At 49.1% G+C, this 72089-nt stretch overlaps 3 protein-coding genes across 3 annotated transcripts; 1 reads left to right on the forward strand and 2 right to left on the reverse strand.

The window, feature by feature from the left end:
* The first annotated feature begins 1026 nt into the window (after positions 1 to 1026).
* On the forward strand, positions 1027 to 2324 carry LOC140263395 (olfactory receptor 14J1-like). The gene is made up of 2 exons (XM_072358271.1): positions 1027 to 1054; positions 1366 to 2324. The coding sequence occupies exons 1-2, from the start codon at positions 1027 to 1029 to the stop codon at positions 2322 to 2324; spliced, it is 987 nt and encodes a 328-aa protein (XP_072214372.1).
* Positions 2325 to 21153: 18829 nt separating this feature from the next.
* LOC140263393 (olfactory receptor 14A16-like) lies at positions 21154 to 22154 on the reverse strand. The gene has a single exon (XM_072358268.1). It carries the CDS (start codon positions 22152 to 22154, stop codon positions 21243 to 21245), a length of 912 nt encoding a protein of 303 aa, XP_072214369.1. The 3' UTR covers positions 21154 to 21242.
* Positions 22155 to 63137: 40983 nt separating this feature from the next.
* On the reverse strand, positions 63138 to 64073 carry LOC140263427 (olfactory receptor 14J1-like). Its single transcript, XM_072358311.1, has one exon. The coding sequence runs from the start codon at positions 64071 to 64073 to the stop codon at positions 63138 to 63140; it is 936 nt and encodes a 311-aa protein (XP_072214412.1).
* Between the last annotated feature and the right edge of the window lie 8016 nt (positions 64074 to 72089).

A 72089-nucleotide genomic window follows, 5' to 3' on the forward strand; every position in this document is an offset into this window, starting at 1 on the left:
CTGTTCAAAAAAATTAACTGACATCCAAATGCCTTTTCCAGAGATGACCCTGCTGTCTATCAGGATCAGGGAGCCTTGGAGCCCCAGAGGAAGCAGTGAGGAAGAGAAACTCAAATCCTCTGGTGTGCTGAGCTGGGCTGGGCTCCTGGGATACAGGGAGATCATAAAAGAAGGCAAAGCTGCAGAGAGACAGCTGTGCCCAGGATCATCTCTTGTGCACAGCACAGCCTGCTGATGACAGAATGAGAAGAGAGAAAGGCGAGAGAGCTTCCAGGATGTGTGAGGTGTGAGCAGGCTGAGAGCACGCTGTAGGAGAATTGCTCACAGGCAATGGCACGGTGAGCCTCACTTCAGGCCATATAGCTGCTGTTCATAGAGGGTTAACTATAACTGGGACATCCCATAGCAGATCTGGCTGCAGGCACTGCATGTTTCTTTACTGTGGAAAAAGCCTTCTGCTCCAGCTGAGGGCTTCCATGCTGAAGCATCAGAGCACAGCCCTGAGGGCTGCGTGTCCCAGCACGGCTGCAGGCTGTGCAGCTGGGGCTGCAGGCGGGTGCCCAGGTCTGTCCTGCAGAGCAGGGTCCCTGCTGTGCCCCAGGGGCTGTGTGCCGGCTATGGGACTCTGCCGCCTGCCAGGCTCAGCACTCAGCCTGCCCAGGAAGCTGCCCAGGGCGCTGCGGGGAGACGTGTGGAGGGAAGGAGCCCCCCGGCAGGGCTTGTGCTGCCACAGCTGCTGCCTGGGGCAGGGGATCTCAGCTCCACTGCACAACTGAATGTTTCTAAGAGTTCTTTGCAAGAGGACAGCTTAGCCTAGACAGGGACTTTCCATCTCCTGTTCTTAGGGAAGGCAAGAAGGATTGGAGGCGTAAATCTAAAATGGACTGCCTCATCTGGACACAGCTGAGATTCCTGAAATTTTCTTTAGTCTGCTGTTTATTTTGAGAACAGTCACATGTGCTGTGCTTCAGCTTCTCCTCACTCAGAGGGTGGAATTAGTTGAAATTATTATACATTCATCTAGACATGAATAATGCACTTAACTTGCAAACAGGTGGGTTTATCTTATAAATACTGAAAGGCACAGAGGTTGGGTTTGGGGGCTATAAGAGCTGTATGGGTAAAGTTATGAGACAAGAAACAGATTAAAATAACCACGGAGATGGAATAAGACTGTAAGATCATTGGAAGGTTACAGCTTCATATGCTTCTTCTGCTTATCGAATGCTGAACATCATGAAATTAAATAAAGCTGGGGTGCTAAATGAACATTGTCATAGGAGATTGAAAACATTTCATAGTAGAGCAGAAGGAGTGTCTCTGAGAATGCTTTGAACCTGTCATTATCTTCTGCACTCTGAACAGGACTCCAAGCCCAGGAACAGCAGATGCCCAACAGCAGCTCCATCAGCGAGTTCCTCCTGCTGCCGTTGGCAGACACGCGGCAGCTGCAGCTCCTGCACTTCTGGCTCTTGCTGGGCATCTACCTGGCTGCCCTCCTGGGCAACGGCCTCATCAGCACAGCCGTAGCCTGCGACCGCCGCCTGCACACCCCCATGTACTTCTTCCTGCTCAACCTGGCCCTCCTCGACCTGGGCTGCATCTCCACCACACTCCCCAAAGCCATGGCCAACGCCCTCTGGGACACCAGGGCCATCTCCTACGCAGGATGTGCTGCACAGCTCTTTTTCTTTGTCTTCTTCTTCTCATCAGAGCTTTCCCTTCTCACCATCATGTCCTATGACCGCTACGTTGCCATCTGCAAGCCCCTGCACTACGGGACCTTGATGGACAGCAGAGCTTGTGCCACCATGGCAGCAGCTGCCTGGGGCGCTGGGCTTCTCAATTCCCTGCTTCACACTGCCAGTACGTTTTCACTGCCTCTCTGCCAAGGCAATGCTGTCAACCAGTTTTTCTGTGAAATCCCCCAGATCCTCAAGCTCTCCTGCTCAGAATCAAATCTCAGGGAAGTTGCGTTTCTCATTTTTACTATCAGTTTAGTCTTTGGCTGCTTTGTTTTCATAGTTGTGTCCTATGTGCAGATCTTCATGGCCGTGCTGAAGATGCCCTCAGAGAAGGGACGGCACAAAGCCTTCTCCACATGTTTCCCTCACTTGGCTGTGGTCTCCCTGTTTCTCAGCACTGCATTTTTTGCCCACCTGAAGCCCCCCTCCATTTCCTTTCCACTCCTGGACCTGACTGTGGCTCTTCTGTACTCAGTGGTTCCTCCAACACTGAACCCTATTATCTACAGCATGAGGAACAGGGAGATCAAACATGCTCTCAGGAAGGTGTTGCTGTACGCACTAATCCAGCTTCAATAAAGTGCTCATCTTCTTCACAGAATTCCCAGTGATTGTTTTTTATGTTTAGGTTTGATCATATTTTTGATTGTTTGTGATACAGTAATCTGCAAGAAAAGTTTATTTTAAAAGTTTATTATTAAAAGCAATTTATTTCACTAATTCTTTCCTACCTAATTTCCATTTCCTCACTCCAGGAACCCATGTAAACATGGAACCAGATTCTCTGAACAGGACAAGAGATAAATAAAAAGCTTTAAATATAGACATTTCCTTAGCTCTTCTCTCTTCCTACCTTGTTTGGGTCTGGGGGAGGTACAGCCACGGACAGCAGCACAGTGTGCTCTTTTCATTCCTGTTCTATTTACACTGCCACAGTGCTCTCAAGTCCTCATAGCTGTGCAGGCCTGAAGGTCTTTTTCTTTCTGACAACCGTCTTGCTTTCTCTACAGCAGCACTCTGGGAGAGCAGTTAGTCGCCAGCAACATGAACAGCACTGTCAGAACTGGTCTCCTTGCTAGCACTTTAGTGGAGTTATCTAGATCAGTCTATGTCTATGACAGGGGGGAAAGTAGGCCCTTGGGATGCCTGGCCCCCAGCAAATGGGAAGCGAAAAGGGAACGGGGTAGGGTGATTGGAGATGTGCCCAAGGAAACCAAAACAGCAGCGGCAATGACCTAAGCAGGAAAACTTTTTTACTAACTATGAAATGTGGAATACCAATAGGAAAAATTACAAAACCATGACATTCCAGCCCTTATTCTACATCACTACATTATGCGTAGAAAACTTATCTATATAGAAATAAACAATAATTAAAATGCATTACACACACAGGTCTGTATACGTACATATACATGGAATTACTGACTGTACTCCCCCAAAATCAGATTCCCTTGTGGTACACATTGAACATCCCCATCCTTCTGCATCACCCACCAAGTGCACCCAGGTCCCTGGGCAAAAACAGTTCCACGGGGAGGTTTGCCAATTCCAGAGGCTGGAAGGACCCAAACAGCTTTTCCCAACATGTTCTTTACATGCACAACAGGGACTTTATCTCCTTCTATAGTGTGTAGGGGGCTGGATTGGCTAGGACCATCGTGATTGACAGATCCTCTAGTATTGACCAACCAAGTGGCTTCTGCCAGATTCTTCTACCAGTGCTTCAATGTTCCACCACCCATTGATTTCAACATAGTTTTCAACAACCCATTCTTTCAATCAGTTTTACCAGAAACTGGTTTATGTTAGGGGATATGTGTGCCCCGTTGGCGCAGTGGTAGAAGTGCCGCTTGCAACACCTGAGTCCCAGGTTCGAATCCCCCTGTGGAGCAAGTGGTAGAAATGCTGCTCTGCTACACAGAAGGCTCGAATCCCGGGAGTTGGACTCGATGATCTCTAAGGTCCCTTCCAACTCACACGATACTGTGATACTGTGATATGATAAATCTCACTGCTATGATCTTTGGCCCAAGTATTTATAAGGGAATTTTTGAAATGAGGTCCATTTATCAGACTCAGTTCTTTCTGGAGTGCCATGTTGTCACAGGACTTGTTTCTCAAGACCTAATGAGGTCTCTCCAGAGGTACCAAGGGGTATCGCGTATGTTTTAAGCCAACCAGTGGTTGCCACCAACATGGTAAGCACATAAGACTTACAATTGAGAGATCGTGGGAAAGTGATATCATCAACCTGCCATGCCTCCCCATATTTATACTTTTGCCATCACCCTTCCCCCCGGACAGGTTTCATTTTCTTGGCTTGTTTAATTATGGCACATGTTTCACAGTCATGAATAACCTGAGCAATAGCATCTGTAATTAAGTCCACCCTCGGTCCCTAACTCACCTATATGTCGCGTCTCTTCCTTGATGGCCTGAGGTCTTATGGGCCCATCAAGCTAGGAGTAATTTACCCTTGTTCTTCCAGTCCAAGTCTATTTGAGCCACCTCAATTCTGGCAGCTCGATCTACCTGATGGTTGTTTTGTTATTCTTTGGTAGCCCGCATCCACGTGACGCACCTTTACAACCATATCTTCTGTTTGAGCAGTAATGTCTTTCCACAGTTCTGCAGCCCAAATAGTTTTACCCTTCTGTTGCCAGTTTTATTGTTCCCACTGCTGTAACCACCCCCATAAGGCATTTGCCACCATCCATGAGTCAGGATAAAGATAAAGCACTGGCCACCTCTCCCGTTCAGCAACAAGTAAGGCCAGCTGAACAGCCTTTACCTCTGCCAACTGATTTGATTCTCCTTTACCTTCAGTGACCTCTGCAACCTGTTGTGAGGGGCTCCACACAGCAGCTTTCCATCTTCAATGCTTCCATACAATACGACATGATCCATCAGTGAACAGGGCATATTTCTTTTCATTTTCTGGTAGTCCATTGCATGGTGGGGCCTCTTTAGCACGTGACACTTCTTCTGCTGGTGATGTTCCAAACTTTTTACCTTCAGGCCAGTCCATCCTCTAATATTCTTTGAGATCAGTGCAAAGCAGGTGGATGACACTTGATAGCAGTTTCACATGGAAGGTTCTCCGTGGGAAACTCCCTGATACTGACAAGTCCTGACCACTCTCAGAGACACTCCTCCTGCTACACTATCAACGTTTGACTTTCCCTTTGGAAAATATTCATTTAACTCCAGAACTAAAATTTATATTCATGAGCTTCACCATCTGTTAAGGAGCAGAAGATTATGGAGCTCTTAATTTCTTCTCACTTCCTAATCATGTTCCAGCCTCCCCCTCTTCTCTGCTCTGGTGAGGCCTCATCTGGAATACTGTGTCCAGTTCTGGGCTCCCCAGTACAAAAAAGACAGGGATCTCTGTGAAAGAATCCAGTGGAGGGCCACAAAGATGGTGAAGGGCCTGGAGCATCTCCCCTATGAGGAGAGACTTAGGGAACTGGGTCTGTTTAGCCTTGTGAAAAGAAGGCTGAGAGGGGACTTGATCCAGGTTTATAAATACCTGAGGTGTGGGAGCCATAGTGTCGAGGCTGGTCTGTTTTCAGTAGTGCGTGGGGACAGGACTAGGGGAAATGGGCTGAAACTTCAGCATAGGAAGTTCCGCACGAATGTGCGCAAGAACTTCTTTACAGTGAGGGTGACGGAGCACTGGAACAGGCTGCCCAGGGAGGCGGTGGAGTCTCCTTCTCTGGAGATATTCAAGACCCGCCTGGACGCCTACCCTTGTGACGTGGTGTAGGGAGCCTGCTTTGGCAGGGGGGTTGGACTTGATGATCTCTAGAGGTCCCTTCCAACCCCTACAATTCTGTGATTCTGTGATCTTGATGGGGGGATTGTGTGCACCCTCAGTAAGTTTACAGACGACACCAACTAGGGAGGGAGTATTGATCTGCCTGAGGGGGAAGGGCACTACAGAGGGACCATAGACTCAATCGATGGGCCAAGGTTAACGACATGAGTTTCAACAGGGCCAAGTGTCGGGTCCTGCATTTTGGTCACAACAACCCCAGGCAACCCTACAGGCTTGGGGAGCTGTGTCTGGAAAGCTGCCTGCTGGAAAGGGACCTTGGTGTGCTGATGGACAGTCAGCTGAATATGAGCCAGCAGTGTGCCCAGGTGGCCAAGAGGGCCAATGGCATCCTGGCTTGGGTCAGGAATGGTGTGGTGAGCAGGACTAAGGAAGTCATCCTGCCCCTGTACTCGGTATTGGTGAGGCCTCACCTCGAGTACTGTGTCCAGTTTTGGGCACCTCAGTACAAAAAAGACATAGAGGTAATGAAGCAGGTCCAGAGAAGGGCAAAGAGGCTTGTGAAGGGCTTAGAAAATCAACCCTATGTGGTGAGGCTGAGGAAGCTGGGGCTGTTTAGTCTGGGGAAGAGGAGGCTGAGGGGAGACCTTATTGCTCTCTTCCAGTATCTGAAAGGTGCTTACAGTGAGAGTGGGGCAGGTCTCTTCTCACTAGTGACAAGTTACAGGATGAGGGGAAATGGCCACAAGTTGCACCAAGGTAAGTTTAGGTTGGACATTAAGAAACACTTCTTTACAGAAAGGATAGCTAAAGACTAGAATAGGCTCCCTAGGGAGGTGGTAGTCTCTGGATGTGTTTAAGAGCCATTTGGATGTGGTGCTCAGAGATATGATTTAGCAGAGGGTTGTTAGAGTTGGGGTACTATGGTTAGGCTGCGGTTGGACTTGATGATCTTCAAGGTCTCTTCCAAACTGGGTAATTCTATGATTCTATGATAGTTGATACAATTAGTAATGACATCCTTTACCTTGTGCCCTCAGGGAGCCTGGCTATGGAGGAGAGAAGGGAGGACACTTCCATAGAATCCTAGAATCACAAGGTTGGAAAGGACCTACAAGATCATCCAGTCCACTTTCCAGCATTCCCAAAGCCTCCCTCTCACTTCTTCTTTCCCTGGAGCTCCAGAGCTAGTTGCTCTAGCTCCTGAGGATTTTGACTATCTGTGGGATGCTCAAACCAGCATGCTCCCATTGCTATGTGTCCTTAATGTGTTTCAGGTCATGTCTCAGATTAAACAATTATTCAAGAATGTCCCTGAGAGATCTGCCCCAAGGTGATTCCTGTGGTGATTCCAGCTCTGGCGGTGAGCTCTGAAGTTGCTCCAATTCCTGCAACAGCCCAACAGCTGCTCCAGCTCCTGCAGTTAACCCCTTGACTGTTAAAACCCCTGCAAAAGGTCCTGGACGTGTAAACAGATATGCATATCTATTGGTATCTATGCGTACGTTTGCAACTGCCTATATGGTATTTATGTGAAAATATACTATATGTATCATATATGTATATATGCATAGGTCATAATTATTATCCTTTTCTTTTTCCCTGTCTTAGTAAATAGCTTTAACCGAGAAAATTCTAAACCTCTGCGCTGCCCTGAGTCCCTTACAGATCTCCTTGGGACTCTTGAATCTGTCCAGGTCATGCAGTGAAGAGCACCAGAAAATCTCAAGGTCATCTCAGGGAGCAGCTCCTGAGGTATATTCCTTACACCAGCTTTGGAAGAGGCCTCCAGTTCTCTGGTCCTGCTCTGAAGAGGCCCTCTTGTTATGGCAGTGCCTGCAAGGAGACCAGCTCTGACACAGCTGTTCATATTGCCGGCTACTGACTGCAGCACAGCAGTGCTGCTGTAGAGACAACAGGACTGTTGTCAGACACACAAGACCTTCAGGCCTGCACAAAGGAGAGGACTCAAGTCCTCAGTGCACTGTGGCAGTGTAACGAGAGCAGGAATGGAATGATGTGCCATTTATGAAAGCTGGAATAGTGCTTATTTCAACACTCTGCTGAGAGCGTGCTTGATCTCCCTGTTTCTCATGCTGTAGACAATAGGGTTAACTGTTGGAGGAGCCACAGAGTAGAGAAGTGCCACTGTCAGATGAGGAGCTTAAAAAGAAACCAGCAAGTTCCAAGGAACGTAATGGTCCTTAAGTCCTCTATGCGATGCTCTTAAGATGGAGGGACCAGGAAAAGAATAAAGGAGAGATTAAGGAGTAAAGTTGAAAAAAACAAAACAAAAACAAAAACAAAACAAACAAACAAACAAACAAAAACCAAAAACCAAAGGGGTTTGCTGTGACCTGGCATGTGCTAGCCCTGAGCTCTGGGAGAGGGCAAAAAGCAGAGGGTGAGCAGATAGTTTTAACAAAGAGAAAACACAGTGGCAACAATCTGTGGAGGAAGGGTTATTTACTAAATGTAACCAAATCAAACAAAACAAGAGAGAGAAGAGTACCCAAAACAGGAGACAAACCACGATAGTGTGAGGGCATCATGTGCTTTTCCCTGCGGGGAGCTGAGACAGCCAGAGTCAGAGAGCAGCTGGGATATGGTCCCAAGTGCAGCGATAGAATGTAAGGGCACAGGAGATATACGTTGGGTGCCATCAAGAAAAATTAAGCCAGAGGTTAGTGGTGAAAAAGAAATTGTCAGGGAATTAACAAGAGCTGAGTATCCTCTTCTAGGACCTCTTGATCGGACGCCCAAGGAATCCTGAACTGACGGAGCGCAGAAGAACTTTCTTGTGGATACTGAAGAAAAAGAAACCTAAGATCCCAGAGAAACAACCCCTGCTGCCTACAAGTATAACCATGTTAATGCTGTTGTGTCTTTTTTCTCTGTGTTGGTCACCGGTGGGGGGTGTTCATTTGATTCAACAACCTGGGAATTTGTGGGTTACTTGGGCCAAACAAACAGGGCGAAGGGACAGGGATCGGAGAGATATATCTGGAACAACTTCACTGCAAAGGTACTAGTGCCAGGTATATCTTCAATTTGTGGTGACCGGACATGGCAAGGGGTACCAGCAAATGCTGTGGAGGGACCTTGTTATCTGGGAAGGATAACCATCCTGTCCCCACGTGCCTTCGAGTGGGTACAGTTGGCCAGAGACATGACTAAAGCTCAGAAGAAGCAGAACATCCATACGCTGAAGTCGGACTGCGGTGACGGAGTTTGCCTTTGGGGACCAACTGCACGAATCTTCGCATCCATTTTAACCCCAGGAGTTGCCGCAGCGCAGGCACTGAAGGAGATAGAAAGACTAGCCTGTTGGTCCATAAGACAGGCCAATGCAACTTCCGCACTGCTAAGTGAACTACTCGTGGACGTTGATAGCATTAGACATGCCGTGCTTCAAAATAGAGCGGCGATTGATTTCTTGCTTCTAGCACAGAACCATGGGTACAAGGATTTTGAAGGGATGTGTTGTTTTAATCTGAGTGATCACCGTGAATCTTTACATAAGAAATTGGAGTGGTTAAAAGAACATACGGGAAAAACTGGAATACAGGATGATCCTTTTGGGATTGGTTGGAGAGCTGGTTTGATAAAATTGCACCATGGTTCAAGCAGTTGCTTAAGATGTTAGTTGTAGGGCTTCTTATGCTTTTTGCATTAATGTTGTGTGTGCCATGTGAATTTCACTGCTTGCTAGGTTGCTTACAGCGTATGGCTGAAAAGATGATTTTCACGCAAATAGAATATCATAAGATGCAGGATAGGCTTTAGGGTAAGAATTAGGGATTAGGTATTAGGAATGAATGGGGTTTATTAGTTGGGTGTATTAGTGGGTTTACAGTGTTGAGTATTGTAACAAGTTAGGCTTTCTTAGCATGGGGAGGGGGAGATGTTGTGTATTAGGCGAAATACGGGGAATATCGAGCTGTTACGTGGCAGGCCCTCCCCCATTTCTGGAAGGATCAGTGACGTGTACAAGGTAGTAGGCGTATTCGAAAGGCATAGTTTATATAAGTGTGTGTTTGCTTGAATAAATCGCCATTTTACCGCTCATCTCCTTGGTGTCACTTTGGTAACTGGCCTAGCTGCGAACTTCTAGGGAGTCAAGATCGTAAAGTCATCAGCGGCCGTAAAGCCTTCACCGGAGTCCCACCCTGCTTCCTCTTCACGCCACGTCCTCTGGGGATGCCGACCCCACAACCCCCAACCGGGAACCCAAAATGCCCCAAACAGTGGTAACACAGAAGGAGGACATTAACTCTTTAACTTCCACTGTTCTGTGTGATGTTCTGTTGTGGAATATCAACAATAGAAATCACAACACCACCACACAGAGGCACTGACAGACGTGAACCTGAAAGCACAGACCCCAGACAGGAGCCCAGGGATGCCCTGTCAGCTGTTGCAGGATGAAGTCACCGCACAGCTTGATGAACAGCCGTGTGCTTCCTGCTGGACTGTGGGTTTCTGAGAACATCCAACCCCAACAGCTCCAGAAATGTCTCACAAGAAGGAGAACAGACAGAGTCACTGAAAATCCTTTATTCTGTTAAGGTTCACAGAGAGCCTGGTTCATTATGTACAGTGCGTCTGGTCTACACTACAAAAGTAAAGAGTAACTGATTTGAATAATGTTGTGATAGTGAATAGCAATACAGTATATATACATACAGTATATATATATATATATATAAAAGAATAAGTTTTAATACATTACAGTTATAAAAACTGATCAAAACAAAAAGAAACAAAGAGTTTGCATCAGTAAAAAGCATGAATTCTAAAAGAAGGGCAGTTCAATATTTGTGAAACATATTTTGTCATCATTTTCCTGACTGCATCCTTGACTTCCTGGCTCCTCATGCTGTAGATGAGGGGGTTCACTGCTGGAGGTACCACAGAATATAGAAGTGCCACCATCAGGTCCATGGATGGGGAAGAGAGAGAGGGGGGCTTCAGGTAGGCAAAAATGCCAGTGCTGACAAACAGGGAGACCACAGCCAGGTGAGGAAAACATGTGGAGAAGGCTTTGTGCCGTCCCTGCTCAGAGGGCATCCTCAGCACAGCCATGAAGATTTGCACATAGGACACAACTATGAAAACAAAACACCCAAAGCCTAAACTGGCACCAAAAAAGAGAAGCACAACTTCCCTGAGGTAGGAGCCTGAGCAGGAGAGCTTGAGGATCTGGGGGATTTCACAGAAAAACTGGTTGACAACATTGCCTTGGCAGAGAGGCAGAGAAAACGTACAGGCAGAGTGCAGCAGAGAATTGGGAACCCCAGCGCCCCAGGCAGCTGCTGCCATGGTGGCACAAGCTCTGCTGTCCATCAAGGTCCCATAGTGCAGGGGCTTGCAGATGGCAACGTAGCGGTCATAGGACATGATGGTGAGAAGGGAAAGCTCTGCTGAGAAGAAGAAGACAAAGAAACAGAGCTGTGCAGCACATCCTGCATAGGAAATGGCCCTGGTGTCCCAGAGGGCGTTGGCCATGGCTTTGGGGAGAGTGGTGGAGATGAAGCCCAGGTCGAGGAGGGCCAGGTTGAGGAGGAAGAAGTACATGGGGGTGTGCAGGCGGCGGTCGCAGGCTACGGCTGTGCTGATGAGGCCGTTGCCCAGGAGGGCAGCCAGGTAGATGCCCAGCAAGAGCCAGAAGTGCAGGAGCTGCAGCTGCCGCGTGTCTGCCAACGGCAGCAGGAGGAACTCGCTGATGGAGCTGCTGTTGGGCATCTGCTGTTCCTGGGCTTGGAGTCCTGTTCAGAGCGCAGAAGATAATGACAAGTTCAAATCAATCTCAGAGACAGTCCTGCTATACTATAAAAGTTCTCCTTTCCCTTTGGAAAACGATCATTTACATCCAGAAGCTGAATTAATTTTCATGAGCATCACCATCCCTTAAGAAGATTAGGGAGCTCTTGCTTTCTTCTCATTTCATAATAGTATCCCAGCCTCCTGTATATTTTCTTCTTTACTGCAGCTGCTCTTAGAGACCCCAGCCCCTGCCTCTGTGCACTTCAAATTGTCTCAGAGAAATCAGTGTGTTAACAGGACAAGTGAACTATTATTGTCTTCAGAAAACAACTATAACTGAACCTTTAAGGAAGGAGAGGCTGAAAGCACTACCTGTGTGAATGTTCACAAAACAACAGATGGATTGCAGAGATATTGGGGAGTCTCAGAGCTGTGTTCAGATTAGGCAGCCCATTTTAGATTTCTACCTGCAACCCTCTTTTCTCTCTCTAAGAACAGGAAATGGAAAATCCCTGCCTTGGTGTTTCTGTTGCAAAGAGCCCTTAGAAACATCCTGCTGTGCAGTGGAGCTGTGATCCCCTGCCCCAGGCGGCAGCTGTGGCAGCACAAGCCCTGCCGGGGGGCTCCTTCCCCCCACACGTCTCCCCGCAGAACCCTGGACAGCTCCCCGGGCAGGCTGAGTGCTGAGCCTGGCAGGCGGCAGAGTCCCATAGCCGGCACACAGCCCCTGGGGCACAGCAGGGACCCTGCTCTGCAGGACAGCCCTAGGCACCCGCCTGCAGCCCCGGGTGCACAGCCTGCAGCCGTGCTGGGACACGCAGCCCTCAGGGCTGTGCTCTGATGCTGAAGCACGGAAGCCCTCAGCTGGAGCAGAAATCCTTTTCCACAAGAAAGAATCATGCAGTGCCTGCAGCCAGATCTGCTATGGGATGTCCCAGATTTAGTTAACCCTCTATGAATAGCAGCTATATGGCCTGAAGTGAGACTCACCGTGCCATTGCCTGTGAGCAATTCTCCTGCAGCATGCTCTCAGCCTGCTCACACCTCACACATCCTGGAAGCTCTCTCGCCTTTCTCTCCTCTCCTTCTGTCACCTGCAGGCTGTGCTGTGCACAAGAGATGATCCTGGGCACAGCTGTCTCTCTGCAGCTTTGCCCTCTTTTATGATCTCCCTGTATCCCAGGAGCCCAGCCCAGCTCAGCACACCAGAGGATTTGAGTTTCTCTTCCTCACTGCTTCCTCTGGGGCTCCAAGGCTCCCTGATCCTGATAGACAGCAGGGTCATCTCTGGAAAAGGCATTTGGATGTCAGTTAATTTTTTTGAACAGTTGGCACAGACTGATTCCAGAAGCATGGACTGGAGTTGCAGAATCAAAATCTATAACCTGGAGTTAAGTTATCAAGCAGGAATGCATGTATTCAGTGCAGGGTGAAAAGGGATCAATCCTATCTTGCACGCCAGCAAGCAGAAGTGTTACATATTTAAAAGTCAAGCCCATACATATTGAACATATTTCCTGGAACTCATCTACGTATTCATTATTTTCCAGGAACTCATTTGCATTCTGCCCCTCTGTCCAGCATTTGAGCTGTTTGTAGCTGGGTTCTTCCTGTAGTGGTCATGGGGATGAAATCAGACATATTCCATGCAAAGGCTCAATGTCTTCCACTCTGTCCTTTTTACCCCATCATGTTTGATAGAAGTAGTCTGCTTCTGGCTGCCTTCGTCCATTTAGTGTGCAGGATGCTCTTTCTTTATCGTAACCACACAACCTAGTTCATTGTGGGCCCACATACCTAACTTCTAACTTTGAGTTTAACTCTTTTACTATATCAGGCTGTTTTAACAGATCATTTTTGCCTAGCAGAAGTGCAAATGCCTGACCTGGAAATCTCTGCTCCTGGCCCTTAATAATTAAGACACACAGACGAGGACAGGGACTCTCTGACTTCCCCTTGGTAGGTCTGTCATTCAGCTGGGCAGACAATGTAGGTGTCTCATCTCCAGATGTAAAACCCTGGGGTTGAAAGGAGATTCACTTCCCCATGGACCCATGGGAGATGGGACTAATCTTGGCTCAAAGTAGATGAGCAGGAGTTGCCTACATGCGTGAGCCTCTGGTCTGAATCCTTGGCCTTTCTTAAGATGGAAGTGACTTGCTCAAAAAAAGACATTCAATGAGCACAAGGTGCCTGTGGTGCTCATAGATGTGCACAGCAGTGCCTGCAAGCTGTAGTAGACAACATCTGGGAAAGCCACCTCCTTCCTGAGCATAAGTTGGGGGCCAGATGAGGCATGGGAGTATTCTTGGCCATCCTAAATGACATCAGATGTTCGAGTAATGGGCACCTGAGAGTGCAGCGTATATTCAGCTGACGAAATGGATGAGCTCATGAGAAGAAGAGACAGATCTTTCTCTGTTTCCCATCTATTGCAAATTCCAGAGCTTAAGGCATTCCACCGCTGTGACACACCTACATTCTCTCAGTGATGACACCTTCGTTTGTCCTGGACTCTCATTGGAATGGAAGATATCTGGGGTCTCCAGCACACCCCCAGTCAGCTTTCATGTGCAGCTGTGGACCTACATGAAAGCCATGCCCTGATAGTGTCAGTGCTTAATGAACAACTGTGAGCCCCACAGGGGGTCTCGTACCTGTGTGCCACCTTCTGAACAGAATCACAGAATCACAGAATCACAGGATCATAAAATCACAGAATTGTAGGGGTTGGAAGGGACCTCTAGAGATCATCGAGTCCAACCCCCCTGCCAAAGCAGCTCCCTACACCACGTCATACAGCTCGGCGTCCAGGCGGTTCTTGAATATCTCCAGAGAAGGAGACTCCACCACCTCCCTGGGCAGCCTGTTCCAGTGCTCCGTCACCCTCACTGTAAAGAAGTTCTTGCGCACATTCGTGCGGAACTTCCTATGCTGAAGTTTCAGCCCATTTCCCCTAGTCCTGTCCCCACGCACTACTGAAAAGAGACCAGCCTCGCCACTATGGCTCCCACACTTCAGGTATTTACAAACCTGGATCAAGTCCCCTCTCAGCCTTCTTTTCACAAGGCTAAACAGACCCAGTTCCCTAAGTCTCTCCTTGTAGGGGAGATGCTCCTGGCCCTTCACCATCTTTGTGGCCCTCCGCTGGACTCTTTCCAAGAGATCCCTGTCTTTTTTGTACTGGGGAGCCCAGAACTGGACACAGTATTCCAGATGAGGCCTCACCAGGGCAGAGTAGAGGGGGAGGATCACCTCCCTTGACCTGCTGGCTACGCTCTTTTTAATGCACCCCAGAATGCCATTGGCCTTTTTGGCTACAAGGGCACACTGCTGGCTCATGGCCAACCTGTCGTCCACCAGGACGCCCAGGTCCCTCTCAGCAGAGCTCCTCTCCAGCAGGTCTTCCCGCAGCCTGTACTGGTGTATGCAATTATTTCTACCTAGGTGCAAGACTCTACACTTGCTTATGTTAAACCTCATCCGGTTTCTTACTGCCCAGCTCTCCAGCCTGTCCAGGTCTCTCTGAATGGCCGCACAGCCTTCAGGCGTTTCAGCCAATCCTCCCAGCTTCGTGTCATCAGCAAACTTGCTGAGGGTGGTCACTATCCCCTCATCAAGGTCGTTGATGAAGATGTTGAACAAGACTGGACCCAGCACAGACCCCTGGAGGACACCGCTGGTCACAGGCCTCCAGCCAGACACCGCACCGCCAACGACAACCCTCTGCACTCTGCCAGTCAGCCAATTCTCGATCCACTTCACCGTCCACTCATCTATCCCATACTTCCTCAGCTTTGTTATAAGGATGTCATGGGGGACCGTATCAAAAGCCTTACTGAAATCAAGGTAGACTACATCTACCGCTCTCCCCCCATCCACCCAGCGAGTGACATCTTCATAAAAGGCCACCAGGTTGGTCGAGCACGACCTCCCCTTGGTGAATCCATGCTGAGTACTCCTGATAACCTCTTTTTCTCCCAGTTGTCTGGAGATGGCATCCAGCACAAGCTGTTCCATCACCTTCCTTGGGACAGAGGTGAGGCTGACTGGCCTATAATTACCCGGGTCATCCTTCTTGCCCTTTTTGAAGACCGGGGTGACATTGGCCATCCTCCAGTCTTCAGGCACCTCCCCAGTTCTCCAAGACCTTTGAAAAATTACAGAGAGCGGCTTAGCAATAACCTCCGCCAGCTCTCTCAGCACCCGCGGGTGCACCCCATCAGGTCCCATGGATTTATGGACATTAATGTTTCCTAAGCACTCACGGACCACCTCTTCCCTGACTAAAGGGAAATCTCCCATTCCCCAGATTCTCTCATCAACCACCGGGGGCTGGGATTCCTGGGGGAGAGCCCTTTCACTAAAGACAGAGGCAAAGAAGGCGTTCAGTATTTCCGCCTTCTCAGCATCCCCCGTTACCAGAACACCCCCCTCACTTAGTATGGGGCCCACATTCTCCCTAGCCTTCCATTTGCTGTTAATGTACTTAAAAAACCCTTTTTTATTATCCTTTATCTCCTTTGCTAGATTCAGCTCCAGGTGGGCTTTAGCCTTCCTGGTCGCATCTCGGCAGTCCCTGACTACATTCTTATATTGTTCCCAAGTGGCCAGACCCTTTTTCCACATATCGTGTACTTTCTTCTTTCTGCGGAGCTTGCACATGAGTTCCTTACTCATCCACGCAGGTCTCCTGGCACCTTTTCCTGATTTCTTAGTTACAGGGACGCACCGATCCTGAGCCTGGAAGAGGAGCTGTTTGAATGCTAGCCAGCTCTCACAGGCCCCCTTGCCTTCTAGCACCCTGGCCCACGGGATGGCCCCAAGTAAGTCCTGGAGGAGATCAAAGTTGGCTCTCCTGAAGTCCAGGGTAGCAATCCTACTTTTTGTTTTGCTTCCTCCGCTCAGGATCTCGAACTCCACCATCTCATGGTCGCTACAACCCAAGTTACCCCTGACTTTTACTTCTTTAACGAGTCCTTCCTTGTTGGTGAGAATAAGGTCCAGCAGCACCCCGCCCCGCGTCGGTACCTCGACCATCTGCATTAGAAAGTTATCTTCAATACACTGCAAGAATTGTCTGGACCGCGCATGCTTGGCCATATTGGTCGTCCAGCAAATATCTGGATAATTGAAATCCCCCAAAAGTACCAACGCCCGGGAGCGTGATGCTACTTCCAGTTGGCTACGGAAGGCCTCATCAACCTCCTCTTCCTGATCAGGAGGCCTGTAGTACACACCCACAACAGTGTCCCCCTTACCAGCCTGGCCCTTGATTCTCACCCACAAGCTCTCGACTGCTACATCACTCTCCCCCAGGTGGAGTTCAATACATTCTAGCTGCTCTCTCACATAAAGAGCAACTCCACCACCCCGCCTTGCTAGCCGATCTTTCCTAAAAAGGACATAGCCCTCCATGACAACATTCCAGTCATGCGAGCTGTCCCACCACGTCTCTGTGATCGCAATGTGATCATAGCCACGCGATCGCACACTAAACTCCAATTCTTCCTGTTTATTCCCCATGCTTCGTGCATTAGTATACAGGCACTTGAGAGAAGGAGCATCTCCCCACCTCTCTCCATGCCTTTGAACCCCTTTGTCAGCACCCAACACGCTCTGCTTTAAGCCTTGAACTGCCGCCTCAGACCCAGCGGCCCTCATTTTGTCCCCTTCCCCCTTATTTTAATGTCAGGCTGATCCATATTCAGCAGATCTCCTGGAACTCATCTACATATTCATTATTTTCCAGGAACTCATTTACATTCTGTCCCTCCCTCTGGCACATGCGCTGTTTGTAGCTGGGTTCTTCCTGCAGTGGTCGTGGGGATGAAATCAGACATCTTCCATGCAAACACTCAATGTCTTCCTCATTCTGTCCCTTTTACCCCATCATGTTTGATAGAAGTAGTCTGGTTCTGTCTGGCTTTTTCAATTTAGGGTACAGGGTGCTATTCCTTTAATGTAACTGCTCATCCTACGTGTTTATGGGCCCATATACCTGTCTTCTACCTTTGAGACTAACTCTTTTACTGTATCAGGTTGTCCTAACAGATTGCGTTTGCCTAGCAGGAGTGTAAATGCCTCACCTGGAAAGCTCTGCTCCTGGCCCTTAATAAAAAAGACACACAGACAAGGACAGGGACTCTCTGACTCCCCTTTTGCAGGGCTGTCATTCAGATGAGGCAATCAGTGCAGGTGTCTCATGTGCAGATGTAAAACCCTGGGGTTGAAAGCAGATTCACTTCCCCACAGACCCATGGGAAATGGGACTCCTCTTGCTTTGGAGCAGATGATAACAAGGGGTTGCCTGTATGCATGAGCCCCTGGTCTGAATCCTTGGTCTTTCTACAGCTGGAAGTTACTTGCTCACATACAGACACTCGATGGGCAGAAGGTGCCTGTGGTGCTCATAGATGTGTTTAGCAGTGCCAGCAAGCTGTGGTAGATGACATCTAAGAGAGTCACCACCTTCCTGAGCATCAGCTGGAAGCCAGACGAGGCATGGGAGTATTCTTGGCCATCCTAAATGACTACATCTCTTCGAGTAATGGGCACCTGAGAGTACAGCGTTATTCAGCTGACCAAATGGATGAGCTCACCAGAAGAAGAGACAGATCTTTCTCTGTTCCCCATCTATTGCAAATTCCAGAGCTTAAGGCATTTGAAAGCTGTGACACACCTTCATTCTCTCACTGGTGACACCTTTCTTTGTTCTGGGCTCACGTTTGAATGGCATTTCCATGGGGCCTCCAACACACTCCCAGCCAGCTGACAAATGCAGCTGAGGACCTTCAGGAAAGCCAAGCCTTGGTAGTGTCAGTGCTCACTGGACAACTGTGAGCCCCACAGTGTGTCTCATACCTGTGTGCCACCTTCTGAACACCAGTACCATGGTGTAGATGCGAGGCCCAGCCAGGCTATATCAAATCATGCTTATGGAATGGGATGCTTTCTGAAGAGTCTTTACACCAATGAGAAGACCACAGGCATTCACTCAGTGCACTCAAAATTTCTGTGCATTTGCTGGCCTAGGGTCTGGTTTGGCTCACGGAGACACTGTGGGATGGTTCCCACCTCTGAACTGTAGCAAATGGGGTACGGACTCTTTATGACGGGTGGCCAAGGAAGATGAGGAAAGGCTGCTGCCCTCTGTGAGAGTGCACAGAGTTCTGCCTGGGGATGGCAGAGGAGCCAGCTGAGAGCTGATGGAAAGGGCTCAGAGAGGAGAGCAGCAGATTCTGTTCCTTGCTTCCAGATCAGGAAGAACAAGAGGAGGGGGACAGGCAGGTAGCTGAGTTACAGCTGGGATGGCATTGTTTTCTTCAGACTGTCTGCTCTGGTGCAGTGTTTTGGTTCTAGGAGAAAAGCATTGATAGCACTCTGATGTTTACAGCTGCTGCTAAGCAGTGTTGTACAGAGCCAGTGCCGTGTTCAGTGGAGTGCCCAAGGAACTGAGGGGAACAGACTGAGGACAGCTGTCTTAAAGCGACCAAAGGGACGTTCCATACCATCTGACAGCAAGCAGAAGGTGTACTGAAAGGGGTGTGAGATCATTTCACTCTCTCTTCTGCTGCTCAGGAGCCAGCTGGCCATCAGTCTGGTGATGCTGAGCATGTGCATGTGAATCAGTTGTAATGTACTATACCATATATCTGGATATATAGTCATGACGATTACATCTCTCCTTTCATCTCTCTTAGTAAATAGCTTCATGTCAACTCACAAGTTGTACTTTTTTTCCCCCAGTTCCCTTCCCCATCCCACTGGGAAGTGGGCAGTGCACAAAGCACTGTGTGCTACTGAGCCACATGTTGGGTTCAACAACCACCATCATTTTGGTGCCCGATGTGGGGCTCAAAGGGACATCTGTCCAGAGCGAGTTAACACAGAGCTTTGTAGGAGCTGGAGAATTTGCTGGCCATGATGCTGATTGTTTCCTTATTTGTGAAGCTTGTTGAGTCTTCTCATGAAGCTGCATTGTACAATTCCTTGCTTGCTGCTTGTTTTCCCTGCTGCACTGTTTGTCAACTCTGGGGCTGGATTCGGGTATGCTGTTTGACCTTGGTTTATATCATGATAAAATAGGCAGCTGACAAAGTGAAGTTTTGAGGACATCCAGCTCTGCGATCATCTTTGAGTTTTGGAAGTAATACTGTCGATATGATTAGGAATTACACCCTTTTTGTTGTCCCCTCAGGGAGCCCAGCAATAGAGGTAAGAAGGGCGGACACTTTCCAGCAGTCACTCAGCCTCCCTCTTACTTCTTGCCCTGGAGCTCCAGAGCTATTTCCAATAGCTCCTGAGGATTTTGACTATCCGTGGGATTCCCAAACCAGCACGCTCCTATTGCTATGTGTTGTTAAACTGTTCCAGGTTATGTTTCAGATTAAATAATTTTTCAAGAAGATCACTGAGATCTGCCCCAAGGTGAGAAAGCAGAGCATGGCAGGGGGTGTGGGACGGTCTGGGCAGCAGCCTGGAGCAGTGGGCACACCCAGGGCTTTGGAACTTCATTTCCAAGTAACTGCAGGATCCTGAGAAACTGGTAGAATATTGGGAGAAGGTCTGCTGTGGCCCTGGTAATCCCAAAGAGGCACAAATGACTGCAGTGTGCCAGGGCCTGGCCAACACCTACTGAGCTGTGTTCAACACTCTTCAGCATCCTCAAGGGGAAGAGAGTTGGATCTGCTGACAGTGCTGCGGCCTCTGCAACTCCTGGCACAGATTCTGCAGCAGCTCCAAATTTTTACTGCATGTCCTTCAGTTGCTCCAAGCTCTGGACAGATCCCGCTGTCACTCCACCCCTTATAATGAGCTATGCAGTCACTCCTGCTACAGGTCCTGTAGTTGTTCCAAGTATTGCGATAAGAAAATGAAACAACTCCCTCCCAGGGGAGGTGCGCTGTGCCAGCAGGTACAGCCATGTGGTCACTCCAACCCCTCCAATGAGCCCAGTGGCTGCTCCAACTTCAGTCACATGTCCTGTGGTGATTCCAGCCCTGACAATGAGCTCTGCAGACACTCCAACTCCTGCAACAGCCTGACAGCCACTTCAGCTCCTACAGTGAACCCTGTGTGTGTTAAAACCGCTGCAACAAGTCCTGAACTTGCAAACAGATATGCATATGTATTAGTATCTGTTCATATATGTTTGCTTATGCATATGTTGTATATGTGTGGAAATAAACTAAATATTTTATTTATGTATAAATATATTTGTCGTAATTATTACCGTTTTCTTTTTATCTCAACCCATGAACTTTAAACCACAGCACTGCCCCAAGTTGCTAACAGATCTCCTTGGGACTCTTGAATGTGAAACAGTCACACAGTGAAGAGCACGAGCAGATCTCGTGGTTCTCTCAGGGAGCAGCTCCTAAAGTACATTCCTTACACCAGCTTTGGAAGAGGCCTCCAGTTCTCTGGATGTGCTCTGAAAGTGCCTTCTTGTAGAGGTAGAGTCTGCAAGGAGAACAGCTCTGACACAGTTGTTCATATTGCCAGCTGCTGACTGCAGACCTGAAGTGCTGCTGTAGAGACAACAGGACTGTTGTGAGACACACAGAACCTTCAGGCCTGCACAAATGAGAGGACCTGAGAGCACAGTGGCAGTGTAAAGAGAGCAGGAATGAAAAGAGGATGTTGTGTGGCTACCTGTGCCTGCACCTCCCCCAGACCAAGACAGGGAAGGAAGAGAAAAAAGCTAAGGAAAAGTCTTCTTTGAAAGTTATTTATTTATCTCTTAACATATTCAGGGAATCTGGTTCCATGTTTACACAAGCTCTTGGACTGAGAAAATGGAAAGTAGGTAGAAAAGAAGTGAAATAATTTGCAACACCTTTCTGTGGATTCCTTTATCATACACAATCAAACAATCAATTCCACATAAAACATAAAGAAGCATCACTGGGAAGATGTGCACATTATGGAAGCTGGAACAGAGTGTACTACAAAACCTTCCTGAGAGAGTGCTTGATCTCCCTGTTCCTCATGCTGTAGATAATAGGATTCAGTGTTGGAGGAACTACTGAGTACAGAAGTGCCACTGTCAGATCCATTAATGGGGAAGAGAGTGAGGGGGGCTTCAGGTAGGCATAAAAGACAGTGCTGACAAATAGGGAGACCACGGCCAGGTGAGGGAGGCACGTGGAGAAGGCTTTGTGCCGTCCCTGATCAGAGGGCATCCTCAGCACGGTCTTGAAGATCTGCACATAGGACACAAGTATGAAAACAAAGCACCCAAATACTAAAATGCCACTAAAAATGATAAACACAACTTCCCTGAGATTTGATTCTGAGCAGGAGAGTTTGAGGATCTGGGGGATTTCACAGAAAAACTGGTTGACAGCATTGCCTTGGCAGAGAGGCAGTGAAAATGTACTGGCAGTGTGCAGCAGGGAATTGAGAAGCCCAGCGCCCCAGGCAGCTGCTGCCATGGTGGCACAAGCTCTGCTGTCCATCAAGGTCCCGTAGTGCAGGGGCTTGCAGATGGCAACGTAGCGGTCATAGGACATGATGGTGAGAAGGTAAAATTCTGCTGAGAGGAAGACGAGAAGGAAAAAGATCTGTGAAGCACATCCTGCGTAGGAGATGGCCCTGGTGTCCCAGAGGGCGTTGGCCATGGCTTTGGGGACAGTGGTGGAGATGCAGCCCAGGTCGAGGAGGGCCAGGTTGAGCAGGAAGAAGTACATGGGGGTGTGCAGGTGCTGGTCGCAAGCTACGGCTGTGCTGATGAGGCCGTTGCCCAGGAGGGCAGCCAGGTAGATGCCCAGCAAGAGCCAGAAGTGCAGGAGCTGCAGCTGCCGCGTGTCTGCCAACGGCAGCAGGAGGAACTCGCTGATGGAGCTGCTGTTGGGCATCTGCTGTTCCTGGGCTTGGAGTCCTGTTCAGAGTGCAGAAGATAATAACAGGTTCAAAGCATTCTCAGAGACACTCTTTCTGCTGTATTATGAAATCTTTTAATTTTCCTATAACATTGTTCATTTAGCACCATAACTTCAATTTAATTTCATGATGTTCAACATTCCATAAGCAGAAGAAGCATATGGAGTTGTAGCCTTCCTATCATCTTCTAATCTTATCCCATCTCCGTGGTTATTCTCATCTGTTTCTTGTCTCATATCTTTTCCCACACAGTTCTTAGAGCCCCCAAACCCAACCTCTGTTCCTTTCAGTATCTATAGGATAAACATGCAAAGTGCCCTCAGATGCATTCAGTTTTGCAGTGAAGCTGAGATCCCCTGCCCCAGGCAGCAGCTGTGGCAGCACAAGCCCTGCCGGGGGGCTCCTTCCCCCCACACGTCTCCCCGCAGCACCCTGGACAGCTCCCCGGGCAGGCTGATTGCTGAGCCTGGCAGGCGGCAGAGTCCCAAAGCCGGCACACAGCCCCTGGGGCACAGCAGGGACCCTGCTCTGCAGGACAGCCCTGGGCACCCGCCTGCAGCCCCACATGCACAGCCTGCAGCCGTGCTGGGACACGCAGCACTCAGGGCTGTGCTCTGATGCTTCAGCACGGAAGCCCTCAGCTGGAGCAGAAGGCTTTTTCCACAGTAAACAAACATGCAGTGCCTGCAGCCAGATCTGCTATGGGATTTCACAGTTATAGTTAACCCTCTATGAGTAGCAACTGTATGGCCTGAAGTGAGACTTACCGTGTCATTGTCTGTCAGCAATGCTCCTGCAGCATGTTCCGAGCCTGCTCACTGCATACACATCCTGGAAGCTCTCTCCCCTTTCTCTCCTCTCCTTCTGTCACCTGCAGGCTGTGCTGTGCACGAGACCTGCTCCTGGGCACAGCTGTCTCTGCAGCACCATCCTCTTTTATGAGCTCCCTGTGTCCCAGGAGCCCAGCCCAGATCAGCACACCAGAGGATTTGAGTTTCTTTTCCTCAGTGCTTCCTCTGGAGGTTTCCCTGGGGCTCCTGAGCTGAATGTTCCTGATAGACAGCAGGGTCATCTCTGAAAAAGGCTCTTGGATGTCGGATAAACTGGACAGACTGATTCCAGAAGCATAGTTTGGAGTTGAGGAAACAACCTCTCTAACCTGGAGTTAGGTTTTAAAGCAGGAATGCATGTATTCGGCACAGGGTGCAAAGGGGATCAGTCCTTCCTTGCACACCAGCAAGCAGAAGTGTTACTTATTTTACTGTCACACTGATCCATATTCAGCAGATCTCCTGGAACTCATCTACATATTCATTATTTTCCAGGAAATCATTTACATTCTGTCCCTCCCTCTGGCACATGCGCTGTTTGTAGCTGGGTTCTTCCTGCAGTGGTCGTGGGGATGAAATCAGGCATCTTCCTTGCAAACACTCAATGTCTTCCTCATTCGGTCCCTTTTACCCCATCATGTTTGATAGAAGTAGTCTGGTTCTGTCTGGCTTCTTCCATTTAGGGTACAGGATGCTATTCCTTTAATGTAACTGCTCATCCTACCTGTTTATGGGCCCATATACCTGTCTTCTACCTTTGAGACTAAATCTTTTACTGTATCAGGTTGTCCTAACAGATTGCGTTTGCCTAGCAGGAGTGTAAATGCCTCACCTGGAAAGCTCTGCTCCTGGCCCATAATAAGAAAGACACACAGACAAGGACAGGGACTCTCTGACTCCCCCTTTGCAGGGCTGTCATTCAGATGAGGCAATCAGTGCAGGTGTCTCATGTGCAGATGTAAAACCCTGGGGTTGAAAGCAGATTCACTTCCCCACAGACCCATGGGAGATGGTACTCCTCTTGACTCGAAGCAGATGTGCACAAGGAGTTGACAGTATGCATGAGCCCCTGGTCTGAATCCTTGGCCTTTCTTAAGATGGAATGACTTGCTCAAAAACAGTCATTCAGTGAGCACAAGGTGCCTGTGGTGCTCATAGATGTATGCAGCAGGGCCTGCAGGCTGTGGTAGACATCTGAGAGAACCACCTCCTTCCTGAGCATTAGCTGGGGGCCAGACAAGGCATGGGAGCATTCTTGGGCCTCCTGAATGACATCAGATGTTCGAGTAATGGGCACCTGAAAGTGCAGCGTTATTCAGAACTGATCGTTCTATATTCTCCATCTATTGCAAATTCCAGAGCTTAAGGCATTCCACAGCTGTGACACATCTACATTTTCTCACAGTTGACATGTTTGTTTATTCTGGGCTCTCATTGGAATGGCAATTCCCTGGGGTCTCCAGCACACCCCCATCCAGCTGGCAAATGCAGCTGAGGACCTTCAGGAAAGCCATGCCCTGGTAGTGACAATGCTTGCTGGACAACTTTCAGCCCCACAATGCGTCTCATAACTGTGCGCCACCTTCTGAACACCAGTACCATGGTGTAGATGCCAGCCCCAGCCAGCCTAAATCAAATCCTGCTTCTGGAATGGGATCAAAGAATCACAGAATCACAGAATGACCCAGGTTGGAAGGCACCTCAAGGATCATGAAGATCCAACCCCCCTGCCTGGCAGGGCTACCAAACTTCCACACTTAACAGATCATGCTGCCCAGGGCCCCATCCAACCCGGCCTTGAACACCTCCAGGAACAGGGCATCCACAACCTCCCTTGGTAGCCTCTTCCAGAATCTCACCACTCTCCTAGTAAAGAACTTCCCCCTAACATCCAACCCAAATCTTCCCTCTTTCAACTTAAATCCATTCCCCCTTGTCCTGCTATTATCGGCCCTTTCAAAGAGCTTACTCCCCTCCTGATTATAGGATCCCTTCTCGTAGTGAAAGGCTGCAATGAGGTCACCCTTCAGCCTTCTTTCCTCCAGGCTTAACAAGCACAGGTCCTTCAGCCTGTCTTCAAAGGGGAGGTGCTCCAGCCCCCTGATCATCTTTGTGACCCTCCTCTGGACCCTTTCCAAAATCTCCATGTCTTTCTTGTACTGAGGGCTCCATACCTGGACACAGTACTCCAGATGGGGCCTCACAAGAGCCGAGTAGAGAGGGACAATCACCTCCCTATCCCTGCTGACCACCCCTTTTCTGATGGAGCCCAGGATCCCATTTGCCTTCCGAGCCGCCAGAGCGCACTGCTGGCTCATGTTGAGTCTCTTGTCCATCAGGACCCTCAGTCCTTCTCTGCCAAGCTGCTCTCAAGGACAACTCCTCACAGCCCGTACAGGTGCCTGGGGTTCTTCCGGCCCAAGTACAAAACCTTGCACTTTGCTGTGTTGAACCTCATTAGGTTCACCTGAGCCAAGCTTTCCAGCCTGTCAAGGTCCCTCTGAATGACATCCCTTCCTTCCACAATATCAACCGCACGACTCAGCTTGGTGTCATCAGCAAACTTGCTGAGGTTGCACTCCATTCCCTCATCGATGTCATTAACAAAGATGTTAAAGAACACCGGTCCCAAGACAGACCCTGGGGGGACACCACTCGTTACCGACCTCCACCTGGACATAGAGCCACTGACCACCACCCTCTGTCTGCAGCCTTTCAACCAATTGCTTATCCATCGAGTTGTCCACCCATGAAATCCACTTCCCTTCCAATTTGGAGATGAGGATGTGGTGGGGGACCATGTCAAAGGCCTTGCTCGTGTACAGGTAAATGACATCGGTCGCCTTCCCTTCATCCACCATAGCTGTCACTCCATCACAGAAGGTCACAGGATTAGTTAAGCATGACCTTCCCTGGTGAAGCCGTGCTGGCTGTCTCGGATCACATTCACATTCTTTATGTGATTGAGCATGTTGTCCAGGAGGATCTGTTCCATGATCTTCCCAGGCACGGAGGTGAGACTCACCGGCCTGTAGTTCCCCGAGTCCTCCCTGCTCCCCTTCTTGTATATGGGAGTGACGTGACCCTTCCTCCAGTCATCCGGGACCTCACCTGACAGCCACGACTTCTCAAATATGATGGAGAGCGGCTCAGCAACCACCTCAGCCAGCTCCTTCAGGACCCTGGGATGCACACCATCTGGCCCCATCGTCTTGTACACATTCAGTCTAAGGAAGCACTCTCGGACTTGCTCTGCCCTTACAGTGGGGAGGGATTTACCTCCTTGGTCCCCACATAGAGGTTTGGGGATGCAGGGCTTAGGGACATGAAAAAGACTAGAATCCACCAGTGAAGACCGAGGTGAAGAACTCATTCAGCACCTCAGCTTTCTCTTCATCTGTTGAAGCCAGTTCTCCTTTTAAATTTACCAAAGATGGTACGTTTGTTTTGTCCTGTCTTTTCTGGCCAATGTACTTGTAGAAGGCTTTCTTATTGTTTTTCACATCCCTTGCCAAGTTCAGTTCTGCCTGAGCCTTGGCTTCCCTGATCCAACGTCTGCAAGTCCGAACGGCATCCCTGTATTCTTCTGAGGTGACACAGCCTTGTTTCCAGAGCTTGTACACCCCTTTCTTCGCCCTCAGTTCTCTCAGCAGGTCCTTGCTGAGCCATGCCGGTTTCCTACCTTTCTTATTCAGTGGAGCCCACTTTCTTATTCAGTGGAATGGAGACCTCTTGTGCTTCCAGGAGGGCATCCTTGAAGAGCAGCCAGCTCTCCTCAACATCCTTGTCTTTGAGGGCAGCACGCCAGGGGATCTTGGCTAGCAGTCCATTGAGTAGCTTGAAGTCTGCTCTTCTAAAGTTCAGTGTCCTGATCCTGCTCTTTGCCAGGCCCACATCGCTTGAGATCACAAGTTGTCAAGTCCTTCACTGTGATTCCATCAATCCCTTCCTATCTCTGTCTAACTCATTTCTTGTACAGTTATTCCCTGTGAATGTCAAACCTCAATAGAAGCAGCTTGGACATGACATGCAGTAGATCACTGTGTTTTACCGTTCATTCAATTGCATCACCTTTCCTACTGTTTGTTGGAAAAAAAAAAAAAAAAAAAAAAAAAAAAAAAAAAAAAAAGAATTCTTTCCTTGCCCGTTTGCAGCTGATTCTCTGAGGAAAGCCTGTTCGAGTTGCTGAAAGGGAGACTTAACACTGAGCGGGTGGCTGCAGAGGAGAAGAGTGATGTGAGGAAAAGTGATGCAAGTCCCATGGGGCCAGTGTGAGTAGAAATGGGGTGGGGTGATTGAGAAGAACATTTACTGACACAGAATAGAACGCATTGGGGACATCCTGGATTGATACCAGTTGCACAGTGCTGCTTTAAAACTTGTTTATACCCAGCTCTAAATAAATAGACAGTAAATGTCTGCTGGATTCTTCCTCTTTAAGGTCTATCCAGGTACCCCTCCATTTTGCTGCACAAGGTCTGAAAACTTGAAGAAGATAACAGTAAATCACAAGGCACAGGAGGCTCTTCAGATAATAATGAGCCCCAGGGTGCATTTGGTGCTGAGTCCATCAACCTCCAGTGCAGAGAGAAGTTTGCACAGAGTGTTCAACAAGACAAAGTCAGAAGTAGCAGTGAACTTTCTTGGAGTATTAATGGGCCCACTGAGGAACATTAACAAGCATGCTTCCCTAGGGACTAGTTAGAGAAGATAATTGGAAGATATGACTACAGGCAATGAAAGGCACTGGCATGGTGGCCTAGATGCTGAGAAACCCCTCCTTTGTCTTATGAAGCAGACAGGCCAAGCCCGTATCCCCAGACCCTTGGTAGAGAGAACCTCATGCTGACTAAGGATCCTTCCTGGGGCAGTGGATGGAGGTCTGCATGATGCTAAATGAAAGACATGAGAACAGAAGATCCCAGGCTCTGCATGGGCTGCAGGGACACTGTGAGGTTCATTTCCCATGTGTGTCCTGTGTCTCATCGCAGGATGTGGGATGTTAGAAGGGCCCAGTCTGAACAAGCAGTCAATCCCAATGAAACTCTGAACTTCACATCTCTCAGTTCTGGTGACATCCTATGCACACTCTCCCATAGTTTGATGTCTTTTATGCTCTTCAGTGCCCAGAAGTGCACCCAGTGCTCCAGGTGAGGCAGCAGCAGTGCAGAGCAGACAGGGACAATCCTTTCCTTCACCAAGCTGGCAAAGCCTTGCTTGATGCACTCCAATGGACCGCTGAGCTTCCTGGCTGCCTGGGCACACTGCTGACTCATGTTCAATTTGATGCTTACCAGGACCCCCAATCCTTTTCAGTCAGACCCCTCTCTAGTGTCCCATATCCAGTCAGTGTGTATGTCCAGGATTGCCCCTACCCAGGTGCACAATCAGGCACTTGTTCTAGTTATACTTTATGCACTTGGTGCTTAGGACCAACTGGTACCCACTTCTCTGACTTGTCCACATCTCTCCCCACTCATTGGAGGCAACAGCACCTCCTCATCTGGTCTCATCAGCAAACTTGCTCAGAACATCTTCTAGTCCTGCATGCAAGTCATCCGCAAAAACATGAAAGAGAAGTGGCCCTAAAATGGCGCCCTGGGGAACCCTGATAGTGACCATCTACCAGCCTGATGGAACCCAGCGACTATAGTGCTTTGGGCCTGACCTATTGACTAACTGTTCACCCACCATGTTATATTTCTGCCTAGCCAAATGAAGGACATTCTGCTCAGAAGGGTGTTGTGAGAAATAGTATCAAAAGCTCTACTGAAATCCTCAAGGATAACTTCAACTGGCTTCCCTTGATCAACCAATTTGCTAACCTTGTCATAACAAGTCCAATAGTTAAACAGGTCCTTCCCCTCTGGAAGTTGTGTTGGCTGTGACCAATGACAGAATTGTTCTTCAGGTGTTTTTCCATCACTCCCATCATCACTTTCTCCATCATTTTACCAAGTACTGTTGTGAGACTGTCAGGTCCATAATTGCCCCTGTCATCTTTCTTGCTCTTCCTTACAATGAGACAACATTTGCCTGCTTCTTGTAAGCTGGCATGACCCCAGGCTTTTTTAGATGCCACTGAAATTAGAGCCCAGAGCAAAATAAGGTGTCATCAGTGCAAGAACATAGATGTGCCATAGCTTTGCAATGCCTAGAACTCTGGAGTATGCCACAGATGGAGCAGAGAGGAAGATCTGCCTCTTCTGCTGTGAGCTCATCCATTTGGTGAGTAGAATAACAGTACCTGATACATGGGGACAGTGTCTCTGCTCTGCTCAGCTTGCAGGCGGAATGGTGAGGAGGGTTGCTCTCATGTCAGTGCAGACAAACTCACTTTCTATTAAACCTTTTATCCTCTGTACACTATTCCACTATTTGTACCTTCATTTACACTTCCACATACCCTCAAGTACATTTCCATATGCCACTAACAATTACACGTTCTTGTATCATCAAAACAGTTTGTGAAACAATACAGTTCTTCAGTTCCCATAAACACCCTTAATACCATACAACTTTCCCTTAACCATAAACTTATAAACTCTTTGCCACAGAAGCAGCAGTGATTGAACCACATCCCTCACACACTTCCTCGCAAGCAGTACATAGTACTACATAAATGGGTTGACACTCATTTGATGGTTGGAACATACACCTCTGAAGACTTTAAGACCCTAGAAGTCCGCAGCTGGGCCAATTACCGAAGTAACACCAAGAGTGTGAGCGGCAAAATGGCGATTTATTGAAGCAAACACACACTTATATAACCTACGCCCTTCGTGTACGCCTCTCTTGTACACGTCATCGATCCTTCCAGAAATTAGGGAGGGCCTGTCGCGTGACAGCCCGATATCCCCGTATTTCGCCTAATACAACATCTCCCCCTCCCCATGCTATGAGAACCTAACCCGTTACAATACGCAACACTATAAACCTAACCAATGCTTAAAGCTTATCCTGCATTCTATGGTATTCTATACTCTAATGGACATACCTAAAGAAACTCTATTGAATTATCCGTCTTATTTGCTATACCTTAACATACTATGCATAACCTTAAAATACACTCTTATCATAACTAATATTATATAGTACTCTATATAAACCCTTAACTAAACCTTAACAAACTCTCTATAATATAATTAGTAGCATAAGGCACAACCATGTTATGAAAACACCACCACAACTGTGTGGAGCAAGTGATTGAATAGTCCTCTTGTTGTCAGGAACCTTTCGAGAAGCAATTCTTGTCCGCGATGTTTTCCATCCCTCTTCATTCTTCTTACGCCTGATGTATCTTCTCTGTATGGTGAACATCCGTCAAAGTCTTTCTGTCCATATCCTCGATAGCGTCCATCAGCTCATCAGCACACGGCAACATGCACCATCGTTGCATTAACGCGTACTTGATATGTAGCGACTAGGTAACTAGAATCTCAACCTATAGGATAAGAAGATCACACCTTAAGAGATAAGTGAAGTTGTAACCACAGATTATGTGAATCTACTGTTGGCTGAGACCCAACAATTCCAGACTGAATCCCAAAGGTCCCTGCACTTGTTGTTCGAGCGATACTTATCACTGAGACCAACAGGAGCAGAACAACCTCAGGTACCAGATTCCCCATTGACTGCTCCTGTAAAGAAAGAACTCTTATCCCACTTCCCATAGTCAGTAAAGCGAGAAATGAAGCAGGACCCATTGTGAGTCCTAACGTGACTGGGTAAACCAACCACAGCAACAGCGATTGTCCAATGGTATCGGACTGCAGTCGAGCCAGACCTGACATGCTGAGTGGCCATAATGACAATAGAGGAGGTACTCACAGCAATAACCAATCATTGGCAGGGAGACAAGCAAGGCTCCCAGGTGACATCCATTTGCCAGATCTGCAGCGATCCAAGGCCAATGACAGGTGTGCTGGTAACTTTATCTGCTATTGCATTACCTGTGGCAAAAAGGCTTGGCACCCCAGAGTGATCACACACACGTAAGGGTGCAACAGGAGCTGTGCGGAAGACCAAGGCCTCTTCCAGAGTTCCAGCAGCCTCTGTACTTGAGAGACCTTCCTGGCCCATCCGGGCCAACTGCTTGACTGCAAAGATGGAATCTGCAACAATGTTAGAGGGTATCATTCGCCAGAGGTGCACTGCAGCTGTTACAGCCATCACCTCAAGCATCTGCACGCTGACCTTTCTGTTTGTGAAGACAGCAGCCTGCCAACTACTGTTGGAATCCTGCCAAACCATCGCCCTGAGACTAAGAGTCTCATGCTGCACAAGCGATCCTTCCATGCAGCTCTGTACGATCTTTTGCCAAGCTGCAGCCCTTTCGTTAGACCGAGTTTTGGGTTCTTCTTTTGCGTTGGATCCCTTTAGCTGACCATACAAGAGTTTCCTCAATCCTGAAGGCATTCCCAAAGCGCTCCGAACCCACTGGAGGGTTCCTACCATATTCTGCACATCCCATAGTGTCTTTACATGTGGTTGAATATCAAGACCCACCAGCTGCATTATCTCAGGACTAAACTTATATCCCAAGCACTCTGCTCCAATCCTTCCCTGCATGCCTATACCATGCACGGGGTGAAAGGAATCATCCTGCTCAGCTGCCAACACTCTCCCAAGCTCTGTCATCCACCCTTCTTTCCAGAGTGTGTATTGCACCCACTTGAGAATCACGCATGCGAGGCTTTCAGTGTCATGAGAGAGCACAGGGCCATGCACCGTCAAAGTTTCCGCTGTGTTTAAAGCTAGAGGCAAACGAAACTCTCGGCAGCAGCCAGCAGCCCGATGCCGGAAGGCGGAGCGGCTCCACGCCAGCGAATCGAGCCCCGGTCCCCTGCATGACAGGCAGGCAGCAGGAGCCACAGCGAGCGAACAACTTGCAGCTGCGGGCCCTGTCGGTCCCCTTTGGACCTGGTTACTCCCCCCCCCGGGATAGCACCACGTTTGCGCTCCCCCCGGGTCTGGAACACGCCTACTTCTCCAACCACTTGAATTAACCGCGCGCCCGCACTCCCCGCCCCTCAATGACAAAGGAGAGGGGTCGAGAGGGGATGCGGTCGACTGGAATTCGCCATCTCCCTGTGGGGGTGCAACCAGCGCCGTTAGAGCAGCAGCTGACTGCAACTTTTTCCTCTCTCCGGGAGGCGCAGCTAGCACTGGAGCAGTGACTGGCTGTAATACTTGCTCTCCCTGATCCAATCTCTCAGCTGCTTTTCCCGGCTGGTCCCGGTCAAGTACAAGCCCAAGCGACAAACACGCTTCAACAAGCTTCCCCTCCATCCTGGAGGCTTTAAGAGAACCCAAAATCAGACCCCAGGTAACAAGCTCTGCAAACGTCTGGGTAGTCTCTGCATGCTCTGCAAGCACATCAGTGAGCGGATCCCATTTACGATAGTCCAGGATCTCGCAGGGTGATAAAAGTTCCCTGTCCCGCTCAAGATAACTAAGTACTGCAGCAATCTCCTTCACAGATGGAGCACTTTCTCCACAGTATTCTTTACAAAGAGAAAACAACACCTCACTGATACGCTCCCTGCTATCACATTTCCCACGTTGTGCAATAACTCCTCCGGCCGACTCATGGGTGGGTGCTGAGGGGCCACATCCCCCCTGGGCGGGCTCCTGTGCTGCCCACATCGAATCACCACCCCCACATCCACGCCCACTATCGTACTGGGCGGTGCGATCCACCCCTTTTTGGGAGTGGACACAGCAGCAGGCAGAACCCGACAGTAGGGAAGTACTGCCCACCTCAGATTTCATTGGCTGCACCACGCCTCCCCCATTCGGCTTATCCGCCCCCTGTACGTTCTTATCAGATATGCAAATAACTCCACTTTCCTCAGTGGGCTTCCCTCCCCCCTTGTCCCTGAAAAGTTTCAAGGAAGGATATGGGCTCCAAGCAGGATAAGGAGGTGGGGGCTGGGTGTCGTCCTGGTCAGAGTGGTCTTGCGCAACTTCCTTCTGGCTTGTTCTCGAAGGTGAAGCATTGGGTGGGATTGAGGGGGTCGGCGCCATCTTGGCCCCTTCCGAACCTGCAGAAGAGACAAGATTCCCCCCCGCCTCCAACCCCAATAGCTCCCTAGCGCGCTGGTTTGCGAGTTTCTCCTCCCGAGCCGCTTTCAACACCTCTAAGATAAATCCCCAGACCTTGAATTCCGACACCCTACGGATGGCTAGCGTTCGCTGAGATAACGCGGTCGTAATTCTATCCCAGTTGTCAGGATTGTATAAATCAGAGGGGGATACTAATAGTCCTTCTTTCTCCAGCAGCAAGAGGACTGCTGTAACCTCCTTCTTAGAAGGAGTCTGCTTTCCACAGTGAAGTTTACAGGCATGAAGAATTACCTTGATAACGGCTTCCATGTCGCCCCGGCCCACGTCTCCGGCCGCCCCTGGGCGCTTCCCAGACAGCTCCTGGGGATTCCGAGCGCTCTCTCTCTCTCCCCCGACGAAGAATCTTGGCCACGATCTCTCCGTCCCGGGCTTCTACCACCCACGGCAAAGGGAAGTGAAACGCCGTCCGTGGTAGGATCCTTGCCGCTATGCTAACAGCTGCCCCCGTCTCTTCTAGGTCTTCTAAGTCTCCTTATCAGTCTGCACTGTTGTAAATCACAGCTTATCACGTTGGCGGGTCACCATTTGTAGACTTTAAGACCCTAGAAGTCCACAGCTGGGCCAATTACCGAAGTAACACCAAGAGGGTGAGCGGCAAAATGGCGATTTCTTAAAGCAAACACACACTTATATAAACTATGCTCTTCGTGTACGCCTCTCTAGTACACGTCATCGATCCTTCCAGAAATTAGGGAGGGCCTGTCGCGTGACAGCCCGATATCCCCCTATTTCGCCTAATACAACACTTTCCATAACCTTCCCAGGCACCGAGGTGAGACTGATGGGCCTGTAGCTGCCAGGATCATCTTTCTGGCCCTTTTTGAAGACGGGCGTCACATTCGTCAGCCCCCAATCCACTGGGACATCCCCAGTCAGCCAAGACTGCTGGAAAATGATGGACAGTGGTTCTGCGACCACATCCACCAACTCCCTCAGCACTCTAGGGTGCAACCCATCCGGCCCCATGGACTTATAAACATTCAGCTTTCAAAGTATATGGATACCTATAGAGCCTTATGGATGCCATAAGGCTGCCTATAGAGCCTTATGGATGCCTATAGAGCCTTAAGGCTGCCTATAGAGCCTTATGGATGCCTATAGAAACATAAGGATGCCTATAGAGCCCTATGGGTACCTATAGAGCCTTGAGGATACCTATAGAGCCTTATGGATGCTTAGAGAGCCTTGAGAATACCTATAGAGCCTTGAGGACGCCTATAGAGCCTTAAGGATGCCTATAGAGCCCTAAGAGTACCTATAGAGCCTTGAGGATACCTATAGAGCTTTATGGATGCCTAGAGAGCCTTGAGGATACCTATAGAGCCTTGAGGACGCCTATAGAGCCTTAAGGATGCCTATAGAGCCCTATGGGTACCTATAGAGCCTTATGGATACATATAGAGCCTTAAGGATGCCTATAGAGACTTATGGATACCTATAGAGCCATACGGATGCCTATAGAGCCCCCCCCCCAATTAATCCTATAGGAGATGGAAGATGCCCCCCCACACACATTATCCTATAGGAGGTGGGAGAAGCCCCTCCCCCCTATCCCCCAAAATCCCAATAAATAGACAATAACAACACATCTGTCCCTGTCACGTCCTTCTTACCTCACCTGGCATGACCCTCATTAATGGACACTAATTAACGGACCCTAATTAAGGGACCCTAGTTCTAGAAAATTGGGCCTCTATGGGTTGACCTGATGGCTGTGTATTTCCATAGGGCTCTAAGGGCTGACCTGATGGCTGTGTGCTCCCATAGCGCTCTATGGGTTGACCTGATGGCTGTGTATTTCTATAGGGCTCTAAGGGTTGACATGACGGCTGTGTGCTCCTATAGGGCTCTAAGGGTTGACCTGATGGCCCCCATAACAGCACTCAGGTCCCCCCAAGAACTCCATAGGATCTATAAGGACCCCATGTGCATCCAGCCCCATAGATCTGCATCCAGCCCCATAGATGTGCATCCAGCTCCATAGATGTGCATCCAGCCCCATAGATGTGCACCCAGCCCCATAGATGTGCATTCTGCCCCATATATGTACATCCAGCCCCATAGATGTGCATCCAGCCCCATAGATGTGTGTCCAGACCCAAAGATGTGCGTCCAGCCCCATAGATGTGTATCCTGCCCCATAGATGTGCGTCCAGCCCCATAGATGTACATCCAGCCCCATAGATCTGTTATGGCAACCAGTGCTTCCCACCCCCCGTTCGCCATGGCAGCTCCTGTCAATCAAACCCATCTCCATGACAACCGTCCCACCTCCCGTTGCCATGGTCACCGGCATCCTTCCCTCCCCCCTCTACCCCCATTCAAACTCCTCCTTTTTAACTCGTTTTTTTTTTGCCTTTTATTGCCGCTATTCACCCCAAAATCCCTTTCCCCCCCCAACCTTTTGCCACAGACCCCATTGAGCCCCATAGGCCACCCATAGACCCCTATAGAACCCCATAGGGCCCCATAGGCCCCCATAGACTCCCATAGAACCCTATAGGTTACCATAGGCCCCCATAGACTCCCATAGAACCCTATAGGCCCCCATAGGCCTCCACAGACTCCCATAGAACCCTATAGGTTACCATAGGCCACCCATAGACCCCCATAGAACCCCATAGGGCCCCATAGGCCCCCATAGATTCCCATAGAACCCTATAGGTTACCATAGGCCCCCATAGACTCCCATAGACCCCCTGTAAGACCCCACAGACCCCCCCTAGGCCCCAATAGACCCCCACAGACCCCTATAGGTCCCCATAATAGCCCCATCGAATTCTATAGACCACCATAGAATCCCATAGGCCCCGATAGTCCCCCCAAAGAATACTATAGACACCCATAGGACCCCCTTAGACCCCCCATAGGGCTCCATTGACCCCTCAGGCCCCTAAAGACCCCACATAGAACCCGACAGACCCACTTAGGAGCACTCAGGACACCCATAGGCCCCTATAGACCCCCCAAAGGCCCACCATAGGCCCTCATAGACCCTCATAGGACCCCATAGACCCCCAATAAGCCTCATAGACCCCCCCATAAACCATTGACCCCATTGACCCCCATTAACTCCCATTGACTCCCATTGATCCCCATTGACCCCCATTGACCTCCATTGACCCCCATTGAATCCCATTGAATCCCATTGACTCCCATTGACTATAATTGACCCCCATTGACCCCCATTGACTCCCATTGACTCCCATTGACTCCCATTGACCCCCATTAACTCCCATTGACCCCCATTGACTCCCATTGACCCCCATTGACTCCCATTGACCCCCATTGACTCCCATTGACTCCCATTGACCCCCATTGACTCCCATTGACCCCCATTAACTCCCATTGACCCCCATTGACTCCCATTGACTCCCATTGACTCCCATTGACCCCCATTAACTCCCATTGACCCCCATTGACTCCCATTGACCCCCATTAACTACCATTGATTCCCATTGACTCCCATTGACCCCCATTGACTCCCATTGACCACCATTGACTCCCATTGACTCGCATTGACCCCCATTGACTCCCATTGACTCCCATTGACTCCCATTGACACCCATTGACTCCCATTGACTCCCATTGACCCCAGTGACTTCCATTGACCCCCATTGACTCTCATTGACTCCCATTGACTCCCATTGACTCCCATTGACTCCCATTGACTCCCATTGACCTCGATTGACTCCCATTGATTCCCATTGACCCCCATTGACTCCCATTGAACCCCATTAACTCCCATTGACTCCCATTGATCCCCATTGACCCCCATTGACCTCCATTGACTACCCATTGACTCCCATTGACTCCCATTGACCCCCATTGACCTCCATTGACCCCAATTGACTCCCATTGACCCCCATTGACTCCCATTGACTCCCACTGACTCTAATTGACACCCATTGACCCCCAATGACTCCCACTGACCCCCCTTGACTTCCATTGCCTCCCATTGACTCCAATTGACCCCCATTGACACCCATTGACCCCCATTGAATCTCATTGACCCTCATTGACTCCCATTGACTCCCATTGACCTGGATTGACCCCCAATGACTCCCATTGAATCCCATTGAACACCATTGACTCCCATTGACTCGCATTGACCCCCATTGACTCCCATTGACTCCCATTGACTCCCATTGACTCCCATTGACCCCCATTGACTCCCATTGACTCCCATTGACCCCATTGACTTCCATTGACCCCCATTGACTCCCATTGACTCCCATTGACTCCCATTGACTCCCATTGACTCCCATTCACCTCGATTGACTCCCATTGATTCCCATTGACCCCCATTGACTCCCATTGAACTCCATTAACTCCCATTGACTCCCATTGATCCCCATTGACCCCCATTGACCTCCATTGACTACCCATTGACTCCCATTGACTCCCATTGACCCCCATTGACCTCCATTGACCCCAATTGACTCCCATTGACCCCCATTGACTCCCATTGACTCCCACTGACTCTAATTGACACCCATTGACCCCCAATGACTCCCACTGACCCCCCTTGACTTCCATTGCCTCTCATTGACTCCAATTGACCCCCATCGACACCCATTGACCCCCATTGAATCTCATTGACCCTCATTGACTCCCATTGACTCCCATTGACCTGGATTGACCCCCATTGACTCCCATTGACTCCCATTGACCCCCATTGACCCCCATTGACCCCCATTGACCCCCACTGACCCCCATTGACCCCCATTGACTCCCATTGACTCCCATTGACCCCCATTGAATCCCATTGACTCAAATTGACTCCCAATGACCCGCATTCACCTCCAATGTTTCCCATTTACTCCCATTGAACCCAGTGATTCCCATTGACTCCCATTGACCCCCATTGACTCCCACTGAACCCCATTGACCCCCTTAGAACCCCATTGACTCCCATTGACTCCCATTGACTCCCATTGATTCCCATTGACACCCATTGACCCCCATAGACTCCCATTGACCCCCATTGACTCCCATTGACCCCCATTGACTCCCATTGACCCCCATTGACTCCCATTGACTCCCATTGACTCCCATTGACCCCCATTGACTCCCATTGACTCCCATTGACCCCATTGACCCCCACTGACTCCCACTGAATCCCAGTGACCCCATTGACTTCCATTGACCTCCATTGACTCCCATTGACTCCCATTGACCCCCTTTGACTCTCATTGACCCCCATTAACTCCCATTGACTCCCATTGATCCCCATTGACCCCTTTGATCTCCATTGACTCCCATTGACTCCCATTGACTCCCACTGACCCCCATTGACTCCCATTGACTCCCCTTGACACCCATTGACCCCTCTTGACTCCCATTGCCTCCCATTGACTCCCATTGACTCCCATTGATTCCCATTGACCCCCATTGACTCCCATGGACTTCGATTGACTCCCAATGACCAGCATTCACCCCCAATATCTCCCATTGACTCCCACTGACCCCCATTGACCGTCATTGATTCCCATTGACCCCCATTGACTCCCATTGACTCCCATTGACTCCCAATGACTCCCATTGACTCCCATTGACCTGGATTGACCCCCATTGACTCCCATTGAATCCCATTGACCCCCATTGACTCCCATTGACTCCCATTGACTCCCATTGACCCCCATTGACTCCCATAGACTCCCATTAACCCCCATTGACTCCCATTGACTCCCATTGACTCCCATAGACTCTCATTGACCCCCCTTGACTCCCATTGACTCTCATTTACTCCCATTGACATCGATTGACTTTCATTGACTCCCATTGACCCCCTTTGACTCCCATTGACTCCCATTGATTCCCATTGACTCCCATTGACCCCCATTGACTCCCATTGACCCCCATTGACTCCCATTGACTCCCATTGACTCCCATAGACTCTCATTGACCCCCCTTGACTCCCATTGACTCTCATTTACTCCCATTGACCTCGATTGATTTCATTGACTCCCATTGACCCCCTTTGACTCCCATTGACCCCCATTAATTTCCATTGACTCCCATTGATCCCTATTGACCCCCTTTGATCTCCATTGACTCCCATTGATTCCCATTGACTCCCATTGACTCTCATTGACTCCCATTGACCTCCATTGACTCCCACTGACTCCCACTGACTCCCATTGACCCCCATTGACCTTCATTGACTCCCATTGATTCCCACTGGCCTTCTTTGACTCCCATTGATTCCCATTGATTCCCATTGACCCCGTTAGACTCCCATTGACCCCTATTGACTCCCATTGACTCCCATTGACTCCCATTGACCCCCATTGACTCCCATTGACTCCCATTGACTCCCATTGACTCTCATTGACTCCCATTAACTCCCACTGACCCACATTGACCCCAATTGACTCACATTGACCCCCATTGAATCCCATTGGATCCCATTGACCCCTATTGACTCCCATTGACTCCCATTGACTCCCATTTTCTCCCATTGACCTCGATTGACTCCCACTGATTCCCATTGACCCCCATTGATTCCCATTGACCCCCATTAAATTCCATTGACTCCCATTGACTCCCATTGACCCCCTTTGACTCCCATTGACCCCCATTGACCTCCATTGACTCCCATTGAACCCCACTGACCCCCATTGACCCCTATTGACTACCATTGACTCCCATTGACCTCCATTGACTCCCATTGACTCCCATTGACTCCCATTGACCCCCATTGACTCCCATTGACTCCCATTGACTCACATTGACCCCTCTTGACTCTCATTGCCTCCCATTGACCCCCATTGACTCCCATTGACTCCCATTGACTTCCATTGACTCCCATTGACTCCCAGTGACTCCCATTGACTCCCATTGACCTGGATTGACCCCCATTGACCCCGATAGACTCCCATTGAACCCCATTGACTCCCATTGACTCTCATTTACTCCCATTGACCTCGATTGATTTTCATTGACTCCCATTGACCCCCTTTGACTCCCATTGACTCCCATTGATTCCCATTGACTCCCATTGACCCCCATTGACTCCCATTGACCCTCATTGACTCTTATTGACCCCCATTGTCTCCCATTGACTCCCATTGACCCCCATTGACTCCCAATTGGCTCCCATTGACTCCCATTGACCCCCATTGACTCCCATTGACTCCCATTGCCTCCCATAGACTCTCATTGACCCTTATTGACTCCCATTGACTCCCATTGACTCCCATTGACCTCCATTGACTCCCATTGACTCCCATTGACCCCCTTTGACTCCCATTGACTCCCATTGATTCCCACTGACTCCCATTGACCCCCATTGACTCCCATTGACCCTCATTGACTCTTATTGACCCCCATTGTCTCCAATTGACTCCCATTGACCCCTATTGACTCTCATTGGCTCCCATTGACTCCCATTGACCCCCATTGACTCCCATTGACTCCCATTGACCCCCTTTGACTCCCATTGACCCCCATTAACTTCCATTGACTCCCATTGATCCCTATTGACCCCCTTTGATCTCCATTGACTCCCATTGATTCCCATTGACTCCCATTGACTCTCATTGACTCCCATTGACCTCGATTGACTCCCATTGACTTCCATTGAACTCCTTTGACTCCCATTGACCTCCATTGACTCCCATTGACTCCCATTGACTCCCATTGACCCCCACTGACTCCCACTGACTCCCATTGACCCCCATTGAACTTCATTGACTCCCATTGATTCCCACTGGCCTTCTTTGACTCCCATTGATTCCCATTGATTCCCATTGACCCCGATAGACTCCCATTGACTCCCATTGACTCCCATTGACTCCCATTGACTCCCATTGACCCCCATTGACTCCCATTGACTTCCATTGACTCCCATTGACTCTCATTGACTCCCATTAACTCCCACTGACCCCCATTGACCCCCATTGACTCACATTGACCCCCATTGACTTCCATTGACTCCCATTGACTCCCATTGATACCCATTGACCCCCTTTGATCTCCATTGACTCTAATTGATTCCCATTGACTCCCATTGACCACCATTGACTCCCATTGACTCCCATTGACTCCCATTGACCTCGATTGACTCCCATTGATGCCAATTGACCCCCATTGATTCCCATTGACCCCCATTAAATTCCATTGACTCCCATTGATGCCCATTGACCCCCATTGACCTGCATTGACCCCCATTGACTCCCATTGACTCCCATTGAACCCCATTGACTCTAATTGACCCCTATTGACTCCCATTGACCCCCATTGACCCCCAATGACTCCCATTGACCCCCCTAGACTCCCATTGACTCCCATTGACTCCCATTGACCCCCTTTGACTCCCATTGACCCCCATTGACCTCCATTGACTCCCATTGAACCCCAATGACCCCCATTGACCCCCATTGACTCCCATTGACTCCCATTGACCCCCATTGACTCCCATTGACCCCCACTGATTCCCATTGACTCCCATTGACCCCCTTTGACTCCCACTGAACCCCATTGACCCCCTTTGACCCCCATTGACTCCCATTGACTCCCATTGACTCCCATTGATTCCCATTGACTCCCATTGACCCCCATTGACTCCCATTGACCCTCATTGACTCTTATTGACCCCCATTGTCTCCCATTGACTCCCATTGACCCCCATTGACTCCCATTGGCTCCCATTGACTCCCATTGACCCTTATTGACTCCCATTGACTCCCATAGACTCTCATTGACCCCCCTTGACTCCCATTGACTCTCATTTACTCCCATTGACCTCGATTGACTTTCATTGACTCCCATTGAGCCCCTTTGACTCCCATTGACCCCCATTAACTCCCATTGACTCCCATTGATCCCTATTGACCCCCTTTGATCTCCATTGACTCCCATTGATTCCCATTGACTCCCATTGACTCTCATTGACTCCCATTGACCTCCATTGACTCCCATTGACTCCCATTGACCTCCATTGACTCCCATTGACCTCCATTGACTCCCATTGACTCCCATTGACTCCCATTGACCCCCACTGACTCCCACTGACTCCCTATGACCCCCATTGACCTTCATTGACTCCCATTGATTCCCACTGGCCTTCTTTGACTCCCATTGATTCCCACTGGCCTTCTTTGACTCCCATTGATTCCCATTGATTCCCATTGACCCCGATAGATACCCATTGACCCCTATTGACTCCCATTGACTCCCATTGACTCCCATTGACCCCCATTGACTCCCATTGACTACCATTGACTCCCATTGACTCTCATTGACTCCCATTAACTCCCACTGACCCCCATTGACCCCCATTGACTCACATTGACCCCCATTGACTCCCATTGACTCCCATTGACTCCCATTGATACCCATTGACCCCCTTTGATCTCCATTGACTCCCATTGATTCCCATTGACTCCCATTGACCCCCATTGACTCCCATTGACTCTCATTGACTCCCATTGACCTCGATTGACTCCCATTGATTCCCATTGATCCCCACTGATTCCCATTAACTCCCATTGATACTTATTGACCTTCATTGACTCCCATTGACTCCCCTTGACTCCCATTGACACCCATTGACTCTTACTGACTCCCATTGACTCCCACTGACCCCCACTGACCCCCATTGACTCTTATTGACTCCCATTGACCCCCATTGACCCCCATTGACTCCCATTGACCCCCATTGACTCCCATTGACCCCCATTGATTCCTATTGACTCCCATTGACCCCCATTGACTCCCATTGACCCTCATTATCTCTCATTAACTCCCATTGACTCCCATTAACTCCCATTGTCCCCCATTGACCCCCACTGACTCCCACTGACCCCCATTGACTCTTATTGACCCCCATTGACCTCCATTGTCTCCCATTGACTCCCATTGACTTCCATTGACTCCCATTGGCTCCAATTGACTCCCATTGACCCCCATTGACTCCCATTGACTCCCATTGACTCCCATGGACCCCCATTGACTCCCATTGACACTCATTTACTGCCATTGACCTCGATTGACTCCCATTGGCTCCCATTGACCCCCTTTGACTCCCATTGACCCCCATTAACTCCCATTGACTCCCATTGATCCCTATTGACCCCCTTGGATCTCCATTGAATCCCATTGATTCCCATTGACTCCCATTGACTCTCATTGACTCCCATTGACCTCGATTGACTCCCATTGACTCCCATTGACTCCCATTGACTCCCATTGACTCCCATTGACCCCCACTGACTCCCACTGACCCCCATTGACCTTCATTGACTCCCATTGACTCCCACTGACCCTCTTTGACTCCCATTGATTCCCATTGACTCCCATTGACCCCGATAGACTCCCATTGACCCCTATTGACTCCTATTGACTTCCATTGACTCCCATTGACCCCCATTGACACCCATTGACTCCTATTGACTCCCATTGACCCTCGTTGACTCCCATTGACTCCCATTGACCTCCATTGACTCCCATTGACTCCCATTGACTCCCATTGACTCCCATTGACCCCCATTGACCCCCATTGATTTCCATTGACCCCCATTGATTCCCATTGATCCCTATTGACCCCCTTTGATCTCCATTGACTCCCATTGATTCCCATTGACTCCCATTGACTCTCATTGACTCCCATTGACCTCGATTGACTCCCATTGATTCCCATTGACCCCCATTGATTCCCATTGACCCCCATTAACTCCCATTGACTCCCATTGATCCCCATTGACCCCCATTGACCTGCATTGACCCCCATTGACTCCTATTGACTCCCATTGACTCCCATTGACTCTCATTGACCCCCATTGACTCCCATTGACTCCTATTGACCCCCATAGACTCCCATTGACTCCCATTGACCCCCATTGACTCCCATTGACTCCCATTGACCCCCATTGACTTCCATTGACCCCCATTGACCCCCATTGATTCCCATTGACCCCCATTGACTCCCATTGACTCTCATTGACTCCCATTGACCCCCATTGACTCCCATTGACTCCCATTGCCTCCCATTGGCCCTCATTGACCTCGATTGACTCCCATTGACGCTCATAGACCCCCATTGTCTCCCATTGACCCCCATTGACTCCTGTTGACCCCCATTGACTTTCATTGACTCCCATTAACTCCCATTGGCTCCCATTGACCCCTACTGACTTTTGAATTCTCCTGGCTCAAACTGCATGTCATAGGTTATCCTAAAATCTACCTGCACCCATGAAAGGGGGTAGTCGGCCCGCAGGCCGCTGGCCCAGAAGGAGAAGAAGACAGGGAAAAAGGAAATAAATACAGCGGCAACAATCTAATCTTTTAGGCAGGTCCTCCATCCTCTCTCCACTCACATCCTCATTGATTTCCAGTGCCTGAAAACTATTGCTAGTATATTCTGCAACCTATTGCTAGATCGCAAGTGCAATCGTTTGGTACAAGACTTGAGGGCAAGTAATGGAATTGTTGAGTGGATACACTCAGTGGTGGCAAATCCATGCACCTCATTAACCCAGTTAAGGAATGAACAGGTGGAGTTTACCTTCTGGATTTGAAGCACGTCTCTTCTGCCTGGTTTGGCCAATCTGGGGAGAAGAGACTCAGTGAACCAGCACAGTGTTACCCAGGGCTGTGAGAACAGCTTAATGACTGTTGAGAACTGGTCAACTCGTGAGCCTGAGACCTGGGATCCTCCAGCCCAGGGTGGAACTTAATTGCAGCAGGTGGATGCCACAGCAACAAAAGAGAGCGGTGCAATGGTCTGTGAGTCTGCTGAGTTTCTTGGTTGACGGAAAGCACAAATAACTCAACAGCAAGTGACATATTTGGGAGATTACAGCTGGACCTTGAACCTTAAGGATCGCCAGGAAAGAAGCCATCTGACAAACCCCTGAGCCGCACATTGCCAAGGAACTCCATACATTCCCAGGAATGACAGGATGGTGCTGACTGCGGATGCACAGCCATGGACTGGTCGTAAAGCTCCAAACAGCTTGATGAAGTGAGTAAGGGACGGTCAGGGTGTCTGAGGACGGTGGCTGCACTGGTGCTCAATATTCAAGAAGCCTGTAAATCTACATTGGGCCAAAGGATGCCAGTTTTAATATCTCATACAGTGTTTACTGTATTGGAGGCAAAAGGGGGACATTGGCTCTCACCCCAAAGATCCCTGAAATACCAGGCCCATCCTGACAGAGCAGGATGATGTAGAAATAATTGTAACTAATATTGTCAACCCAGTATCTTTCCTTTGCGGAACACCTGGAGTACCAGTATCTCCTGACTGCTTTGAAACAACTGGAGCTGCACATTTCAGATGGTCAGTCAGACCTGAAGGACAAATCCCTAGAAGATGTAGAAGTTCCTGGTGGGTTCTATGGGTCCTAAGAGGGTCCTGATGGGTCCTATGAGGGTCCTGGGAGGGTCCTGATGGGTCCTATGGGGGTCCTGGGTTCTCCTAAGGCGGTCCTGATGGGTCCTATGGAAGACCTGCGTACTTCTATGGGGGTCCTGGTGGGTCCTGAGGGGTCCAAAGTGGGTTCTGACAGCTGCAGTTCTGTGAGACAAGGAGAATGTAAGGCAGTTTATGCAGTAACTGCTACTGACCAGGATCCAAGGACTATTAGCACCAACATCATCTTTGAAATCTGCAGTTCTCCCATTTCAAGCTGGGGACTGGATCCTGATCCAGACGGGGAAGGAGACAAAGCTGCAGCCTGACTGGGAAGGACCGTTCCAAGTACTTCTAATGACTGAAACAGCTGTGAGGATGCCGAGAAAGGATGGACTCATACACACTGGTAAAGGCACCCACCAGCCCAGAGGCGTGGGAACTGTTGCCACAGAAAAACCTTTAAAAGAAAAGAATTAGAAGGAAATCATGACAAGTTTTTCTATACGCATATATATATATTGTACTATTATTTTAACTAACCTTTAACTTCTCCTCAGATAGGTGAATAAATTGTATATGTAAGTGGGAGAGTATTATAACCTCTATAGAACTAATGCTCACAAAAGTTTTTCCATGTTGTAACGAGGAGTATTTACTGCTGTACCCATTCGTTATCCTGATAATTATCTGGAAAATGTAAAATTTGACAGTAACACAGGGACCAACTGATAGTTTTGATGTGAATGAGGGACTCTTGTAGTGTATGGAATGATGTATGGTGGACAGCTGCCTATTGAGGCTGGACATATACACGCCTTGAAAAAACCCAGAATCACAGAATGACCCGGGTTGGAAGGGACCTCGAGGATCATGGAGTTCCAACCCCCCTGCCTGGCAGGGCCACCAAACATACGCCTTTACTAGATCAGGTTGCCCAAGGCCCCGTCCAACCTGGTCTTGAACACCTCCAAGGACGGGGCATCCACAACCTTCCTGGGCAGCCTGTTCCAGGACCTCACCACTCTCCTAGTAGAGAACTTCCACCCAACATCCAACCTAAATCTTCCCTCTTTCAACTTAAAACCATTTCCCCTTGTTCTGCTATTATCAGCCCTTTCGAAGAGTTTACTCCCCTCCTGGGAGTAAGTTCCCTTCAGGTATTGAAAGGCTGCAATGAGGTCACCCCGCAACCTTCTCTTCTCCAGGCTGAACAAACCCAACTCCTTCAGCCTGTCCTCATAGGGGATGTGCTCCAGCCCCCTGATCATCTTCGTGGCCCTCCTCTGGACCCTTTCCAACAGTTCCACATCTTTCTTGTTCTGAGGGCTCCATACCTGGACACAGTACTCCAGATGGGGCCTCACAAGAGTCAAGAAGAGAGGTTCAACCACCTTCCTATCCCTGCTGACCACCACTCTCCTGATGGAGCCCAGGATCCCATTTGCCTTCTGGGCTGCCAGAGCGCACTGCTGGCTCATGTTGAGTCTCTCGTCCATCAGGACCCCCAGGTCCTTCTCTGCCGAGCTGCTCTCAAGGACTTCTGCTCCCAGCCTGTGCAGGTGCCTGAGGTTCTTCCGGCCCAAGTGCAAAACCTTGCACTTTGTTGTGTTGAACCTCATTAGGTTCACCTGAGCCCAGCTTTCCAGCCTGTCAAGGTCCCTCTGAATGGCATCCGTTCCCTCCACCGTATCGACTGCACCACTCAGCTTGGTGTCATCAGCAAACTTGCTGAGGGTGCACTCCATTCCCTCATCGATGTCATTAATAAAGATGCTAAAGAGCACCGGTCCCAAGACAGACCCTTGAGGGACACCGCTCGTTACCGGCCTCCACCTGGACATAGAGCCATTGACCACCACCCTCTGTCTGCAGCCTTTCAACCTATTTCTTATCCATCGAGTTGTCCACCCATCAAATCCACTTCCCTCCAATTTGGAGATGAGGATGTGGTGGGGGGCCATGTCAGAGGCCTTGCTCAGGTCCAGGTAAATGACATCGGTCGCCTTCCCTTCATCCACCATAGCTGTCATTCCATCACAGAAGGTCACAGGATTAGTTAAGCATGACCTTCCCCTGGTGAAGCTGTGCTGGCTGTCTCGGATCACATGCTCATTCTTTATGTGATTGAGCATGTTGTCCAGGAGGATCTATTCCATGATCTTCCCAGGCATGGAGGTGAGACTCACCGGCCAGTAGTTCCCCGGGTCCTCCCTGCTCCCCTTCTTGTATATGGGAGTGACGTGACCCTTCCTCCAGTCATCCGGGACCTCACCTGACAGCCACGACTTCTCAAATATGATGGAGAGCAGATCGGCAACCACCTCAGCCAGCTCCTTCAGGACCCTGGGATGCACGCCATCTGGCCCCATAGACTTGTACACATTCAGTCTAAGGAGGCACTCTTGGACTTGCTCTGCCCTTACAGTGGGGAGGGATTTACCTCCTTGGTCCCCACATAGAGGTCTGGGGATGCAGGGCTTAGGGACATGAAAAAGACTAGAATCCTGGCCACCAGTGAAGACCGAGGTGAATAACTCATTCTGCACCTCAGCTTTCTCTTCATCTGTTGAAGCCAGTTCTCCTTTTCACCAAAGTAGTTACGCCTGTTTTGGCCCGTCTCTTCTGGCCAATGTACCTGTAGAAGGTTTTCTTATTGTTTTTCACATCCCTTGCCAAGTTCAGTTCTGCCTGCGCCTTGGCTTCCCTGATCCAACGTCTGCTAGTCCGGAAGGCATCCCTGTATTCTTCTGAGGTGACACAGCCTTGTTTCCAGAGCTTGTACACCCCTTTCTTCGCCCTCAGTTCTCTCAGCAGGTCCTTGCTGAGCCATGCCGGTTTCCTACCTTTCTTATTCAGTGGAGCCCACTTTCTTATTCAGTGGAATGGAGACCTCTTGTGCTTCCAGGAGGGCATCCTTGAAGAGCAGCCAGCTCTCCTCAACATCCTTGTCTTTGAGGGCAGCACGCCAGGGGATCTTGGCTAGCAGTCCATTGAGTAGCTTGAAGTCTGCTCTTCTAAAGTTCAGTGTCCTGATCCTGCTCTTTGCCAGGCCCACATCGCTTGAGATCACAAGTTGTCAAGTCCTTCACTGTGATTCCATCAATCCCTTCCTATCTCTGTCTAACTCATTTCTTGTACAGTTATTCCCTGTGAATGTCAAACCTCAATAGAAGCAGCTTGGACATGACATGCAGTAGATCAGTGTGTTTTACCGTTCATTCAATTGCATCACCTTTCCTACTGTTTGTTGGCAGAAAAAACAAAAAAAAACAAAAAAAGAAAAAAAAAAAAAAAGAAAAAAAAAAAAAAAAGAAAAAGAAAAAAAAAAAAAAAAAAGAATTCTTTCCTTGCCCGTTTGCAGCTGATTCTCTGAGGAAAGCCAGTTGGAGTTGCTGCAAAGGAGACTTAACACTGAGCGGGTGGCTGCAGAGGAGAAGAGTGATGTGAGGAAAAGTGATGCAAGTCCCATGGGGCCAATGTGAGTAGAAATGGGGTGGGGTGGTTGAGAAGAACATTTGTCGACACAGAATAGAACGCATTGGGGACATCCTGGATTGATACCAGTTGCACAGTGCTGCTTTAAAACTTGTTTATACCCAGCTCTAAATAAATAGTAAATGTCTGCTGGACACTTCCTCTTTAAGATCTATCCAGGTACCCCTCCATTTTGCTGCACAAGGTCTGAAAACGTGAAGAAGATAACAGTAAATCACAAGGCACAGGAGGCTCTTCAGGTGATAATGAGCCCCAGGGTGCATTTGATGCTGAGTCCATCAACCTCCAGTGCAGAGAGAAGTTTGCACAGAGTGTTCAACAAGACAAAGTCAGAAGTAACAGTGAACTTTCTTGGAGTATTAATGGGCCCACTGAGGAACATTAACAAGCAAGCTTCCCAAGGGACTAGTTAGAGAAGATAATTGGAAGATATGACTACAGGCAATGAAAGGCACTGGCATGGTGGCTTAGATGCTGAGAAACCCTTTCTTTGTCCTATGAAGCAAACAGGCCAAGCCCTGATCCCCAGACCCTTGGTAGAGAGAACCTCATGCTGACTAAGGATCCTTCCTGGGGCAGTGGGTTGGAGATCAGTATGATGTTAAATGAAAGACATGGGACAGAAGATCCCAGGCTCTGCATGGGCTGCAGGGACACTGTGAGGTTCATGTTCCATGTGAGTCCTGTGTCTCATGGCAGGATGTGGGATGTGAGAAGGGCCCAGTCTGAACAAGCAGTCAATCCCAATGAAACTCTGAACTTCAGCTCTCTCAGTTCCAGTGCCTTCCTTTGCACACCCTCCCATGGTTTAACGTCCTTTATGTTCTGTGGTGCCCTGAAGTGCACCCAGTGCTCCAGGTGAGGCAGCAGCAGTGCAGAGCGGACAGGGACAATCCTTTCCCTCACTGACCTGGTAATACCTTGCTTGATGCACTCCAATGGACCGCTGAGCTTCCTGGGAGCCTGGGCACACTGCTGACTCATGTTCAATTTGATGCTGACCAGGAACCCAATCTTTTCAGTCAGACACTCTAGTGTCCCATATCCAGTCAGTGCGTATGTCCAGGGTTGCTCCTACCCAGGTGCACAATCAGGCACTTGCTGTACTTTATGCACTTGCTGCTTAGTACCAACTGGTACCCACTTCTCTGACTTGTCCACATCTCTCTGCAAGTCCTCTCCGCACTCAGTTGAGGCAACAGCACCTCCTCATCTGGTCTCATCAGCAAACTTGCTCAGAACATCTTCTAGTCCTGCATGCAAGTCATCCACAAAAACATGAAAGAGAAGTGGCCCTAAAATGGCACCCTGGGGAACCCTGATAGTGACCATCTACCAGCCTGATGGAACCCAGTGACTACAGTCCTTTGGGCCTGACCTATTGACTAACTGTTCACCCACCATGTTATATTTGTGCCTAGCCGTATGAAGGACATTCTGCCCAGAAGGGTATCAAAAGCTCTACTGAAATCCTCAAGGATAACTTCAGCTGGCTTCCCTTGATCAACCAATTTGCTAACCTTGTCATAAGAGGTCCGATAGTTAAACAGGACCTTCCCCTCTGGAAGTTGTGTTGGATGTGACCAATGACAGAATTGTCCTTCAGCTGTTTTTCCATCGCTCCCACCATCATTTTCTCCATCATTTTACCAGGCACTGGAGTGAGACTGACAGGTCCATAATTGCCCCTGTCGCCTTTCTTGCTCTTCCTTACAATGAGACAACATTTGCCAGCTTCCTGTCAACTGGCATGACCCTACATTTATTTAGATGCAATTGAAATGAGAGCCCTGAGAACACTAAGGTGTCATCATTGAAAGAACATAGACATGCCATAGCTTTGCAATGCCTTGAACTCTGGAGTATGCCACAGATGGAGCAGAGAGGAATATCCGCTTCTTCTCTTTTGAGCTCATCCTTGTATAAGTAGAATAACACTACCTGATACATGGGGACGCTGTCTCTTCTTTGCTCTGCTCTGCTCACAGAGGAGCGGTGCAGGGGGTTGCTCTCATGTCAGTGCAGATAAACACACTTCCTCTTTAAGCCTTTTTTCTCTGTAAACTCTTCCACTATTTGAACCCTCATTTATACTTCCACATACCCTCAAGTACACTTCCATATGCCATCAACAATTGCAGTTTCTTATACCTTCAAAACAGTTTGTCAAACAATACAGTTCTTCCACAAACAGCCTTAATACCATCTATCTTTCCATTAAGAGTCTGTATTGTTCAGTTACAAACATCTCGCCACAGAACCTGCACTGACTGGCCCACCAACCTCACACGCTTTCTCACAGGCAGTACATCGTATTACATAAATGGGTTGACACTTATTATATTGGATAATAAAAAAGGCTTTTTAGACTATGTTAAGAGTGAAAACTAAGGAGACTCACTAGTAGGGTCCCCTACTAAGTGAGGGGGGTGTTATGGTAATGGAGTGTGCTGAGAAGCTGTAGATACTGAAGGCCTTCTTTGCTTCTGTCTTTTGTGAAAAAGCTCTCCCTCAGGAATCCCAGACCCTGGTGATTAGTATGAGGGTCTAGGGAATGGAAGAAGTGCCGTTAGTCAGGGAAGAGCTGGTCCATGAGCGCCTAGGCCACACCGATGTTCATAAAGCCATGGGACATTATGGGGTGTATCCATGGATGCTGAGGGAGCTAGCAGCAGTGATTTCTGCACCACTCACGATCATCTTTGAGAGGTCTTGGAGAATAGGGGAGGTGCCTGAAGACTGGACAACAGACAATGTCACTCTGGTCTGCAAAAAGGGCAAGAACGAAGAACCGGGCAATTACAGGCTAGGCAGCCTCAGCTCTGTCCCTGGAAATGTGATGGAACAGCTTGTGCTGGAAGCCATTTCCCGACAGCTGGATGAAAAGGAGGTTGTCAGGAGTAGTCAGCATGGGCCCACAAAGGAGAGGTCATGATCAACCAACCTGACAGCCTTCTATGACATTGTCACCAGCTGGGTGGATGGGGGGGTGAGCAGTAGATGTCGTCTATCTTGATTTCAGCAAGCCATTTGATATTGTCTCCCACAATATCCTTATAACAAAGATAAGGAAGTGTGGGAAAGATGAGGGAACAGTGAGGTGGGTTGAGAACTGTCTGACTGGCAGAGCACAGAGGGCCGTCGTTGGCAGTGCAGAGTACAGTTGGAGTCATGTAAGTAGCTCCTGGGTAGTATACCAGGGGTTGGTGCTGAGACCGGTCTTGTTCAACATCTTTATCAGTGACCTTGACAAGGGGATAGTGGCCACCCTCAGCAAGTTTACTGATGATATGTACTTGGCAGGATTGGCTGACACACCTGAAGGCTGTGCTGCCATTCAGCAAGACCTGGACAGGCTGGAGAGCCAGGCGGTAAGAAACCAGATGAGGTTTAAGAAAAGCAAGAGTAGAGTCTTGCACCTAGTAAGAAATAATTGCATGCACCAGGACAGGTTGTGGGATGAGCTGCTGGAGAGGAGCTCTGCAGAGAGGGACCTGGGTATCCTGATGGACGACAGGTTGGCCATGAGCCAGCAGTGTGCCCTCATGGCCAAAAAGGCCAATGGCATTCTGGGGTGTATGAAAAAGAGCGTGGCCAGCAGGTCGAGGGAGGTGATCCTTCGCCTCTAAACTGCCCTGGTAAGGCCTCATCTGGAGTACTGTGTCCAGTTCTGGGCTCAGCAGTACAAAAAGTCAGGGATCTCTTGGAAAGAGTTCAACAGAGTGCCACAAAGATGGTGAAGGGCCTGGATCATCTCCCCTATGAGGAGAGACTTAGGGAACTGGGTCTGTTTAGCCTTGAGAAAAGAAGACTGAGAGGGGACCTGATCCAGGTCTATAAATATCTGAGGTGTGGGGTCAAAGTGGAGAGACCAGGCTCTTTTCAGCAGTTTGTGGAGACAGGACATGGGGAAACTCGGTCATAAGATTTTCTACACGAATGTGTGCAAGAACTTCTTTATGGTAAGGTTGATGGAGCACTGGAACAGGCTGCTCCAGTGTGTTGTGGAGTCTCCATCTCTGGAGATATTCGAGACCCGCCTGGAGGCCTTGTGTGAGCCTACCTGGTGTAGGGAACCTGCTGTGGCGGAGGGGGTTGAACTCCATGATCTCTGGAGGGCCCTTCCAACCCCAGTGATTCTGTGATTCTGTGTTTCTGTGAATAATGGGCACCTGAGACTGTAGAGTTATTTACCTGACCACAGGGATGAGCTCAGCAGAAGAGACAGTTCTTGCTGTATTCCTCATCTATTGCAAATTCCAGAGCTTACGGCATTTCACAGCTGTGACTGACTTGCAGAAACAAACTCTATAATCCAGAGATTGGTTATAAAGCAGTGTCACAGGTTACCTAGATTTACCTGTGGCCATGATAGGGGGCAGCCGCCCCGTAGGGCCCCAGGCCCAAAAATGGAAAGGATAAGGGGAATGGGAAAAGCGAACAGTGGTGGCAATCTAAGGAGGAAAACTTATTTTACTAAAAATGATATCGGAATACAAGATGACACAATATAATACAATATGATTGAGGTAAATAAATCGAACAAAACAGAAAGAGTGCCCGAAAACCAAGAGGCCTACTGTAAACTCTAGGTGACACGACTGGAACGCTTCTCACTCTCTGTGAGTCTGAGAGAGAGAGCTCCAGCCTGGGCGCGAAATTATATTTGTTCTTCTATCATGACTTATCTCTGGCCGCAAAGTCCTCTGGGATACGTAGATTTCTTCTGAGAGCTGAGTATTCGGGACGTTGTTATTCCACGGAACTGGAGTATGAACCTTTTAATGACCCATACTGCACATGATGTTATGATGTGGAATATTGACAGCAACATTACAAAACCATGACAACAGGGGCAACTGACACTGATACTGATGCCTCCTGTGATTGACCAAGATCCACTTGGAGGTTTCCCGTTTTGGTTTGGGTCAATTTTTGAAACTCTCTCCACAGTAGTATTATATAGAGTTCAGTAAGCACAAGCTAAGGCCCAGAGTCGACATTCCTCCTCAGATCCTTCTGAGCTGCACCATCCCTTACTCAGATACTTGTTTCATTTCTCAGGGTCCCACGGCTGTTCAAAAGTAAAATCCCATGACACCGGGTGTCCCCACACTTCTAAGCTCTCTCCTAAACCTCTCCATATTCTGCACCACTCAGCATTCTCCAGTTTTGGGGAAGGCTTCCACCACAGAATATAAATTACAGTTTCAAGGAATGCACTCAGAGAGACTGACAGCATGGTACCTAAGCTGGCACCCTAAGCATGCATAAGGAACTGGGATGAGCACCTGGAGACCAGTGCAAACACTGTATTGTCAGTTACATGAACTAGGATGGACAGGGACCAGGCAGGTATCTCCATCCATGCCCTTAATTGATTATAGGTATGTGCAACTCTGACAGAGAACATGAGGAGCTTAAAAAGAAACCAGCAAGTTCCAAGGAACATAATGGCCCATAATCCTCTATACAATGCTCTTAAAATGAAGTAGATGCCCATAGTTGCTTGCATTCTCCATGAATAATTGTCACGGGGTTACCCCTAAATGAAAGTCCATGGCTGGGCGGCACAGGCCCCAGGAAATTAAAAAAGGAGAGAGAAATAAACAAAGAGGAAAATAATAACAACAATAATAATTAAATAAAATGAAAGGTTGTTGCTGCAACCTGGCCTGTGCTGGCCTCACACTGCGGGAGAGGGGAAAGGGCAGAAAGTGAGCAGATAGTTTTAACAAAGAGAAAACACAGTGGCAACAATCTGAGGAGGAAGGGTTATTTATTAAATGTAACCAAATCAAACAAAACAAGAGAGAGAAGAGTACCCAAAACAGAAGTCAAACCACGATAGTGCGAGGGCAGCACGTGCTTTTCTGCGCAGGGAGTGGAGACAGCCAGAGGCAGAGAGCAGCTGGGATCTGGTCTGGAGTCCCACCCTTCTTAATCTTCATGCCAAGTCATCCGAGGATGTATCCCCCTCCCCCCCGCCCAAAATGCCCCAAACGACGGTAACACAGAAAGAGGACATTAACTCTTTAACTTCCACTGTTCTGCATGATGATCTGTGGTGGAATAACGACAACAGAAATCACAACACCACCACACAGAGGCACTGACAGATGTGAACCTGAAAGCACAGACCCCAGCCAGGAGCCCAGGAATGGCCGGTCAGATGTTGCAGGCTGAAGTCAGCGCACAGTTTGATGAACAGCCGTGTGCTTCCTGCTGGACTGTGGGTTTCTGAGAACATCCAACCCCAACAGCTCCAGAAATGTCTCACACGAGGGAGAACAGACAGAGTCACTGCACGTCCTTTATTCTGTTAAGATACACAGAGATCCTGGTTCATTATGTACAGTGCATCTGGGCTACACTACAGAGGCACAAGCTAAAGAGTAATTGACTTGAATAATGTTGTTTTAGTGAATAGCATTGCAGTATATATATATATATATGTATAAAAAGAAAAAAGAATGAGTTTTAATAAATTACAGTTATAAAAACTGATCAAAACAAAAAGAAACAAAGAGTTTGCATCAGTAAAAAGCATGAATTCAAAAAGAAGGGCAGTTCAATATTTGTGAAACATATTTTGTCATCATTTTCCTCACTGCATCCTTGACTTCCTGGCTCCTCATGCTGTAGATGAGGGGGTTCACTGCCGGAGGTACCACAGAGTACAGAAGTGGCACAATCAGGTCCATGGATGTGGAGATAAATGAGGGGGGCTTCAGGTAGGCAAAAAAGCCAGTGCTGAAAAACAGGGAGACCACAGCAAGGTGAGTGAAGGCACGTGGAGAAGGCTTTGTGCCGTCCCTGCTCAGAGGGCATCCTCAGCACGGCCATGAAGATCTGCTCATAGGACACAACTATGAAAACAAAACACCCAAAGACTAAACTGGAACCAAAAAAGAGAAGCACAACTTCCCTGAGATAAGAGGCTGAGCAGGAGAGCTTGAGTATCTGGGGGACCTCACAGAAAAACTGGTTGACAACATTGCCTTGGCAGAGAGGCAGTGAAAACGTACTGGCAGTGTGCAGCAGGGAATTGAGAAACCCAGTGCCCCAGGCAGCTGCTGCCATGGTGGCACAAGCTCTGCTGTCCATCAAGGTCCCGTAGTGCAGGGGCTTGCAGATGGCAACGTAGCGGTCATAGGACATGATGGTGAGAAGGGAAAACTCTGCTGAGATGAAGAAGTAAAAGAAAAAGATCTGTGCAGCACATCCTGTGTAGGAGATGGCCCTGGTGTCCCAGAGGGCGTTGGCCATGGCTTTGGGGAGAGTGGTGGAGATGCAGCCCAGGTCGAGGAGGGCCAGGTTGAGCAGGAAGAAGTACATGGGGGTGTGCAGGCGCTGGTCGCAGGCTACGGCTGTGCTGATGAGGCCGTTGCCCAGGAGGGCAGCCAGGTAGATGCCCAGCAAGAGCCAGAAGTGCAGGAGCTGCAGCTGCCGCGTGTCTGCCAACGGCAGCAGGAGGAACTCGCTGATGGAGCTGCTGTTGGGCATCTGCTGTTCCTGGGCTTGGGGTCCTGTTCAGAGTGCAGAAGTTAATGACAAGTGCAGTCCATTCTCAGAGACACTCCTTCTGCTATACTATATAAGTTCTTCTTTCCCTTAGAAAAATATTTAACTCCATAACTTGTATATACTATCGTGAGCTTCACCGTCCCTTAAGGAGGAAAACATTGGGGAGATCTTATTTTCTTCTCATTTCCTAATCTTATCCCAGCCTCCTGGGTATTTCCCTCTACTTTAGCTGCTCTTTGAGACCCCAGCTCCAACTCTGTGCACTTCAGTTTGTCTTAGAGAAATCAGCCTGTTTGCAGAACAAGTGAACTATTAATGCCTGCAGAAAACAACGAGAACTTAAGCTGATCTTATCCTTTTAGGAAGGACAGGCTGAAAGCACAACCTCTGTGACTTCACAAAACAGCCAACTGATTGATGAAATATTTGGGAGTCGCTCTGAGCTGGGTTCAAAGTTGATAGCCCCTTTTAGATTTCCACATCCGATCTCCTTCCCTAAGAACAAGAAATGGAAAATCTCCTTTTGCAATGCATCCTCACATAAATCCTGCTGTGCAGTGGAGCTGTGATCCCCTGCCCCAGGCAGCAGCTGTGGCAGCACAAGCCCTGCCGGGCTGCTCCTTCCCCCACACGTCTCCCCGCAGCACCCTGGACAGCTCCCCGGGCAGGCTGAGTGCTGAGCCTGGCAGGCGGCAGAGTCCCATAGCCGGCACACAGCCCCTGGGGCACAGCAGGGACCCTGCTCTGCAGGACAGCCCTGGGCACCCGCCTGCAGCCCCAGCTGTACAGCCTCAGCCTACAGCCATCATGGCACGCACAGCACTCAGGGATGTGTTTTCATACTGAAGCATAGAAACCCTCAGCTAAAGCAGATGTCTTTTTCCGCAATAAACAAACATGCAGTGCCTGCAGCCAGATCTGCTATAGGACATCACAGTCTTAGTTAACCCTCTATGACAGCAGCTGCACGGTCTGCAGTGAGACTTACCATGTCATGGTATGTGAGCAATGTTCCTGCAGTGAGCTCACAGCTTGCTCACACCATTCAAATCCTGTAAGCTCTCTCCCCTTTCTCCCCTCTCCTTCTGTCACATGCAGGCTGTGCTGTGCACAAGAGCTGTTCCTGGGCACAGCTGTCTCTCTGCAGCGCTGCCCACTTGTATGATCTCCCTGTGTCACAGGAGCCCGGCCCAGCTCAGCACACCTGAGGATTTGAGTTTCTCTTCCTCACTGCTTCCCCTGGAGATTTCCCTGGGGCTCCAGGGCTGAAAGCTCCTGATAGACAGCAGGCTCATCTCTGCTAAATGCACTTGGATGTCAGATCAGTTATTTACCAGTGGATAGACAGATGCCAGATGCATGGCTTTGATTTGTGGAAACAAACTTTATAACACGGATATAGGTTATAAAGCAGATATTATATTTTTGGGCACCAGGTGCAAGGGGGATCACTCCTATCTCTCACACCAGAAAGCAGAAGTGTTACAAGCTCAGACTTATTCAACAAATATCCTGGAACTCATCTACATATTCATTATTTTCCAGGAACTCTTTTAAATTCTGCCCCTCCCTCCGGCACACGTGCTCTTTTCAGCGGGTTTTTCCTCTGGTGGTTGTGGGGATGAAGTCAGACGTCTTCCTTTTCAAATGCTCAAAGTCTTCCTCACTCTGTCCTTTTTACCCCATCATATTTAACTGAAGTAGACTGGTTCTGGCCAGCTTCTTGGGCTGTGTTCCTTTCAGTATGCAGGATGATCTTCCCTTTTGGTAACCGCACATCCGACTTGGTTATGGGCCCACATACCTAACTTTTAACCTTGAGATTTACTCGTTTACTATATAACTTTGTTAACAGATCGTGTTTGCCTAGCAGAAGCTCAAATGCCTCATCTGGAAAGCTCTTTGTGGGGAGCACTGCAGGGCACTGGTAGGCAGCACTGGTCTGTACCTGGTGGGCTGCAGCGTTGCGGGTGGTGCCTGCATGCACCAGGGGGCGGACACATGGGTGGGACATATGGGTCAGGGGTACTTGGCGTGCTCATGTGTCACAGTATATAAGATTTTGTTGCACAGTGTTAAACTGGCATTCAGCTCTAAACACTGTGTCTGTCTTGTATGACCCTTAGCTGTGGATGTCCAGAACATAGGGGGTTAGCCTAGCTGGTTTGCCATTCAATCAACGCAGTTCCTTAGCGTTGCAGCAACACTCTCCTCCTGCGCCTTAATACAAAAGACACACAGACAAGGACAGGGACCCTCTGAATTCCTTTCCTTTCAGTACCTGAAGTTCTGTTTATCTTGCTCCACAGCTGCTGCTCTGAACAGCTTTTGTTGTATTCCCACACTGAAGGGAACCTATAACCAGGAGGGGAGTAAACTCTTTGATAGGACTAATAATAGCAGGACTAGGGGAAGTGGTTTTAAGTTGAAAGAGGGAAGATTTAGGTTGGATGTTAGGGGGAAGTTCTTTACTAGAAGAGTGGTAAGGTCCTGGAACAGGCTGCCCAGGGAGGCTGTGGATGCTCCTTGGAGGTGTTCAAGGCCAGGTTGGATGGGACCTTGGGCAACCTCATCTAGTAAATGTGGAAGTTTGGTGGCCCTGCCAGGCAGGGGGGTTGGAGCTTCATGATTGTTGAGTTCCCTTCTAATGCAGGTCATTCTGTGATTCTGTATATACTTCCCCTTTGAAGAGCATTCATTCAGCAGAGGCAATCAGTGCAGAAGTCTCATCTCCTGATGTAAAAGCCTGGGGTTAAAGGAGATTCACTTCCCCACAGGCCCATGGGAAATGGGACTCCTCTTGCTTTGGAGCGGATGATAACAAGGGGTTGCCTGTATGCATGAGCCCCTGGTCTGAATCCTTGGTCTTTCTACAGCTGGAAGATACTTGCTCACATACAGACACTCGATGGGCAGAAGGTGTCTGTGGTGCTCATAGATGTGTTTAGCAGTGCCAGCAAGCTGTGGTAGATGACATCTAAGAGAGTCACCACCTTCCTGAGCATCAGCTGGAAGCCAGACGAGGCATGGGAGTATTCTTGGCCATCCTAAATGACTACATCTCTTCGAGTAATGGGCACCTGAGAGTACAGCGTTATTCAGCTGACCAAATGGATGAGCTCACCAGAAGAAGAGACAGATCTTTCTCTGTTCCCCATCTATTGCAAATTCCAGAGCTAAAGGCATTTGAAAGCTGTGACACACCTTCATTCTCTCACTGGTGACACCTTTCTTTGTTCTGGGCTCACGTTTGAATGGCATTTCCATGGGGCCTCCAACACACTCCCAGCCAGCTGACAAATACAGCTGAGGACCTTCAGGAAAGCCAAGCCTTGGTAGTGTCAGTGCTCACTGGACAACTGTGAGCCCCACAGTGTGTCTCATACCTGTGTGCCACCTTCTGAACACCAGTACCATGGTGTAGATGGGAGGCCCAGCCAGGCTATATCAAATCATGCTTCTGGAATGGGATTCTTTCTGAAGAGTCTTTACACCAATGAGAAGACCACAGACATTCACTCAGTGCGCTCAAAATTTCTGTGCATTTGCTGGCCTAGGGTCTGGTTTGGCTCATGGAGACACTGTGGGATGGTTCCCATCTCTGAACTGTAGCAAATGGGGTACGGACTCTTTATGACGGGTGGCGAAGGAAGATGAGGAAAGGCTGCTGCCCTCTGTGAGAGTGCACAGAGTTCTGCCTGGGGATGGCAGAGGAGCCAGCTGAGAACTGATGGAAAGGGCTCATAGAGAGCAGCAGATTCTGTTCCTTGCTTCCTGATCAGGAAGAACAAGAGGAGGGGGGCATGCAGGTAGCTGAGTTACAGCTGGGATGGCATTGTTTTCTTCAGACTGCCTGCTCTGGTGCAGTGTTTTGGTTCTAGGGGAAAAGCATTGATAACACTCTGATGTTTACAGCTGCTGCTAAGCAGTGTTGTACAGAGCCAGTGCCATGGTCAGTGGAGAGCTCAGGGAACTGGGGGGAACAGACTGAGGACAGCTGTCTTAAAGCGGCCAAAGGGACGTTCCTCTCCATCTGTCAACAAGCAGAAGGAGTATTGAAAGGGGTGTGAGATCATTTCACTCGCTCCAGCTGGGCATCACTCTGGTTGTGCTGAGCATGTGCTTGTGCATCAGTTGTAATGTACTATACCATATATATCTGGATATATAGTCATGACGATTACACCTTTCGTCTCTCTTAGTAAATAGCTTCATGTCAACTCACAAGTTGTACTTTTTTTCCCCCCAGTTCCCTTCCTTCACTGGGAAGTGGGCAGTGCACAAAGCACTGTGTGCTACTGAGCCACATGTTGGGTTCAACAACCACCATCATTTTGGTGCCCGATGTGGGGCTCCAAGGGACATCTGTCCAGAGTGAGTTAACACAGAGCTTTGTAGGAGTTGGAAAATTTGCTGGCCATGATGCTGATTGTTTCCTTATTTGTGAAGCTTGTTGAGTCTTCTCATGAAGCTGCATTGTACAGTTCCTTGCTTGCTGCTTGTTTTCCCTGCTGCACTGTTTGTCAACTCTGGGGGCTGGATTTGGGTATGCTGTTTGACCTTGGTTTATATCATGATAAAATAGGCAGCTGACAAAGTGAAGTTTTGAAGACATTCAGCTCTGCGATCATCTTTGAGTTTTGGAAGCAATACTGTCGATATGATTAGGAATTACACCCTTTTTGTTGTCCCCTCAGGGAGCCCAGCAATAGAGGTAAGAAGGGCGGACACTTTCCAGCAGTCCCTCAGCCTCCCTCTCACTTCTTTTTTCCTTGGAGCTCCAGAGCTAGTTCCAATAGCTCCTGAGGAGTTAGACTGTCCATGGGAAGCTCAAACCTGCACGCTTCCATTGCTACGTGTCGTTAATGTGTTTCAGGTTATGTCTCAGATTAAACAATTAATCAAGAATGTCACTGAGAGATCTGCCCCAAGGTGAGATGGCTCTGCGTGGCAGGGGGTGTGGGAAGGTCTGGGCAGCTGCCTGGAGCGGTGGACACAACCCAGGGCTTTGGAACTTCATCTCCAAGTAACTGCAGGATCCTGAGAAACTGGTAGAGTATTGGGGGAAGGTCTGCTGTGGCCCTGGTAATCCCCAAGAGGCACAAATGACTGCAGTGTGCCAGGGCCTGGCCAACACCTACTGAGCTGTGTTCAACACTCTTCAGCATCCTCAAGGGGAAGAGAGTTGGATCTTCTGACAGTGCTGCAGCCTCTGCAACTCCTGTCACCGACTCTGCAGCAGCTCCAAGGTTTTGCTACACGTTCTGTGGTTGCTCCAAGTGCTGCAACAGATCCCGCTCCACCCCTTATAATGAGCTCTGCAGTCACTCCTGCTACTGGTCCTGCAGCTGTTCCAAGTATTGTGACAAGAAAATGGAAGAAATTCCTCCCAGGGGAGGTGCACTGTGCCAGGAGGTACATCCATGTGGTCACTCCAACCCCTCCAATGTGCTGAGTGGCTGCTCCAACTTCTGTCACAGTTTCTGTGGTGATTCCAGCTCTGGCAATGAGCTCTGCAGTTGCTCCAACTCCTGCAACAGCCCGACAGCCACTCCAGTTTCCTACAGTGAACCTTGAGGCTGTTAAAACCCCTGCAACAGGTCCTGGACTTGTAAACAGATATACATATCATTTATTATCTACGCATCTGTGTTTGCAAATGAATATGTTGTATATAGTGCCCCCAGTGGCGCAGTGGTATAAGCTGCTGCCTGCAGCACCGGAGGGCCTGGGTTCGAATCCCCTCTGTGACGCAGGGGTAGAAGTGCCGCTTCGCTACACAGGGGGCTCGAAACCCGGGAGTTGGACTCGATGATCTCTAAGGTCCCTTCCAACTCGCACGATACTATGATACTATGATATATGTAGTAATATAATATATATATTTTTATATGTAAATTTGTCATAATTGTTGTACTTTTTCTTTTTACCTCAATGTGTATAATTTAAAACACAACACGGAGTCTGTCCCCATCTTGAGTCCTGTCTTGAGTCTGTCCCCTTCACTCAGTGAAGAGCACCAGAAAATTTCGAGGTATCCTCAAGGAGCAGCTCCTGAGGTATATTCCTTACACCATCTTTGGAAGAAACCTCCAGTTATCTCCTCCTGCTCTGAAGGGTCCCTCTTGCTATGGCAGTGCCAGCAAGGAGACCAGCTCTGACACAGCCGTTCATATTGCCGGCTACTGACTGCAGCCCCGGAGTGCTGCTGTAGAGACAACAGGACTGTCATGAGACACACAAGACGTTCAGGCCTGCACAAATGAGAGGACTCATTAAGAGCACTGTGGCAGTGAAATAAAGCAGGAATGAAAAGAGCACGTTGTGCTGCTGTCTGTGGCTGTACCTCACCAAACCCAGACAAAGTAGGAAGACAGAAGAGAAAAGGAAAAGTCAGCATTCAAAGCTTTTTATTTATCTCTTAGCCTATTCAGGGACTCCGGTTCAGTGCTTACATGAGATATTAGAGTGAGAAAATGGAAAGCAGGTAGTAAAGAAATGAAATAATTTCTCATATTATTTTGCGGATTGCTGTATCACAAACAATCAAACAATCAAAGATACATAAAACATAAAGAACCATCACTGGGAATCCTGAGACGAAGATGTGCACTTTATAGAAGCTGGAATAGTGTGTATTGCAACACCTTCCTGAGAGCATGCTTGATCTCCCTGTTCCTCATGCAGTAGATAATAGGGTTCAGTGTTGGAGGAATCACTGAGTACATAGCTGTCACTGTCAGATCCAGGAGTGGGGAAGAAATGGAGGGGGCCTTAAGGTTGGCAAAAATGCCAGTGCTGACAAACAGGGAGACCACGGCCAGGTGAGGGAGGCACGTGGAGAAGGCTTTGTGCCGTCCCTGCTCAGAGGGCATCCTCAGCACTGCAAAGAAGATCTGCACATAGGACACAATTATGAAAACAAAGCAGCCAAATGCTAAACTGGCACTAAAAATGAGAAACACAACTTCCCTGAGGTAGGAGGCTGAGCAGGAGAGCTTGAGGATCTGGGGGACCTCACAGAAAAACTGGTTGACAACATTGCCTTGGCAGAGAGGCAGTGAAAACGTACTGGCAGTGTGCAGCAGGGAATTGAGAAGCCCAGCGCCCCAGGCAGCTGCTGCCATGGTGGCACAAGCTCTGCTGTCCATCAAGGTCCCGTAGTGCAGGGGCTTGCAGATGGCAACGTAGCGGTCATAGGACATGATGGTGAGAAGGTAATACTCTGCTGAGAAGAAGAAGACAAAGAAAAAGAGCTGTGCAGCACATCCTGCGTAGGAGATGGCCCTGGTGTCCCAGAGGGCGTTGGCCATGGCTTTGGGGAGAGTGGTGGAGATGCAGCCCAGGTCGAGGAGGGCCAGGTTGAGCAGGAAGAAGTACATGGGGGTGTGCAGGCGGCGGTCGCAGGCTACGGCTGTGCTGATGAGGCCGTTGCCCAGGAGGGCAGCCAGGTAGATGCCCAGCAAGAGCCAGAAGTGCAGGAGCTGCAGCTGCCGCGTGTCTGCCAACGGCAGCAGGAGGAACTCGCTGATGGAGCTGCTGTTGGACATCTGCTGTTCCTGGGCTTGGAGTCCTGTGCAGAGTGCAGAAGATAATGACCATAATGATCATTTAACTCCAGAACTTGAGTATTTTTTCATGAGCTTCACCATCCCTTAAGGAGGAGTAGATTAGGGAGCTCTTACTTTCTTTTCATTTCCTAATCACATCACAGCCTCCTGGATATTTTCCTCTTTACTGCAGCTGTTCATTGAGACCCCAGCCCCAGCCTCTGTGCACTTCAGTTTGTCTTAGAGAAAACAGCCTGCTTGCAGGACAAATCAGCTATTACTGTCTGCAGAAAATGATGAAAAGTTAAACTGACTGTTTCCTTTTAGTGAGGAGAGTCTGGAAGCATAACCTGTGTGACGTTTCACCTTGTTATCTGCCTGTTCAGAAAACAACTTATAGATCGACAAAATATTTCTGAGTTTCAGAACTGTGTTTAAATTAGACATCCCCTTTTAGATTTCTGCCCCCTTTTCTTGCTGTCTTCACTCAGAATAGGAAATGGAAACCCCCTGCCTTGGCTCTCCTCTTGCAAAGAACCCTTACAAACATCCTGCTGTGCAGTGGAGCTGTGATCCCCTGCCCCAGGCAGCAGCTGTGGCAGCACAAGCCCTGCCGGGCTGCACCTTCCCCCCACACGTCTCCCCGCAGCACCCTGGGCAGCTCACCGGGCAGGCTGAGTGCTGAGCCTGGCAGGCGGCAGAGTCCCATAGCCGGCACACAGCCCCTGGGGCACAGCAGGGACCCTGCTCTGCAGGACAGCCCTGGGCACCCGCCTGCAGCCCCACATGCACAGCCTGCAGCCGTGCTGGGACACGCAGCCCTCAGGGCTGTGCTCTGACGCTGCAGCACGGAAGCCCTCAGCTGGAGCAGAAGGCTTTTTCCACAGTAAAGAAACATGCAGTGCCTGCAGCCAGATCTGCTATGGGATGTCCCAGATTAAGTTAACCCTCTATGAAATGCAGCTGCACGGTCTGCAGTGAAACTTACCTTGTCATGGTCTGTGATCAATGCTCCTGCAGTGAGCTCACAGCCTGCTCACACCGTACACATCCTGCATGCTCTCTCCCCTTTCTCTCCTCTCCTTCCTTTACCTGCAGGCTGTGCTGTGCACTAGAGCTGCTCCTGGGCACAGCTGTCTCTCTGCAGCCCTGCCCATTTTTAAGAGCTCCCTGTGTCCCAGGAGCCCGGCCCAGCTCAGCAGAAGAATATGTCATGTTTATCCTTCCCACTTGTCTCCCCTGAGATGTCCCTGGATCCTCATGGCAAACAGCTCCTGAAAGACAACAGCATCATGACAGTACATTAAAATCTGTTGAATTTAATACCAGATTTCTAGTGGTCAGTGACTAGTTCCAGACATGTGGTGAGTCCTCCCAGAGAGTGTTTGCTGAAACTAAAAGGGCACCCAGAGAAGGACACAATATCATTGAATCATAGAATCACCATGGTTTCAAAAGACCTTAAAGAGCATCCAGTCCAACTGTTCACCTACCACCAATAGTTCCCACTAATCCATGTCCCTCAACACAACATCCAGTCATTCCTTGAACACCTCCAGGTCCGGTGACACCACCAACACCCTGAGCAGTCCATTCCAGGTCCCAAAGTGCAGGACATGGCATTTGGCCTAGTGAACCTCATCCTATTGGCTTCAGCCCAGCTCTCCAGCCTGTCCAGATCCCTCCGTAGGGCCTTGCTAACCCGAGACAGATCCACACTCCCAGGCAATTTGGTGTAATCCACAAACCTACATAGGATGCCCCCAATGCCCTCATCCACGTCATCAATAGTGAAGAGGACAGGCCCCAGCACCAGACCCTTGGGGAACACCAGGGAGGCGCACAGGTAGGTGTCCATCTTGAATATCTCCAGACAAGGAGACTCCACAACCCCCTTGAGCAGCCTGTTCCAGTGCTCAGCCATCCTCACCGTTAAGAACTTCTTGCACACATTTTTGCGGAACTTCCTACGCTCCAGTTTCTGTCCATTTAGTCTTTGTCCTGACTTCACACACTGCTGAAAAGAGCCTGGTCTTGCCACTTTGACCCCACACCTCAGATATTTAAAGACCTGGATCAGGTCCCCTCTCAGTCTTCTTTCCTCAAGGCTAAACAGACCCAGATCACTTAGCCTTTCTTCATAGGGGAGATGCTTCTGACCCTTCACCATATTTGTGGACCTCTGTTGAACTGTTTCCAAGAGATCCCTGTCTTTTTTTGTACTGGAGAGCCCAGAACTGGACACAGTATTCCAGGGCAGTTTAGAGGCGAAGGATCAACTCCCTCAACCTGCTGGACATGCTCTTTTTAATACACCCCAGAATGCCATTGGACTTTTTGGCCACGAGGGCACACTGCTGGCTCATGGCCAACCTGTTGTCCATCAAGATACCCAGGTCCCTCTCTGCAGAGCTCCTCTCCAGCAGCTCATCCCCCAACCTGTCCTGGTGCATGCAATTATTTCTTCCTAGGTACAAGACTCTACACTTGCTTTTGTTAAACCTCATCTGGTTTCTTACCGCCTGGCTCTCCAGCCTGTCCAGGTCTCGCTGAATGGCAGCACAGCCTTCAGGCGTGTCAGCCAATCCTCACAACTACGTATCATCAGTAAACTTGCTGAGGGTGGCCACTATCCCCTTGTCAAGGTCACTGATAAAGATGTTGAACAAGACCGGTCTCAGCACCAACCCCTGGTATACTACCCAGGAGCTACTTACATGACTCCAACTGTACTCTGCACTGCCAACAACGACCCTCTGTGCTCTGCCAGTCAGACAGTTCTCAACCCACCTCACTGTCCACTCATCTATCCCACACTTCCTTATCTTTGTTATTAGGATATTGTGGGAGACAATATCAAATGGCTTGCTGAAATCAAGGTAGACGACATCTACCGCTCTCCCCCCCATCCACCCAGCTGGAGACAATGTCATATCGGGCTGTCAGGTTGGTTGATCATGACCTCTCCTTTGTGGACCAATGCTGACTACTCCTGATATCCTCCTTTTCTTCCAGCTGTCTGGAGATGGCATCCAGTACAAGCTGTTCCATCACCTTTCCAGGGACTGAGGTGAGGCGGCCTAGCCTGTAATAACCCAGATCTTCCTTCTTGCCCTTTTTGAAGACCGGAGTGACACTGGCTATCCTCCAGTCCTCTGGCACCTCCCCCATTATCCAAGACCTCCCAGAGATTACAGAGCGTGGTTCAGCAATCACCTCTGCCAGCTCCCTCAGCACTCATGAATACATCCCATCAGATCCCATGGCTTTATGAACATTGGTGTGGCCTAGGCACTCACGGACCACCTCTTCCCTGACTTAAGGCAAGCCTTCCATTCCTCAGACCCTCTCACTGGGTCTGGGATTCCTAAGGGAGAGCTTTTTCACTGAAGACAGAAGCAAAGAATGCCTTCAGTATCTCCAGCGTCTCAGCATCCCTCATTACCAGAATACCCCCCTCACTTAGTAGGGGACCCACAGTCTCCCTAGTCTTCCTTCTATTCATAACATACTTCATAAATAAATAAATAAATAAATAAATATTATTTTTCTTTTTTAATGAGTGTCAACCAATTTTTGTAATACTATGTTCTGTTTGCAAGGAACTGGGTGAGAGAGGTGGGCCAATCAGTGCTGGTTCTGGTGTTTATATCTGAATAATACAGACCATTAATGGAAAAGTTATATGGTAGTAAGTGTGTATATGGATCTAAAAAGCAGTATTGTTTGACAAACTGTTTTGATGGTATAAGAAAGTGTAATTGTTGATGGCATATGGAAGTGTACTTGAGGGTGTGTGGAAGTGTAAATGAGGGTACAAATAGTGGAATAGTTTACAGAGGAAAAAAGGGATAAAGACGAAGTGATTTTATCTGCACTGACATGAGAGCAACTCTTCTCACCTTTCCCCTGCGAGCAGATCAGAGCAGAGTCACAGTCCCCATGTGTCATGTAGTGTTATTCTGCTTACCAGATGGAGGAGGTCACAACAGAAGAGGCAGGCCTTCCTCTCTGCTCCATCTGTGGCATACTCTGGAGTTCAAGGCATTGCAAAGCTATGGCACATCTACGTTCTTTCACTGATGACACCTTAATTTGCTCTGGGCTCTCATTTCACTTGCAACTAAATAACTCTGGGGTCATGCCCATTGACAGGAAGCTGGCAAATGTTGTCTCCTTGTAAGGAAGAGCAAGAAAGATGACATGGGCAATTATGGACCTGTCAGTCTTACTCCAGTGCCTGGTGAAATTATGGAGGCAATGGTGGTGGGAGTTATGGAAAAACAGCTGAAGGACAATTCTGTCATTGGTCGCAGCCAACACAAGTTCCTGAGGGGACGGTCCTGTTTAACTTCAAAGGATTGGGGGTCATGGTCAGCATCAAATTGAACATGAGTCAGCAGTGTGCCCAGGCAGCCAGGAGAGCCAGCAGTCCATTGGAGTGCATCAAGCATCCAGGTCAGTGAGGGAAAGGATTGTCCCTGTCTGCTCTGCACTGCTGCAGCCTCACCTGGAGCACTGGGTGCACTTCTGGGCACCGAAGAGCATAAAGGACGTTAAACCATGGGAGGGTGTGCAAAGGAAGGCACTGGAACTGAGAGAGCTGAAGTTCAGAGTTTCATTGGGATTGACTGCTTGTTCAGACTGGGCCCTTCTCACATCCCACATCCTGTGATTAGACACAGGGCACACATGGGACATGGACTTCACAGTGTCCCTGCAGCCCATGCAGGGCCTGGGATCTTCTGTCCCATATCTTTCATTTAACATCATACTGACCTCCAACCCACTGCCCCAGGAAGGATCCTTAGTCAGCATGAGGTTCTCTCTACCAAGGGTCTGGGGATCAGGGCTTGGCCTGTCTGCTTCATAAGACAATGGAGGGGTTTCTTAGCATCTAGGCCACCATGCCAGTGCCTTTCATTGCCTGTAGTCATATCTTCCAATTATCTTCTCTAACTAGTCCCTTGGGAAGCTTGCTTGTTAATGTTCCTCAGTGGGCCCATTAATACTCCAAGAAAGTTCACTGTTACTTCTGACTTTGTCTTGTTGAACACTCTGTGCAAACTTCTCTCTGCACTGGAGGTTGATGGACTCAGCATCAAATGCACCCTGGGGCTCATTATAACCTGAAGAGCCACCTGTGCCTTGTGCCTTCCTGTTATTTTCTTCAAGTTTTCAGAACTTGTGCAGCAAAATGGTGGGGTACCCGGAGAGATCTTAAAGAGGAAGAATCCAGCAGACATTTACTGTCTATTTATTTAGAGCTGGGTATAAACAAGTTTTAAAGCAGCACTGTGCAATTGGTATCAATCCAGGATGTCCCCAGTGCGTTCTATTCTGTGTCGACAAATGTTCTTCTCAACCACCCCACCCCATTTCTACTCACACTGGCCCCATGGGACTTGCATCACTTTTCCTCACATCACTCTTCTCCTCTGCAGCCACCTGCTCAGTGTTAAGTCTCCTTTGCAGCAACTCCAACTGGCTTTTCTCAGAGAATCAGCTGCAAACGGGCAAGGAAAGAATTCTTTTTATTTTTATTTTTTATTTTTTTTTTTGCCAACAAACAGTAGGAAAGGTGATGCAATTGAATGAACGGTAAAACACACTGATCTACTGCATGTCATGTCCAAGCTGCTTCTATTGAGGTTTGACATTCACAGGGAATAACTGTACAAGAAATGAGTTAGACAGAGATAGGAAGGGATTGATGGAATCACAGTGAAGGACTTGACAACTTGTGATCTCAAGCGATGTGGGCCTGGAAATGAGAAGGATCAGGACACTGAACTTTAGAAGAGCAGACTTCAAGCTACTCAATGGACTGCTGGCCAAGATCCCCTGGCGTGCTGCCCTCAAAGACAAAGATGTTGAGGAGAGCTGGCTGCTCTTCAAGGATGCCCTCCTGGAAGCACAAGAGGTCTCCATTCCACTGAATAAGAAAGTGGGTTCCACTGAATAAGAAAGGTAGGAAACCGGCATGGCTCAGCAAGGACCTGCTGAGAGAACTGAGGGCGAAGAAAGGGGTGTACAAGCTCTGGAAACAAGGCTGTGTCACCTCAGAAGAATACAGGGATGCCGTCCGGACTTGCAGACGTTGGATCAGGGAAGCCAAGGCGCAGGCAGAACTGAACTTGGCGAGGGACATGAAAAACAATAAGAAAACCTTCTACAGGTACATTGGCCAGAAGAGACGGGCCAAAATAGGCGTACCAACTTTGATAAATTTAAAAGGAGAACTGGCTTCAACAGATGAAGAGAAAGCTGAGGTGCTGAATGAGTTCTTCACCTCGGTCTTCACTGGTGGCCAGGATTCTAGTCTTTTTCACGTTTCTAAGCCTTGCACCCCCAAACCTCTATGTGGGGACCAAGGAGGTGAATCCCTCCCCACTGTAAGGGTAGAGCAAGTCCGAGATTGCCTCCTTAGACTGAATGTGTACGAGTCTATGGGGCCAGATGGCGTGCATCCCAGGGTCCTGAAGGAGCTGGCTGAGGTGGTTGCTGAGCCGCTCTCCTTCATATTTGAGAAGCCGTGGCTGTCAGGTGAGGTCCCGGATGACTGGAGGAAGGGTCACGTCACTCCCATATACAAGAAGGGGAGCAGGGAGGACCCGGGGAACTACAGGCCGGTGAGTCTCACCTCCGTGCCTGGGAAGATCATGGAACAGATCCTCCTGGACAACATGCTCAATCACATAAAGAATGAGAATGTGATCCGAGACAGCCAGCAAAGCTTCACCAGGGGAAGGTCATGCTTAACTAATCCTGTGGCCTTCTGTGATGGAGTGACAGCTATGGTGGACGAAAGGAAGGCGACCGATGTCATTTACCTGTACACGAGCAAGGCCTTTGACATGGTCCCCCACCACATCCTCATCTCCAAATTGGAGGGAAGTGGATTTGATGGGTGGACAACTCGATGGATGAGCAATGGGTTGAAAGGCCGCAGACAGAGGGTGGTGGTCAATGGCTCTATGTCCAGGTGGAGGCCGGTAACGAGCGGTGTCCCCACAGGGTCTGTCTTGGGACCGGTGCTCTTTAACATCTTTGTTGATGACATTGATGAGGGAATTGAGTGCACCCTCAGCAAGTTTGCTGACGACACCAAGCTGAGTGGCACAGTTGATACGATGGAAGGAAGGGATGCCCATCCAGAGAGACCTCAGCAGACTGGAAAGCTGGGCTCAGGTGAACCTAATGAGGTTCAACACAGCAAAGTGCAAGGTTTTGCACTTGGGCCGGAAGAACCCCAGGCACCTGTACAGGCTGGGAGGAGTGGTCCTTGAGAGCAGCTCGGCAGAGAAGGACCTGGGGGTCCTGATGGATGAGAGACTCAACATGAGCCAGCAGTGCGCTCTGGCAGCCCGGAAGGCAAATGGGATCCTGGGCTCCATCAGGAGAGGGGTGGTCAGCAGGGATAGGGAGGTGATTGTCCCTCTCTACTCGGCTCTTGTGAGGCCCCATCTGGAGTACTGTGTCCAGGTGTGGAGCCCTCAGTACAAGAAAGACGTGGAGATTTTGGAAAGGGTCCAGAGGAGGGTCACAAAGATGATCAGGGGGCTGGAGCACCTCCCCTTTGAAGACGGGCTGAAGGACCTGTGCTTGTTCAGCCTGGCGGAAAGAAGGCTGAGGGGTGACCTCATTGCAGCCTTTCATTACAAGAAGGGATCCTATAATCAGGAGGGGAGTAAGCTCTTTGAAAGGGCCGAAAATAGCAGGACAAGGGGAAATGGTTTTAAGTTGAAAGAGGGAAGATTTAGGTTGAATGTTGGGGGGAAGTTCTTTACTAGGAGAGTGGTGAGATCCTGGCACTGGGTGCCCAGGGAGGTTGTGAATGCCCCGTCTCTGGAGGTGTTCAAGGCCAGGTTGGATGGGGCCCTGGGCAACATGATCTGTTAAGTATGGAAGTTTGGTAGCCCTGCCAGGCAGGGGGGTTGGATCTTCATGATCCTTGAGGTGCCTTCCAAACCGGGTCATTATGTGATTCTGTGATTCTTTGATTCTGTGATCCCA

Source organism: Excalfactoria chinensis, chromosome 30 (genome assembly GCF_039878825.1).
Source record: "Excalfactoria chinensis isolate bCotChi1 chromosome 30, bCotChi1.hap2, whole genome shotgun sequence".
NCBI lineage: Eukaryota > Metazoa > Chordata > Aves > Galliformes > Phasianidae > Excalfactoria > Excalfactoria chinensis.

Bases quoted from the DNA above. Each gene is read 5' to 3' on its own strand.
- LOC140263395 (XM_072358271.1), top strand. From the start codon at position 1,027: ATGAATAATGCACTTAACTTGCAAACAG. The intron at 1,055-1,365 runs GTGGGTTTATCT...CACTCTGAACAG, and splicing joins TGCACTTAACTTGCAAACAG to GACTCCAAGCCCAGGAACAG.
- LOC140263427 (XM_072358311.1), bottom strand. From the start codon at position 64,073: ATGTCCAACAGCAGCTCCATCAGCGAGTTCCTCCTGCTGCCGTTGGCA.
- LOC140263393 (XM_072358268.1), bottom strand. From the start codon at position 22,154: ATGCCCAACAGCAGCTCCATCAGCGAGTTCCTCCTGCTGCCGTTGGCA.